The sequence below is a fragment of the Nelumbo lutea genome, chromosome 3 (genome assembly GCF_056320005.1).
Source record: "Nelumbo lutea isolate HS-2025 chromosome 3, American lotus-T2T, whole genome shotgun sequence".
In the NCBI taxonomy this organism is placed as follows: Eukaryota; Viridiplantae; Streptophyta; class Magnoliopsida; order Proteales; family Nelumbonaceae; genus Nelumbo; species Nelumbo lutea.
Window position 1 is genome coordinate 31,254,608 of NC_142686.1, and position 72,089 is coordinate 31,326,696.

General features: G+C 37.4%; 3 protein-coding genes across 3 annotated transcripts; 2 read left to right on the top strand and 1 right to left on the bottom strand.

Annotated features, from left to right (window-relative positions):
- Positions 1-761: 761 nt before the first annotated feature.
- LOC148864013 (protein OBERON 3-like) lies at positions 762-6,670 on the top strand. Its single transcript, XM_088974337.1, has 2 exons — positions 762-3,068; positions 5,964-6,670. The coding sequence occupies exons 1-2, from the start codon at positions 1,190-1,192 to the stop codon at positions 6,539-6,541; spliced, it is 2,457 nt and encodes an 818-aa protein (XP_088830463.1). The 5' UTR covers positions 762-1,189; the 3' UTR covers positions 6,542-6,670.
- Positions 6,671-10,630: 3,960 nt separating this feature from the next.
- On the bottom strand, positions 10,631-31,728 carry LOC148864014 (extra-large guanine nucleotide-binding protein 3-like). The gene is made up of 8 exons (XM_088974338.1): positions 30,354-31,728; positions 30,117-30,254; positions 23,171-23,275; positions 22,893-23,078; positions 21,023-21,197; positions 15,739-15,983; positions 11,829-11,998; positions 10,631-11,653 (listed from the first exon to the last, which is right to left on the bottom strand). Exons 1-8 carry the CDS (start codon positions 31,410-31,412, stop codon positions 11,074-11,076), a joined length of 2,658 nt encoding a protein of 885 aa, XP_088830464.1. The 5' UTR covers positions 31,413-31,728; the 3' UTR covers positions 10,631-11,073.
- A 10,059-nt stretch (positions 31,729-41,787) lies between these two features.
- On the top strand, positions 41,788-44,135 carry LOC148864015 (UV-B-induced protein At3g17800, chloroplastic-like). Its single transcript, XM_088974339.1, has 4 exons — positions 41,788-41,961; positions 42,033-42,176; positions 42,570-42,865; positions 42,956-44,135. The coding sequence occupies exons 2-4, from the start codon at positions 42,033-42,035 to the stop codon at positions 43,788-43,790; spliced, it is 1,275 nt and encodes a 424-aa protein (XP_088830465.1). The 5' UTR covers positions 41,788-41,961; the 3' UTR covers positions 43,791-44,135.
- The last annotated feature ends 27,954 nt before the right edge of the window (positions 44,136-72,089 follow it).

Sequence of the window (72,089 nt, forward strand, 5' to 3'; positions counted from 1 at the left end):
ACCGGTAACCGGACCCCTGACCGATTTGGTCACCAGGTTGGTTTTAAAAACTATGATTTTGTTGGCAAGTGATCCTAACTTCCCCCATTTGAAAAAATCGGCTTTAGTACTCACACCGCTCACACAGCTTTTTACAGCTTTGCATTGAAAATATCTTCCCATGAAAAAAAGCATATAAGTAGGAAGGCATTCCCAATACAAAGTTATGCAAATGGTGTAAGCATAGTCTTTCTGATCTCCATTTGAGAGAATAGCCATTCCCTCCCCCTCATCGAGAATAAAAACCCTATTTCTAGGAATTGGGATCTGCTCTATAATCTCCTCATAGAGTGCATCTCATAACCACATCCCACCGTGTATTGGAAACTTTTCCCCATGTATAACCAAAGCATGCTGTGAGGTGGTGTGAAGTGCATTCTATGAGGAGCAAATCCGATCTCTATTTCTAGTTTATTTTAATTCCAATTCTGATTCTTATTTGAACCAATCAAGAGGAGGATTAGACCATTCTAATCTTAATTATCAGAGATTTTGATTTCGATTTTCTGATTATGAATCAAACAGACCCTAAATAAAACATACTCCTATAAAGGGGAAATGTTGGTGTGGCAAGTGGGTGGACATATTTGTGTATGCCACCTCATCTGCGACGTGTACTATTCTCATTCTCTTATGGTGCCATAGCTTTTATTACAAGTTGACAATCTGATTTAAGATAAGGTGAAGTGGGTGCAGTATCAATCCCAATTCTAATGTTTTGACTCATCATCCATGTTCTCTGTCTGTCTTTGTCCACAAGGTAAGGATATCAAAGGAATAGTTCCAAAACAAAGGGAGTTTCTCGTCATTTCGTTGATAAAACAGTCTGTCAAATTGAAATTGCGAGTCTAAGGCTATTTCTGTAATTCTTAGGGAAAGTAAAGACCATTGTTGTAAACCGAGCAAGGAAGCATCGAAGCATCCTTGTTTCTTCGTGCGCCTGAAACAGCCGTTACAGAACCAATGGCGTCGTAAAAATCGAAGAAGAGAACGAGAACGAGGAGTTGAAGCAGGAGGGGAGGAGAGACGAAGAAGAAGAGAATTTTCTTCGAACTCCCCCGCAAATCCTCCGACCTTCAAAACTTCTGCTACCTTTTGGGTTGGGTGCCGTACTTCTCTCTTTGACTGTGTCTGTTTTGTCTTTCTGACCATGTTTACAGAGACCGATCTTTCCAATGGGTTTCTTCACCGAACGGAGAACCCTCTGAGCAAACTGAAACACCAGGTTTTCGTGCAAAACCTCGAGAACCCAGATGGGAAAATCGGGTTTTCTGAAAAGGGCACTGGTTTTCTTCGAGATTCGGAGATGGGTCGAAGTGGATTTCCATTTAAACCGTTCAGAAATGGAAATCCGGGTTCTCAAGAGCTGACTCTTAGCTATCTCTGTGACAATTCTAAGATGGATTTTCAAGAGAAAGAGATTTCTGGGAAGAATTTTTGGAGTTCTTTGGAGAAAGAGAGACACAAGGGAAAGGAAGTTGTTCCGGGGAATCAGAATGAAGAGGAGAAATGGGTAGAGAGGGATTTTCTGCAGTTGAATGGGACTAGGGGAGGGAGGTCCAAGCGAGAGATCGAGGAAGAAGAAAGCGACATAGACAAGAGGGAAAAGAAGGCAAAGATTGAGACCCTTAATCTCTCTCTAGCTTTGCCGGATGTCTCGCTCTCTCTCAACACTTCAAATCCAGCTCCAAAATCTGATCTTCCTGTTCACCTGAAGTCCGTGAGGAGTACCCAGTCATTGGCGCCGTCGTGCTCCGATGACTACACGGTGGCATCTCGTTCCTACTCGTACTCCCTCCCGTTCTCTCACAACCCCAGCTGCTCACTCACTAGGAACTCAACCGAGAATTATGAATACTCGATGGGAAGCCACCGAAGAGAGACTGATCAGTTCTGGAATTGCGGGGAGGGGACTAATGGATCAGTTCACAGTCGGTTCAGGCCGGTCGGTGATGGAGTTGGTCTGTCGAACCATGGTGCTGGTTTCAGTTACCCCTTGATGCAAGGTACCCGCCAAATCAATAAAGATTCATGCAGTAGTCTTCACAGAACTACCAGCTCGGAGAACCTTTCATTCTTCCCGTCCGAACTGCCAGCGAGACCAAGGAAGGATACTGAATCGGCCGACTCTAGAGGAAGAGCTTCTGAGCAACAAAGAGGTTTGGAGAATTCAGATGGAGGGAGAGCACGTAAATTGACAAACCCCGAGAGGATTCTGAGAGAAATTGTTTCTGAGTCTATCCCTGTAATGGCCCAAATACTAAATGAGCTTCCTGATGAGACAATTGAATCGACGAAGGAGTGCCTGAAGGGTTTGATTGAGATGCCTGAGAAGAGAGACGAGTTATCCATCTTGCAGAAACAGCTTGAGAAGAGATCCGACCTTACTTTTGACACGCTCTCAAAGTCAAGCAAGGCCCAATTGGACATCTTGGTTACAGTAAAAACAGGTCTCATAAACTACTTATCGGGGAAGAATCGTCTGCCCACAGTTGAGCTGGTCGAGATCTTCTTCTTTATGAGGTGTCGGAATCCAAACTGCAAAAGTTTGCTGCCCATAGATGACTGTGACTGCAAGATATGTTCGACGAAAAAGGGATTTTGTAGTGCTTGCATGTGCCCTGTATGTTTGAATTTTGATTGTGCGAACAACACTTGCAGCTGGGTTGGCTGTGATGTCTGCTCCCACTGGTGCCATGCCGTCTGTGGTCTCCAGAGAAATCTCATTAAACCTGGCCCCAGCTTGAAGGGACCAAAGGGAACCACAGAGATGCAGTTTCATTGTGTTGCGTGTGAGCATGCTTCCGAGATGTTTGGATTCATTAAGGATGTCTTTATGTGTTGTGCGAAGGATTGGGGACTAGAAACCTTGATAAAGGAGCTCGACTGTGTCAGGAAGATCTTCAGAGGAAGTGAGGATGTCAAGGGCAAGGAGCTGGAGAGTATGGCTGTGGAAATGCAGTCGAAGCTTGAGAATAAAATAATTTCTCCTTCAGATGCTTGTCAATTGATCCTTCAGTTCTTTAAATGTAAGTACTCAGAAACTATTAGTGATTGTTTATTTTCTTTACTGTTTTTTTTTAATTGTTAGTTATTATTTTTCCTTTCAACTGAAGTATGTCATAATCATTTTCAATAAACTGGTCCAGTGAAGCAACAATTTAATCTTGGTTGCTTCATGTTCTGGGGTTCTCTTTTCCTAGTGTCACTATGATTATCTATTTTCCATAGTTGCAGCATACTTGTGGATAGATAAGGATGGCTTTTCACCTGTGTAAATTTGTAAGTTAAACAGTCATAGAACCTGCTTCTTGAAAACCACCAACATGGTATCCCGGTTTTGGTGCCTGATGGCAGTTTTCCTGTTAATGTCATCAGCCAGTAGAATATGAAAGTACAATGGCAGCTAAATTTGATTATATTGAAGAGTGATGAAATAGAAAAATATCCCAAATTCCCAATAGCTCTTGTTCTAGCACATATGACTTGTAAAGGTATGTTGCATTTCTGCAGCATTACCGTGTAGATCTTTCACTAATTGCTCTGAATCTGATAAGATATGATATAGGATAGTAGATTATGTTTAGTTTCTATATATTCTTCTTTCATGCTTTCAACACAAAATTCATCTTTCAGGAAAAGAACTTTTTATTTTGTTAAAACAAATAAGATTTGTAATTTTGCATGTAGGAGCAAATTGCCTAAAAGCCTTATTTATGTTTGATTGTCAGAGGTTAAGTTCTGATGGTTGTCCTCCAATGCTCCAACTGATTTGTCTACTTGAGTCAATCTTGTGGAAAAAAAATGAAATAAAAGAAAATTATCTATAAAAAAATGAAATAAAAGAAAACTAACCATTCTAATAGTTTTTGTTTGGTATTATGTGGTTTTTTTGTCTGTACCTGTCAGTGTCTAATGTATGGAGGTAATGATATAGTCTACCAAAACAACTTCTTCAAAATTGTCATGCCATATTCAACTTTGCCATTTGTTAATTGAAAATTTTGAAGCATGTTTGTTTGTGTACACATTTTAAGATTGTTGTTAAGGAAGAAAGATACATACTTTCCCTTTTCCATTCTACAACAAATGATGTTTCATCTATAGCTACTTGTGAAGCCATTGAGTATATTTAAAAATCAGAAATTGCAGTTGACTGAAAGAAACTAGATCTTTCATGATTTTCTGCACAAATTAAGATGGTGAAGAGAAACCATGGTGCAGCTTGTCTAGTAGGAATTGAAATGGTATTTTGAAGAACATCATGGATAGTTTCTTTCTTTTTGGGTAAGTTGAGATATATGCTCTGCAAATTGCATCTCTTTGAATGTGTGCATGCATAACAAAGAAGACCATAGTAGGAAGGAGGAAGAGACCACTTATCTAGCAGGTCTAAGGATTGATAATCTTGCTGAATTAGGTGGGAAACTGAACCAAGTATTTTTATTATCAGATGGTGCCAATGCAAGTGACCTTTTATTTTTCTGATAAGATACTAAATATTGTATTAATTCACAAAAAAAGAGGGATTTACACGAGGGGATGTACAAAGATGCTCAAAATATCAACAAATCATCCGTCAATTACATAAATATAATTAGGAAGAAAGCTGTAACCGGAAAAAAACTCCCCCTTCCCCTTGTGATTTTGTTAAATCATCTACTCTGAAATCAATCTAATCTGCACTGTTCTACTGTTGGTTGTCTCTCTTATTTCATTTAATTGTTCCAACCTCCATAGATCACTATCAACAATTAGCTTGTTTAAGATAACTTAATATAAGCATGGCGGTGGCTCAGATATATCAGTCGATTTGGCTGAGTTGAGACTGTTGTACACTCTTAGTCGGCCCAAATCGTGTTTTGAACAGATTAATATATAATAATCAGGAAATAGCATTCAACTTAACAGAGTGAGAAATGTAATGTAGTTTCCACTAGACACATGTATATCAGCAATCAACACTTGTAAATTATTGCCATCAGAGAGACCTCTAGGGTATAACGGTTTACTCTCTTTAGATAATTGATTTGAGGCGGTAAAATATACACCAGATAATCCAATGTTAATAGTACTTTTAATGCATTTAGATGATACAACATCCACCATATTTTAGGTCCTTGCTTGAGACTTTAAGCACAATATCCTATATTAAGGCCATGTTTGTGAGTGCTTTTTTGGCCTAATTGAGCTTCTGAAAAAGCTGTTTTTGAAATGGGTTTTTTAAAAAAGCGCTTTTTTAGTGTTTGTCTGGTCACCACCTTTTTTGTTCAAAATAACTTCTTGCAAAGGTGAAAGCTAAAAGGAGTTCTTTTCTACTTTTTCAAATGGGTATTTTTTGGTGCAAAAAAAACCGTTCTGAGCTTTTTCACCACATAATTGGCTTTTGGCTTTTGCAACATATAAAGCACAAAGAGCCCATTAGAGAATCACTCCCAAACGTGGCCTGAATACTCTTACTCTCCATGATTTGTTAAAATTGGTAAACCCTAATGAGTTGGTGTGTATATACTTTAAGATGCCCTTGAAATCCTAAAGGTCTATTTGGATTTTGGAGGGTTTCTGGATTTGTGCTTAGTCTGAATATGATCTGTATTTGTTTGTGGTAATAAATTTGGTCTTGACCGCCTGGACCGCCTGTACTTTAGAAATGTTTGTTTTGTTGTGTTCTTCCTAGCTATATTTTTAGGTCTCTCTGTTTTGTGTCAAAAAGGTTATGATTAAGCCAATAAGGAATACAAGGAACAGACGATTGGAAGTGGCCTCTTCATCCTTCATCAAGTTAGAGCACCAGTCAGTTGACAGTTGACACTTGACACTCAACTTTATTACTTCGACTGATATTTTTCTCAAAAAAAAATTTTGATATTACATAAATCTTCCACTTCCATTGACAATCTTTGTAATTTGTATATGAAATACAGATGGCTTATCAGAAATTCCTGGGTCTGGAAGCTCTTCCAAAGACCAGATGGCAGCCCAATTGCGTCAAAATGGAGATGTCATCTCTCTTCGACCTACTTCAACCCCTGCAAAGCCTATGGCTTACAAGAATGGTTCCTCCATTCTAGGACAAGATGCACAGCCACCCGATATTCATTGTAATGGCCTTAAATCTGCCATCATGAGAGAACCGACTGTTGAAGATGAATTACGGTCTGGGATACCGACAAAGGATGGGTTTGACAGTTTGGAAAGCATTGTGCGGATTAAGGAAATGGAAGCGAGGATGTTCCAGAACAAGGCAGATGATGCACGTAGAGAGGCAGAAGAGTATCGGAGGATTGTGCGGGCAAAGATTGAAAAGTTGGAGGAAGAACACAGGAACAAGCTTTCCAAACTGTGTTTGAAGGAGACAGAGGAGAAACGGAGGAAGAAACTCGAGGAGCTCAAGCTGTTGGAGGACTCCCATTGCGACTACTACAAGATGAAGGTCAGAATGCAAACTGAGATTGCAGGGTTGTTGGAGAGGATGGAGAAAACAAAGCAGATGTGGGTGTAAACATCTTAGCTACCGCTTGTGATGACTGCAACTTTTGCAACAATGATGATGATGATGCAAGCTACCACAACAACATCAATGAAAACAATAATGGTGATGGTGGTGGTGTGTAATGTCTTTGTTGTCCCACGCTTGGAGTGTTGGGTGTATGTAGATTTTGCTTGTCTTTTAAATTAAGGAAGAAAGGAAGAAATTGGTTTAAAAAAAGGGCTTTATTTGAGTAGTTATCCACAATATACACTCCAGGGTTTTGACCTTGTGGCCAATGGGACAGACCCAAGCAGGGAATTGCAACCCATTGATTGGGAGCTCAGCACCACCAACAAAACTGATTGCAATCCTCAGGCGGGTGCCAGTCTCATTGGAAAATTTTTTGAGTGAATTGGAAGGACATTTAATAGAAAAAAGAAATTGTTAATTTGGCTCAGTTTGGAAGGAATATAAATACAAATATATACAGTACAAATACATACAAAATATAAAATGCAAGGTTTTGCACTCTATTACTCCTTCCAAACTGAGCCTTTGTATAAAAAAGTTGGACGTGATCCAACCCAGTCAAGCTTTTTCTTGACAGTTGGAATGGTCGATAAAGAAGCACCCTCCTCTTTCTGTCATTGGGAAAATTATAAAAACCTTCTTTAAGTTTTTTGACAATCATCCCCTTTGTTTTGATCCTAAGAACCCCCCTTTAATATTTTGAAAAAAGGTGCAAATGCCTCCATTTTCTTAGTTCTATTAACAAAAACATTGAAGTTATCAAAATGCCCTAATGACCATTACCATTAAAACGTTATGAGAGCAGAATAGAGGCTGATCTCATCAGAACCTTTGAAACGTTTTTTATTGGCTTTCAAATCATTGATGTGCTTTGCCAAATGTACATTTGAACAAAGTTTGCTAAAGGTATATCTCGCATTTTAAAATTAATACATTAGTTTTTTTAACCACCAAACTCTCCTTCAAGTAGTGGGGCGGCCATCTTAAAATTTTATTAACCAATTATTAAAAGAAGAAAAGAGATTATAGAGAGGACCTAGCCTGTCATGCCCCTAACCCAATGCGGAGATAGAGAATATGCATCTGATCATCCCTAATCAAACTTATAAATCTAAGTAGGTTAGGAGTTTCTTTCCTCAAAGATTATTAAGCTCTTCTCATTCACACCCAGACTTTCTAAAAAGTTATTTTTTTCATGTACTTTATGCTCCACGGAAGGTGAGCATTCCCCATTATAGTTTCAAGTTTCAACAAGCAATGAGCTATTACTTTCAATTCCAGTACCTTTTTTCCCGGTTAAATCCAAGATTAAGACCAACATAGAGGCATATGAACTCAACTTGAACTAAACATGACCCTAGTAGTTGAGAAAGCGAATCAAACGCTGCCATCATAAGCTCTTAAAATATTCCCACCCCACCTAGACCCGGTGGGAGGTATTTGCACTTTTTTGTTTAGGTTTTTTTTTTTTCTGAAAATGGTGGTAAAGGGAGGTTTTTGTTAGGATCAATAAAGAGAGTTTTATAGATTGTCAAAAACCTGGAGAGGTTTTTATAGTTTTTATAATTTTCTTATTTTTTTCGTAGTTCACAAATACACAGGGAACAGGGGTTGATTGATATAATGGACCTATGTGGTAGTAGAGCATTATTAACAAGTACCTAATTCAATGTATCAAATCAGCCCAGTAACCAACGCATCTGTTGGTTTCTTGAGAGAGTCAAAAAAAAGGAAACAAGGGGAAAGAAAATATTTCCTGAAATAGAGACTACTACATTATCGGAGCTGCAGAGATAACAACAGAGAAGTACGGTCAGGCCCAATGAAGATTTTTTATTTGACCGTATAGCTATAAGCATTCAAAAGGTCAAAAGCCCCCATTCTATATACTAATGCCAGTTGTGAATTGGCATCAATTCTGAGCTGGCATTCACCCCAATTGTACTTTTAGGCCTATAAATTCTGACCCTGGGCTGATCGGTCATTCTCACTAACAATAAGGGGTTATATTAGATAATAACAACTTTTGGCCCTAATATCAATAAAAGTAATATATTTAATAAAATTTAAAAAATAAGTCATTTTTTTTAAATAATATCAAAAAGGGCAAAGTTACTATTCATCTTCTTCTCAGAGCCACCCACCACCGCCTCCAACAGTCGTCTCCGACGATCGAGAAAGCATCGCTGATAGTCGGACACCGGCAAGTGGGTCTCTGACTGTCGCCTATAGTCGCAAAAAGATCTCAAATCTTTCTCTAACTTCATACCCCTTCGCCTCTATATTAAAAAAAAAAATCTCACTACTCAAATGGGAGTGGGTGAGAGAAAAATTTTACTCATGACTCTCCCTGAACCATAAACGGCGGCCATGTCCAAATCCACTAGTTTCCCCAAATCTAGAAAGCAAGGCTTATGTGGTTTGGGAAAACCATTTGAGAACAACTATGTCGTCGTCAAACCGGTTCTCCTTGGCAATGATGTCGCTATCCCCAGACGACCACTCTGTTTCTAGCTTATACTGCGGCGAAAGGGATGCCATTTCCTGGGATGCCGACACCTGCAGCCCAGATCCCCCCATAACAACTAATACTTATTTGTCGACAAACAACAATGATGATGGCCAAGACAGGGACTGCTTTTTTGCGACACTCATGGATTCCGAACTCCACCACTTGCTAGTGTCTGACTATTAGCGACGCTTTCTTGATCGTCAAAGACAACAGTCGGAGGCGGCTATCGGAGACCTGTCGAAGGCAGCGGCGGTGACGGGCAGTTTTGATGAATAATCTACAAGAAGAAGATGGTGAACATTAACTTTGCCCCTTTTGATATTATTTTTAGAAAAGTTAATTTATTTTTAAAATTTTATTAAATATATTACTTTTATTGATATTAGTGCCCAAAAGTTGCCCTTATATGATATAACCCCATAACAAATATGTGAAGATTCTAAGCAGTTAGTGATAAGGTTCCATAGCTATCTGTGAAACTAATTATCACATCTGGGATGCTTCACCCAAACTACTGGTTTGGCAGGTAGTAGGTTAAGTTGTAGGTACCAGTGCACTACCACTATTCTCTTTCACACACGCACACGCCAAGACTTGTGATTTCATCAGGGATAATTTTTACTGTACTCACAAAATATTTTAGTCTACGATAGACAGATGAAAGCATGAAATTATAAATAAATTATGGGATGAAAACCTGAAATGTTGCTTTTTTTGGTTCCAATCCAAAACTGTTAGTTCAATGTCATTGGTTTATGATTTCTTTTACACTAACAAATCAGTGTACGAGCAAATGTAGGTTCTCGTTTGGGTTGATAGTTCATAGTCGTCTATCTCCAATGGACGAACAAACTTCCAAGTTCCAACTCGGATTGATTAGTCAGACTGGAGCTAATGCCAAATTGTCAACTCTCACTCAAAACTGAAGGAAGGGCAGGCAGAAATGAAGGATAAATTGGAAACTATGGCAATTCTTCATGAATCTTCCCAGGGTTTGGGCCAAGAAATAGAGAAGCTAAGAAATGAGACCGTGGAAATAGTGTGAACAAGGTTCAAACTATCAACATGCTCGACACTGAAATTTTCAGTGTAGAATATTTCTTTGAGTTTGTTATCACGAAAGTAAAGCCCAAACAACATTGGAAATGTTAAAGATTTGTCCTTGGTAAGCAAAAGTAATTTATAGATGGTCTCATACAATGGAAGAAAAGCACTAAGAAATAAAAGCTCTTGCAACAGCATGGCCAACTTTAATTGGGTATAACAATAATGGTATACTCGATTTGGCTTCATTTCCATCTACAGGAGGATGTTGAACCAAAACAAGCAAAACTTTGAATGATCTCTTCAAGTTCACCATTAACGAGTGTTGTTTATGTTCATTTGATTTAATTCTAAATCCATGCTTGTCACAATGGATAATAATATCTTTACTTAAATAAATTTTATAGGAGAATAAGTTTCATCATAATTTCATTTAATAATTCATTTACAACCGATATCGTTTACTATGGGGGTGGAGATTCCAGCACTTTTCATTGCCTTGTAGGTAAAACTACTAAAATGCCCATTCAAAGTTTGATAGGATGAAAGAAGGAAAATAAGCATAGTAAAGCACTGTATCCCTTTAAATGAGAGCCGCACTCTCACTACATAAGTAAATATAATTTTATTTGAGAAAACAAGCTTCAAGTCAAAGAATATAAACCTTAGAATATACAGAGCAATATAATATCTCACCAACAAACTTGGCTCACAGAGGCTTTCTCTGAGACCACGAGCACATACATACTCAGCCAATCCCAGCCAATGCGGCCCCATCCTGAAAAGCATCCTTACAAGTTACACTTCAGCCAAATCAGTTTCCTGCTTCAGACTTTATCAATTGTATCCGAATAGATAATGCTAGATGGGCTCTGAGATTTCTCCAATTCAGATAATTGATGTCTTCTTACTCAAAACAGCAGTAAGCATGAAAAACTAGGCCCACTACCGCAACAAAAGAATGAAACTCACTCCGTCACTCCTGCCTAATATATGGTGAGGAGCTAATGTCTGTACTGTAAAATGAATCTTCACCACCAATCCCATAGTTATCATCCTTCTCATCTTCCCACTTAAGAACCTCTCTAATGTATTTGAATGCTTCATCTACTGTGCTATGCTCGCGGGCTCTGGTTTGCCACACAAACAACTTCCGGTTGGTGATGGAGGCATAGAGATCCTTAAACTTCATTGCCACATAGAAATATGCCTGATGAGCCAAGGAGTGGTTGTTATGATGGGGCTTCACTGGGCTGAAGTCTCCAAACCACTCACAAACTGTTAAAGAAACCCGGTTGATTTTCTCCTCAAATGCATCATACTTGTTGAGAAGGAGAATAAAGGGGGTATCCATAAAGCAAGGGTGTCTCACCACACTCTCGAACAGGTCTCTACTTGCTATCATTCTATTGCACATTGGACCCATGCCATGGGACCACAACTGATCATAGTCACTTAGGGCAACACAGAAGACTACAGCTCTCACATCTTCAAACATCTCCAGCCATTTGCAGCCATCATATAGTCCCTTTGAACTTGCACGAATTAGTTGGTACCTGTGGCAGTTGGGCAAATAAAAAACAAAACAAATGAACAATATACGTAACCCCCATGAATTTTGATGAATGCCAGCTGATTGGTTAACAATTTTATGACAATGATACCGGTTGATTGCTTATCAGTTTTTAGGGGGGGAGGGGGAGGGGGGAGGAGAGAGAGAGAGAGGTTTACCTGGTCTGTGGAGGAGGACATTCGAAGTTTTCATGGTATATCTCAGACATAGGACTATGACCATCCAATGTAAATTCAAGGAAGGCTACACCATTGCTCTGGGTGACTCCTTCAGCATATAAAATGTCTTTCTCTGAAGGCTCATACTCATTGCTTGATATCTCAATGGCCTGTAGAGCAAATATATTGGCTTCAATCGAAACAGATAATCAACATGAGAGCATTTATAATCAAGATAACTAAAAAGCCTTACCCCCAAAAGAACAAGCGAAAAGTTGTTTTTTGAAAAAAACCATGTAAGCGTTACATCAATTGCTGCATGTGTGAGCATGCATTAACATGTTGGCTTTATTAAGACAGAGAGAAAATCAGACCAAAATTAAAAATCATTTCCAGAAATATAGATCATTTTGTGATAGGTATCAACTTCTTATGGGCATAAGAGCAAATATGATTACCAAAAAAAGATGGGGAAAATATGAACACCCAGACCCCATGCAGACTTCCAAAGCCCATCCATCCCAAAGGATAGATTTATTGGGTTGTAAAATTATTATCTACTCTGTCACATTCCCATGTCTATGTTACCATTTAAGAAAAGCTTTAACAGTCAAACCAGTTTGAATTGGTCCTATTTGAAATGAGAGATCATTTTCTGTTCCTATTTAATGCAATGCTTTTGAAAATAGAATTAAACATCAAACTGCTATGATTTTTATTGATTGATAAAAAAACTGCTGGGAACTTTGACACTGGCAATCCTTAGGCCGGATAGAGGAGGTTGTCACTTGTCAGGTTTGCAGCCAGCATAAAAATCTTCAGCCTGATGCAATGATCCTCTCCTTGGAAAGCTACTAGCTCTATCAGCCTTTCTCTCTTGTGTGCACTGAGTCTTCTACACGGGCTATATTTAGATTCTGGGAAGATTTTTGGTGGGGAAAGGTTAATTTGCAATTTAAATTCCTTAGATAGTTCTATTTCTTCTTTCATTTGCTTCTACACAACAGGAGTCTCTTGGAACATTGGCTTTAGGAGAGGACTAAAATATAAGGAAGCTGTTGAGGCTATTGACCTTACAAATCTTTTGGATGGAGCTTTATTTATTTATTTTATTTTATATATGCTTTTTTGATAAGCTGGGTGGAGCTTTCTTTGACTCCTTGGACAAAGAGTTTAGGCTATTGACATAAAGGTGTTTTCTATTGCCTCATTAAAGCACCTTGGTTCTAGTAGTATATCATCTTCCCAAACTGTATTTCTGATAAAAGCACTTTCCACTTAGTAATCTCCTACTTTTTTTTTTTTTTGAGAAGAGGTAAAGTATGAATTGCATTAAAGAAAAACCCTGTACAACTAGAGGCTATAACAGGGAGAGTCTTACAAAAACTAAGCCACTAACCCATCAGCATTAGATTTACAAAATAAAAAGGAACCAAACTCTGAACTGTTTCAAGTTTAAACTGTGACCACCAAGAAAGCAGGCTATTCTCTTGCTGCCCAAATCTCCAAAACCATTTGCCAAGAAGGGCAATATTAAGATCTCTCAGTTTTCTGATGCCCAAACCTCTGTTTTTCTTGTGCTTCCAAACCCTACCCCAGCTTACTAAGATTTTTTTTTTTTTTTGAAACTGCTTACTAAGTGAATCTTCTTCTTGTCATTCCAGCCTTTCCAATAGAAACTCCCTCATTTTCTTTTCAATGAAGACTGCCATCCCAGCTGGAATTGGGTACATGGATAGTAAATAGACTGGAAGTGAGGACAGCACTTTTTTAATTAAAGTGAGCTTACCCCCATTTGATAAAATACTTGGACTTCCATGCAACCAGTTTCTTTTCCACCCTCTCTACTATAGGTTCCCAAATAGATTTTGCATTGCATTTAACCCCTAAAGGCAATCCCAAATATTTGATTGGCAACTTACCTACCTTGAAATCCCAGTAGTCTGCCCACTCTTGTAAATCTGGAACCTCTCTCACTGTCAGCAATTCACTTCTATGGATATTCAGATGCAACCCTGAGACTGCCTCGAACCACCACAAAATTGCCATCAAAAACTCTAGTTGCTCTTTAGAAGCATTACAAAAGAGCATTGTGTCATCAGCAAACTGTAAGATAGGGATTTCTACAAATTCATTTCAGATAAGGGAGCATTTCTTCTCTTTGTTTGGTCACAAGTTAGAGAAACCACTATAACTAGGGGTGGATCATCTGTTTAGACCTTTGTTCTTCTCTCCAACCAAGAGGGGAAAGATTATGTGAAGTGTTAGAGCAGTTGCACTATAGGTCTATTTGGGAAGGCAGAAATGCTAGAATCTTCTCTGTAGATCTGGAACTAAGGATGGCCTAATTGATTTGGTCACTTTTAGATCTGATCATTGGGTAAAGACAAGGATCAGTTGACATCATCACAAATTAGACACTGTAGCACTTTCACTACAAGAACTTTATTTTGGTAATAAAATAAAATTTTATTAAAAGAAAAAAAAAAGAGAAATTACAAGGAGACTGACCAGAAGTCACCTAAGAGAAAGAAACAACTTCAACTCCCACTGAAGCCTCCAGACCAAAACAAAACCTAACAAAACAAGAAGACACAGCATCCTAAAAACCCAACTCTCCTACAAAAACATTGCATCAACAACCAAAACCCAACTATTAACCCAAACCAATAAATCTCAAAGACAATGTCAACCAATCACACTTTCAACCCAAACAAACTAAAAAAAAAAAAAGAAACCAAGAACCCAATCCAATTAGAACAAAAACAACAAAGACAACCACAACCCCAATAAACTAAAACTGATAGCTCCAAACAAATTATTTCTTTGAGGCTTTCTTGGGCCTCATCATATTCTTGTTTGGTCCAATCCATAGGCCCCCTTTTTAGTCTGCAAAGACATTTGAAACCAAGACATCTCAATGCTTTGTCTGGTTTCTGAAACTTCTAACTGCTATAGTATCCTTCCTGATCTCCAATGAAACCATAGGCTCCTCATTAATCCTTTTCAGTTTCAAGACTATTTTTCTCAAAAAAAGTGATCACCAACCAATAACTTCTTTGGTTGGGCCGACATTTATTTTGGCTCCCAATCCCTTTGATAGGCCCCAAACACTATGGAAAGTGGGTACTAATAATCATGGATTTCTTTCAATGAAGGATATGTAGAATGTGATTTGATTATAGTATTGCTCATAAGATTGGCCTCAAACACTGTTCAGTCCACGTATTCTTTGTCTACCCAACTTCCAACTAGTAATCAGATTATGCCTATCAGCTTAGCACATCTACTACTAAAGTGAACAATAATGGATATACAAAGCTTGCTTTTATCTTCCTCTGTCAGGTGGCCAAAGAAGAGGGGTTGGAGTTATGGAGGTGCACTAGAGCAGATGTTAATCTTCTGGTTAACCTTATATTGGTGATGAAATCTTCCTGGTAAATTCTGCATCTACCAGCCTGGATTTCAAACTTTTACACCCATTAAAATACTTACCAGGAACTCCCACTTGCACATCAAAAGATCAAATAAGTAAATACACAAATGAAAAAAATAATAAGAAGAAGAAATAAATCATCTCCTAAACAATGTAAAATGTCTAGTCAGGAAAAAAAAAGCATAAAATGCCCCAATCAGAAAAGGGCATTGGTCCCAAGCATCCGGGGTTTTTGGGAGGTATGGACTGGATAAGACCTAATCTTCGGCATTTTCTTGCACGAAGTGGCCACTCTCTGACTCAAACCCACATCCACACGCTTATCAGCCTGAGATTTTACCATTGCACCAAGCAATGGCCCCTAAAATGCCTCAGTCAAACATCAACTTATAAAACATAAGCATGAGAGAAATAACATAAACAATTTCCATGACTATTCTAAAAGATGTAGGAAAGAAATATCTTTAGACATACCCGGTCTAAGAAATAATTGGCAACATCAGGAAGAAAATGCAATTCATCTCTTCTCTTGTATGTTTCTTGAAGAGCAGGATCCTTCCAAATTTCATCTACAACAGGGGCATACTCACGGGTTGCAGCAGGAAAGAAAGCATCCAAATCTCCCATAGCCATAATTTCTAGTAGCCAGTTAGAGAAATGCTTCAATCTTTGGTTAATTGAATAGATGCATTGCTTACTTTCATTGGCTCCACATTCTCCTGAATTCATTCAAATATCATCACTACATTAATCTATGCCTTCCACCCTCTATATTATAAATTGAAGTACCAACAGCTTTAACTTCTTCACAAAGATCTACACAAGGGAGGCAGGGTGTTGAAGTGCAAAAGAAAATCAAATGTATTTATAATATGAAATTGTAAAACAAAATCAACTTCAAACATTAGACAATCATGTACCATTTAAACCTATGATACCCAGATACCTGTTCAAGGATTACATTTCATGTTGGATACCTAATTTTTAGTGTAAACACCTTGTCTAGTAATGTCCTTGCTGTGTCCAGGTAACATTGGTTTAAACCCCTATAGTTGGAAATATTGAGTAGTATGGTTTAAATCCCATGTAATCATGTGGACAAGGAGAAAAATTGCTTCAGAACAGTTTCTTAAGGGTTCTTGCTTCAATAGGTGTGGACTCCATAATCTTGAGGTGGAAGAACCGAAGGAGGGTAGGTTGATTGCAATATATTCTGGTCCAATAGGTGTGGGTGACTCACTAAGAGATGAGATTATGGCCTTGCTTCAAGGTTTATGGACTCCACAATCTTGAGGTGGAAGGAAACTCCAAGTTACTAATAGGATGGCTGCAAGCAAAAGGTTTGGCGTTTGGACTTAAAGACAGCAAATGAGGGAAATTTCTTGCTTGACAAGGAAAGTTGGGGCACTCTTTAAATGGACCAGGAGGTCAGCCAATGGTTTAGCTGATACCTTGGAAAAGCAGGGGACCCTAAGGGGTAATCTTTTTTGTGTTGTGTTGTAATCTTTGAGATAACTGATTCTAGTTGTAGCAGGGAGAGGCGTGGAATGAGGAAGATGATTTTTTTTAATTGATAACATTTTTTTTTATCAGTAACAGTGAAATTTTATTAATGATAAAAATTAGGTTTACAAAGGGATGGAGCTAAAAAGTCTTAACTCCAGCTACCCAAGTGACTTTTTGACCATGCAGTGATTACAAAACACCCCAGAATAATGTATCTCTATTTACTCCTTGCCTAGCTAGACCGTCAGCCAATGCATTTGTGCTTCTCTTTATCCATGTACATTGAATTTCCATGTCCTTGGTTAACCACCTATACTTCCTCTTTTCATTGCTGTATTTCCACATCATAGCACTGTCCTCTTTTAGCCATTTCACCACCATTTCCGAATCACCTTCTATAACCACCTTTCTGATATTCATTTCCTTGACCCTTTGAATCCCTTCAACAGCTGCTAAAATCTCAGCCCTCAAAGAGTCACCCACCCCAATCGGCCCAGAGTACATGGCTAATAAGTTCCCTGTTTCATCCCTTATAACACCTTTCTAATTGATAACAATGAATTTTATTAATGGAATAAAAAGTTACAAAGCAAGGGAGCTAAACAATCTTAACTCCCAGAAACAACCAAGGTACACCCAAATTAAAAAGCAATTACAACACAGCCCAAAACATAGAGTTTCTGTTCACCCCTTGCCTGGCTAGACCATCTTCCAATGAATTTGCCCTTCTCTTTACCCATGTACATTGAATTTCGAGTTCCTTAGTCAGCCACTTAAATCTTTTTTTTTTCATTGCTGTACTTCCAAAGCCTAGAGTTGTCCTCTTTTAGCCAGTTCACCACAATTTCAGAATCTCCTTCTATGATCAATTTCTTGATATTCATGTCTTTAGCCCTTTGTACTCAAGAGCCACTAGTATCTCAGCCCTCAAAGAATCTCCCACCCCAATTGGACCTGAATACATGGCTAGCAGATTCCCCTTTTCATCTCTTATAACTCCCCCTTATTCCGGAGGGCCATGGATTCATGTCTTTAGCCAGTTCACCACAATTTCAGAATCTCCTTCTATGATCAATTTCTTGATATTCATGTCTTTAGCCCTTTGTACCCCTTCAAGAGCCACTAGTATCTCAGCCCTCAAAGAATCTCCCACCCCAATTGGACCTGAATACATGGCTAGCAGATTCCCCTTTTCATCTCTTATAACTCCCCCTATTCCGGAGGGCCATGGATTGCCCATACTGCTGCCATCGAAGTTCAGTTTAGTAAAACCCTGCGATGGAGGGGTCCAACAAGAACTTGAAGCCTTCTTAGCTGAAACTGATTCTGCAATTTCCTTCCACTTTCTTAGCAACTTGTCTACAGAAAAATCTACAAACAAACAAGTCCAAACTTCTCTCCTTTTCTGAAAAGATCCGTGAGTTTCTCTCTTCCCAAATAGTCCAACAAACTACAGCCCTAACGCATCGCCACATAGTCTTACCCCTTTTTCTTGACCAGTTAGGAGTGGAAGTGAATAAGCTTTGCACATCTAATGGGGGTGTCCATCTGCACCCAAACATAGAAGTAAACCATTCCCAAATGAATTTACCAAACTGATAGGAAATTAGTAAGTGGTATCCAGAGGACAAACCAGCGAGGAGACAAACAGCTATTGGGTTTTTCATTTTGAAGCAAATCTCTTGTATTAACTCTTTCCAGAAAGGCTTTCCAACAGAAACTCCCAGCTATGGTCCTTCTTCTCCTCCCCTGACTCCCAAAGGAAGTCTCTCATTAATTTTTCCAACCTACTAGCCGCCCCAGATGGGACCTTAAAGACTGACAAAAAATAAACCAGAAGGTTAGCCAATGTAAACCTAACTAGGGTGATTCTCCCTCCTAGAGACAGATAATTTTCTTCCATGTGGCAAGCCTCTTCTCAAGACTTTTTTTTTTATCAATAACACTTTCATTAACTCATCAAAAGAAGATTTACAATAGGAAGACAAACACGCTTATCTTCAAAGAGCAACAAAGAACCTCAAGAAAAGAAAAAAGAAAGAAAGAAAGAAAGAAAACACACTATAGTTACAACTTAGCCCAAAAAAGTGAATCCCTTTCTGCCCTTTGTTTAGCTAAACTGTCAGCTAGGAAATTAGTCGATCTTTTAACCCAAAGTATCTTAACTTCCATCTCCCACACCAGCCACTTGAATTTCTCAAACCTCTCCACAACCAGATCCCAAAACTCTCCTTTCTGAGGGTTATCTCCCAATGGCAAACCAAGGTAAGTTTAAGGGCCAATTAGATACTACACACTCCAAAATGTCTACACACTCAAATATCTCCACCTCCCCCAAATTAACTCCTACTATACAACTTTTCTCAAAGTTCACTTCAAGGTTTGACATTTGTTCATAGAGTTGTATAGTGGAATGAGGAAGATGATGAATAAGAACAAGTGTTTGAAGATGTTTAACATATATTGTGGTGGGGAGATGTCTTAGGTGGTCCCTTGGCGATTACTGCCTTCGTCGTTTTTGTTGTCTGTCTTTTGTAGTTGGGTTGGGTGTTATCTTAACACCTCTATGTGCTTGTAATCAGTTTTTATCTTTTTCAATAAAATTTCTCTTTTTACCTTTCAAAAAAAAATCCTTGAGATTAAACTCTGGGGGCAACACTCTTGTTGTGGGTATTTATCAAAAAAAAAACACTCTTGTCATGGGTGGTTAACATTTGTACTCCTTGATCTAACTTATCAATGAAAGTAATTGTTTCCAATAAAAAAAATACAAAACAATTAAGACACAGATAAAAGAACTTAGAGAAGAATAAATTAACATGACTACAAGTAGCGATATTTAAATAGCTTCTAGAGACATTGTTATGCAGGATTTGTCCAAAAAAACCCAAATGAGTTGTTAAGTTCAATTCTGACAGATTTACTAGAAACTTGAGACTTTAAGGAGTGACTAGAGTTTAGACAAGTCAAGGGGGTGAGATAATTCTATTGTTATGCTTCAATTAGAGTTGGAAACTCTACTTGAGAATATCATGGCTCTGTTCCAACATCTCAGACTAATGAATCCTTAGCTGCGAGCAATAAAGATGGAGATGATTCCCAGATTGTTGTTGGTTGCATGTGAGATGGCTCAAATGGTCCTAGGATTTGAGGCTTGCTTTCTCTTTTGGTACGTAAAATCTTGCTTTTTATTGATTTAAAATGAATAATACTATTGGCAACAGTATAAATCGAATATCAAAGCATGATACAAACATTCTTTTGGATGTGGGGCAGAAATTTGTATGCTCAGATGGATGAATTTAAAAACTAGAAAGGATAGGGCAGAAACAAAATCATTCAAAGGAACCTAGGAGCATTTCCAATTTGACAATGTGCATAAGACCATCTACAGCACCCCTAAGAAGAAAGATCTGCTGCAATTTGAAGGGCTAGGGGCAGGCAGACCAAACAGGACATGGGTTGAAGTAGTAAGAAATGAATTAAGCACTTAATTTAACAAAATGACAAAACAGGATTCATGTAGCCAACCCTATATGGTTGGGATAAGGCTTAGGTGATGGATGATGATGATGATACAAACATTCTATTGGATGGTTTAAAACATATGATGAAGTTGATTGTTTTAGTAGGCCTTCTAGATGGATTCCATTACTCCCAGAATTTTGTATGGAGCTGTAAACTAATAAATGTAAGATATCAAGGTAAAATGATAAACTGGTATTTCCTCTTCTCTAAGTTTCGGGTCTTTTTGTTATTTTTTGATAAGCAAGCTTCAGGTCATTTCTCTCCCAATGTTCTATGTGTATAATAAACCTGTTTGTAAGTTTCAGTATAGTGCTGGTTCCATTCTTATGCAATATGTATCTTTTTGTTGAATGAAAAATATTTGCAGTTTGTTCCCTTTCCTTTTTTTTTTTTTTGTTTCCTTGGGACTTATGGAAGCAACTGCATGTACAATAATTTGGCATTTAAACAGGTCAACTCAGGACAAAATCATAAACTCATTGGATTCATAAGAGATGGAAAAAAAATCAGTCGTTGGTTCCCACACGTCCAGTGCAGGTCAACTTGAGATTACCAACCTACATTGGAGTGACCCATGCAACATCACAATGGAAGACTGAAAAGAATTAGCACCAGTGGTATAGATATTTCAGCTCAACCAAGGGATTGCACTGAATTAGTCAATAAAATAGAAAATGCAAACACCAGAAGGGAGAAACGAAAAGAAAGAATATTCTATTGAAACCTGGGTCAGAATCTTCAGCATCTAATGCAGTATCCTTTTTTCTCATCAAAACCTCCTCTTCAAAACGCTCCCGGCCCTCAAGCAATATGCTAAGATATCTGTACATGTTGCTTTGTATCATAAGCTTGATATTCTGCCGCTCTTCTGGAGTAAAGCTTCCATGTAAGAACTTGGCCTGCTCCACGAAAAAGCAACAAATCACATCCAGGAGTAATTCCCAATAATAGACAAAAAAAGATTCTCTGTAAATAAAAATGAGCCTTCTGAGATAAACCTGTGATGTATTAGAAATCAAAACTAATAAATAAAAGGAACAGAGACTATGTTCAGTGGATATGACTTATGAGTAGTCTATAAAATTCTATTAAAGATTCGAAAGTTAATGTTCTCCAAATTCTAAATTATAAATACAGTGCAATTGGAATTGTTGACACCTTAACAACAATGATGACTGATGCAAATAAATAGTTATTGATTGAATCCAAAGTCAAAATAGTTGGAACAGCATAAGTATCACAGGAAGATCAAATGCTTCTGCTCTTACAGATACAATTGTATATACTTCCCAGGTGGCCAGGTTTATATCCATACCTCTTCAGCCAAATACAAGGGTAGTCCACTGATGAAGATACATAAGAAAGGAAATAATCCATGCAGAAATAAACCAGTTTTTTTTTATTCCAAGTTTACTAGTTCCTTACACTAATTTCAGAATTCTCGGAAGACAGGACTATCAGCATTTTTTGAGTTCTTAAATTTATTTTGTACTTGTATGTGTCTTAGGAATAAGGTTTTAAGTCTCCTAGAAAATACTTTATTAGTAAAAAACCAAAGTTATTATTTATGGTGACTTTCAGACTTACCATTTATAATAATTCTCATAGTTACTACATAAGTACATAGTGAAATCACACTTTACTATTTTTAGTAATATTAATGTACCTTACTAATCCTACCATGGTTACTAGATAGTAGGATTAGTAATTAGTTATTAGAGTTGTTTCAGAGTTAGAGTCTTTTGAGTGTCTACCTCTGGGCTTGTCTTAATTTTGAAATAGTTAGAAGTTGTAAAACAACTCAGTGCAGTCCAAATTGGAGTCTCTAAATGGACATCAAGTTATTATATTACATCCATAAATGGAGTCATTGTAATTGCAATTAGAATAGTTGATTTCATGAAATAAAATTTGGTTTTGGAGTAAAACTTGCAGGAAATTCAAAATTCATTCATTCATCATCTCAAACAATTTTTACAATTCTCTGTTGTAGTTTGTGTATTTGCTGTTTGGAGAGGCTGCTTCTCGCGCCTCTAAGGGGATCTTCTTGTATCTATTCACTATTTTAATGGAATTTATGTTATTTATCAAAAAAAAAAACAGTTTTTACAATAATATATATATATATAGATGAGCATTCAATCTTTTTGAAATTTACAGTATAATTATCTTCCGAATCGAATGTAACTAAATAAGGAAAGAAGTAAATCTAAAATATTTTCTCAATCTCTACCAAATCTTTGATTGATATGATATCAAATCAAATCTTTAATTGAGAGAATCTCCATGGGTCCCACTTGAACTGGCCAATACAGCTGGAATGGACCCAGTGCATGGGCTGTCTTGCATGTGGACTGCAAATATGGGCTGCGACCCATGGTCTTGGGACTGGGTCTTTTTTTAGCCCATTTCTTTTCTCTATCAACAAAGAAAACATTAAGCTCTACACTTACATACTCATAATCGCCGCCATTAGGTCTGTCCAAAAAAAGTAAAAAGAAAGAGAGAATACTCCTGAAATATATTGAAAATAATATATGATTTCCTGTAAAATAGCAGAAAATTGAAGTATAATTGAAAGAGGATAAGAAAACCTGCTTGAAGATAGTGCTTGTTCCAGAACCTTCCAAACCAAGTAACAAAAGCTTCTGGACTCTTCTCTGTTCCAAATATTCAGGCACAGACCTACTTGAGAAAGTAGTTGCATCTTCTCTTTGTCCAGGAGCATTTCCAGGTGGCACGGGCAATGAGAATAATGAACAAATGAATCGAGTTGATGCCTGTCTAGCAAAGGTCATACTGCAAATGTTACATTTAATGTTTCAAGATTGAACCCAATCAATGTTATTTATACGAATGGATAGTATTATACCTTTCCCCATATATTGCCCTTTATGTTATTCTGACCTTCTTCCTCATAAGATCCATCATCATATACCCAAAAATGAGTATCCCGGGGGCATTGCACATTGGCCAACTGAAATTAAAGTCAATGATATCATGCATCAAATTTGCAAATGGAAAACGGGACCAAATCAGTGGCACGAAGACAGAATAAAAGATCTCACCTGGAGCAAACAACAAAGCACATTTAATAAATGAATACAAACACAGGCTGCTTCACTCAGGAGATTTAACATATAGGAGGGACCAGACATTGAAACTGTATATCAAACCCAAAGTCCCAAAGAGACAATACACTCATAAGAAAATGAAGACTTAAATGTGATATATGAACATGAGTGAGGAGGGCAAAGGTATAGGATCATGAGAACACTAGTATAAGTCTGTGGGCAGCCATGTTGTGTGAAAAATACATAAAGGTTAGGACCATACCCAGTCTACCCCTCCCAAGACCCCATATAGCTGGGACCTACATTAGGTAATGGCCTGATATGACCCAGAAATTTGACATGCAGTTCACAGACTTACAGCAGCGTTCACACACACTCGAACATCAACAAAAGAGACTAGTATTCATTCAGCAGAAAACATTAACAGTTGGTCGGTTCTTCGAGAGACCGCCGGCTCTCCCAACACTCACAATATTCTTTACTCGAAAAACATACCACCTCCTATCCTCCAAAGCCCCTTCTTATACTCTTCTGATAGCATAACTGACTCCCTCTAATAAATGCCCAGCTGGCCTAGTTATAAATGCCCCAAAACTCTTCTTTTTTCATAACTGACATAGCTATAAATGCCCCAAGACTCTCCTTATTCCCTCCAGCTATAATTGCCCCCATGTGATTAATTGTTCAATTATTTCCCCCGCTTAGCTGATTGTTGACCTTTCCTCTTCCTGGCATACGTAAGGTTAATTGGGGCCTATCATGGCCTTTGGTGGATTGTTTTTTTTTCTTTTGATAGGTGGATTGTACACTAACAGAATTTCAGGAATTCATGTATACTTATAGGTGAACATTTTTTTTATGAATAAAGAAAATTTTATTACTTCAGAACTTAATAGAGAACTTTAAACTCATACAACAGCCCTTGGAGAGGCGCAAGATGCAGCCTCTCCCAACAGATTACAAGAAAACTAGAAAGAAAAAACAAGCATTACAGCTGTGCAGCTTCTCCCAACAGATTACAAGGAAACTAGAAAGAAAAAACAAACATTACAGCTGAGCCCAAAACAACACTTCCCTATTTGCCCCTTGCTACTTATAGGTGAACATTCTGATGCGAGAATCCACCATACTTTTTCTAGGGTAAAACTACAATAAATTTCTTTTCATTTTCCATAATTGTGCAAAACGGATGCAACCGAGGAGACTTTCATCCACTTACAGCATTGAGAAAGGACAAGGTCTTTACAGTAAAAAGGAGATTTTTAAAAAATGAAAGAGAAGCTTCATCACTTTGTTTTGCAACTCTGTAATCTATCATTTTCATTTCTTTTTGATCCATAACAGTAATTATATTGTATTAACGTATGAAAATGAAGATGAGATACATGAAAAAACAAAGTGCCAGAACTCTAAACAAAATGAGAGTCCAAATCTACCCAATAATCTCAACAGGACCCTTGGTATATCTAATTACCTAATACAAAAAGTGGTATCTTTGTCCTGATTTCTGAACTTGTGATTGTGATACACATTATCATAATATGTATATTTAATAATGTGTTTCTTTCTCCTCCTGCTCCTCCAACTGTTGAAAACAGAACCTCCCCTCATTCTCTTAGTTTTTCCACTTTTTTGTTGTGTTTTCCTTGTGAAGCAAGCAGCAGCTCTTTCCCTTCCACTTTGTTATTGGTCTTTCACTTTTTCATTATTTTCCATCTTGTCAGTTTAGAACTTAACCTTTTAAGGTATAGCATCTCTAAGAACTCCTTTTACCTTTTTTGCCAATAAAAAGGGGATATTGAGCTTAAAATCACCATGTGGAAAGAAGGTTGAGGCATTGAGATAAGAAACTAAGAGAATCACAATCTTACATCCAATCAGGTTTGTCATCTCTGCTTCCAAAATCCTAACTTGCCATAAGCTGCATGTTTGGATCACTGAGTTGTTTAATTGGTTAATTTGTTAATAGTTTTGGTCTACAATTGCTCCATGATCTATTAAATGTCTCATTACAATATTATTTTTAGGGAAAATCTATGATGCGGAAAAGATATGGTATGGGAAGATTTTTGACCAATCAAAATCCACCCATGAATTTTGATAAATAACACCTGATTGGCTACCACGTTTATGACTCCAGTTGACTGGTCAGAAGTTTTTCAGATATCATATCTTTTCCATATCATAGTCGAACCCTTATTTTTAATATTTGAATCAATAGATTTGAAATGCCATTCTGTCCCAGATATGAACTTATGAAAGTTTTCTATGTTTTGGCATGGAAGTTGATGTTATTTATCAAATATTATTTCTTTTTCAATATAGATGCTCATATGCTATGTAAAAACTAAGGCATTAACATATTAATCAAAATCCATTACCTAGGCAGATGACTACGCACTTTCACTATCACCTAGCTTCGCCTTACCGCCTTCTGAACTATGTTTTTTTCCTTTTATAGTCCTTGACAACTACGGTATTATTGTTGATTCTCCACATTTTTGCCCTCAAGTAAATGGTACATTAAATACCATCTTATTTATTAGTTCAACAGCTGATTCTCCTCAAAATTGTCTCCTTTTCACCCTCAAAGTAAATAGCATAATAGATGCTATTACTTACAATATTTTCCCATCTCTTGTCTCCTCAGATTTTAAAACCCCAACCCTTTTTCATATATTGTGGTGGATAACTATGATTTAGTGTGTAAATTTTCAAAAAATAGAAAGATTATGGAGCCTCCCGCATGCCTTAACTAGTGCATCTCTATATGCACTTGTTTATATATTACAAATGGCAAAATTCTTCTGTAACTTTTGAAAAAATTACAAGAGAGAGAGAGAGAGAGTTTTGAAGTGACATTTCTACTAAGAGGCTAAAATAGTTTTTGAATAAAATGTACCAGATCAGAGTTCTGATGACCATTGTAAAAAATAAATAAATAAAAATCCAGCTTAGTCATTATTAAAGAATCAAAATTGATTAAATGTCAGAAAAGTAATAGTAATGCATTATGATCCTAGCACTTGAATGGGCATAAATGTGGTTATTGAGGTACAATAATGTTTATCCAGAATATTAGTCAAGTAATTACTATCATATTATGCTTGATTATTATATGGTAAGAAAAAATAAATGTAATTCTTTGTACAACTTCCTCAACCATGATGGCACCCCCTAATTTTCTAACCTAAAAAAAACTTGTAACATACCTCTTAAACTAAATAGGAAATACATTATCTCATCAAAGGACAAGATAATGTACAGGAACTCTGGTCCCCACCAACACAACAAAGGGTAACGTTGAACTTTGATGGAAGTTCTATAGGCAATCTGGATCCATCTGGCATAGGGGGCGTTTCCAGAGATGGAGAAGGTAGAGTAATTGCTATGTTTTTGGGACCAATAGGAGTGGGAGGCTCATTGAGAGCTGAAGTAATGGATCTACTTCAGGGTGTAAGATTTGCTAAACAGTTGGGTTTACACCAAATTGAGATAGAAGGGGACTCTAAGTTGCTAATTGGGTGGATGCAGTCAGGTAGCTTGGAGGTCTGGAAACATAAACAGATGGTGAGGGAAATCCTTTGTATAACAAGGGAGATTGGGGTATGCTTCAAGTGGACAAGAAGGTCAGCTAACACGCTAGCTGATACCTTAGCAAAACAAGGGACTGTCAGGGATAATTTGTTTTGGGCAGTGCTGTAATCATAAAAATGTTTTTGGGGTCAACACCCTTCACCAGGGATTGACAGTTGTACTTTGAAATCCCTTATTTAATGAAGTTACCATTTTCAATAACAAAGAAACACCATCTCCTCCTATAATCACATCTATAATACTCTCATTATCTCATCAAATATTATAGATGCATTCATGTTATAAAGACTAAGGAAAAGTCCAGTTTTCTTTTTTATTAACATTGCTCAGCAGCTTATGATATAATAATAATAATTATTATTATTATTATTACAATAATAATTAATTACAATAAGATTAAAAAAATTAAAAATACAGTAAATATTCCAGAAAAAAATAGGAAATTTTATGAGAAATTAGAAATTTCCAAATTTATATTTGCTAACAATAAAAACATCACTTTTAAATATGGAATTAAAATATCAACACATTAAATGTCATATAAGTATCATTAGCCATCAATATATCACTTGCAAAATAGCAAAAAACAAATCAAAATTTCAAATTAATAATTCGCATAAGTCCCACAACATTAATATAAACAAGTTATGGTGCCCCCACTAACCCACTTCTGTTTATACATTTTACTAAAATAATACAATAAATAAATTTGGAGGGTTTTCATCCTATGTATTGTGTTAATATATAATGGGGAACAAGGATAAAATGGTTCCTCCACTCCTATCTATATCATTTTTATTATTAAGAAAAACAGCTTGAAAGATAAGAGCATATGAGGTGTATGCCACCTATATAAAGTGCAACAGAAGTGCAGGCCTCAGATGCCTCTATATTGGAGGTGTACACCTCGAGCACACCTCCACTGTGCACCTCCAGGCATTTTCTTAGCACCTCACCCCAAGCATCTATACACCTCCACTATGTGCCTCAAGTATCTATACATCTCCCATGTATCTATATTAGATTCTTGCCCTCTCAATCCTACCGCATACACTCCCCCACCCCAATTCCACTTAGTAGAATGTTTCCTAATTAACCAGTAATAGCCATTAAAATTTAATATTATATGACACTTCCTCAATTAGTAGAATGTTTCCTGATTAACCAATAAAGTACCTATTAAGTTCAACAAGTACATCAACTTGCAGCAGACTACTGCATTTTTTCTTCCGAGGAACTTTAAATAAATCAATACTAGACAAAGAAAAAAAAACAGAGTTCTGTTTCATTTTAACACCTCTGGCATGTCTTCAACCAGTTTTGATCAGGCTAGGACAAATAACTTTTTTTCCTAGTAAAATAAAATTCATTTAAAAGGAATATATATATAAATATAAGCAGTATACAGGCTTTGTGGTCCAAGCAGCATTGCAGCAAGCAGATTCAAAGAATCCTCTTATGGGATGGAGGGGCAAAGAAAGGGATATATGGTGAATTGAGACAATCTGCAAATGAAAGACGTAGAAGGGATTAGAATTGGAGTGTGTTCTCAAAGAAGCATGGCTCTTCTTAGAAGGTAGCAGTTGAGATACCTCAAGGTAATGAAGTGTTTGGACTTCCATTATTCATAGCAAATATGGGATGAGCTCAAACAGGTGGGGCAACAACCTCCCTCTGCATCAGTTTTCAATCTAATGTCCTTGAAAAGGTATTCTTAAATCCTGCCCTCTATTTATTTGTTTGGCTAGGCTTGGGGTAGGGAATGAACAAAAATCAAAATTTGGACTGATATATGATGAGGTAATCCTCATATGAATTTATCATTCCCACAAATTCTTCAGCTCTGTTCCTGTAAGAATGTCATCATATCTGATTTCCTCTCTCAGGTGAAGGTGGTTTGTCCTGGAACCTGCAACTTAAACATCCTATCATGGATGTTGAGTTTTTCCAGATACTAATGCTTCTCCCATTTTGCATGTCCATGGGCCATATGCTGATATTGCCGCAGCCGAAGTTGATGATCTTACTTATTCATTCTAGGACTGGTAAGCTTAGTCAACCTCATGCATTAACCATGAGGGGTGACTCAACGAATGCTATTAGGTGGGCTAATAGCTTTAAGACCATGGGGATTGGTGCACTTAATGAGATTAAGTTATCTTAAGTTCCTTCATCACTTTTTTTGCAATGGATTCCCAGAGATCTAAGTGTTGAGGCTGATAGTTTAGCTAGGAAGGGCCCTTTTGTATGGTAACGGCTATTTTCCTTCTTAGTCATTTTGTCAAGGATGGGGATGTAGTCACTCTTTTTGCAAAGCTCATTAACCATCCTCTCTTTTCAATGACTTAGTTGCCTTTCTCAAACAAAAGAATTTTTACATCAATCAGCAAGACATTAAACTATTGATTTTGGTCACATTAATTTTCATGGATTTAGCAGAGCAGAGAACCTACATAACTCCACCTTTCAACGTATGTTGGATGGCATAGAATGAAAAGATTTCTGCAGTGCCAAAATTAATAGCCATGGCAGCGTTCTATCCAGTTAAGTTTTAATCTACTAAAAGCACCTATTCTAACCGACTGAGTTGGAAAAATCTTATTGGGCCGGTAGAGAATTCTCTCTTGACTGGCCTGGAGAGGGTTCAAAGCCAACAATCTATTTGGGAGAGGTGGGTTGAACTAAGCCCCAAAAATAGGAGGTTTGTATCAGGTTGGCACCCAGCACTAAAACTTATACCAAACTTTTATGGACATAGATCCTGAAATTGGAGGTACAGGATTCATCTAGCCAGCCTCATATACCTGGTACAAGGCTTAGTTGAGTTGAGCTGAGCATAATGTGGCTGCTGCGAGACTCAAAGTCATGTTCTCACAGTTGTCAGCCCAAGGTTTCACCATTTGCACCAAGCAATGGCCTCAAACATGATAATCTTTTTGTACATCTTGAAGAGCATATTGCATTCGCACACATCTTGTACAGATTCCAAGCATGACATCATTACAGGAATAGACCAACTTACTACTTGCAATTTCAAATGGGAGAACAACTAGCAGTCCTAGAAGCCAAAACAAAGTTTTGATTCTGCTTGAGGTATGTATGTTTTTGGCCTTTGGACATGCTTCTGTTTCTGCATTAAAACTTTACCTTCAGCATCCTGAGTTCTATCTTTGTGATTTCACGCCCATTGATGAATACTTGTGTATTTCCATTGCTTGCATCTGGCTGTAGCTTTCCTCCGACGTTCAATTTTGAACTTATGATCCTATCAGGCTTCTCTCCCTCCTGCGATCCAATCTTTAAATATAAGTTTCATGAACTAAATTTAAACGACAAAAAAAGGAACAAACAGTTTCATATTGTAAAATTATAAATTAATTTCACCTTTCCCCAAAGTCCAGAATCTTTGTCATACCAGTACCTCCCAGGTTTCAGCTTCTGAGGAGGATAAGCACAACCCAAAATATCACCCAGTTCTTCTTGTCTAAGAGGCCTCCCATTCACAATAAGCTGCTCAGGTCGAAGCTGATTCGCAGAGCATTCTTTCTCTGCTTTCATTATCTGTCTAACCTCTAAAGGACTACACAGTCTACTCAACATCCTCGAAGATTTCCCCAAACCCGATCGCTTCGACTCATTTATCGGCTTCCCAATGCAGCTTACACACTTCCGGCCTTCCGGCATCGAGCCCATCGCTTTCAGAACACAATTGCTGCAATACCTCGCATCACATACCAGACAAGTCTCCCTCTCCTTCAACCTGTTCCCCTTCCCACACCTACTACAGACATTTTTCTTCCGCTGAACCACAGCCGGGGCCACTGCCTGGTCAACAACACTAGACCTAGTAGAAGGTAATTCCTCCTCCTCCTCCTCCTCCTCCTCCTCATCTCCCCAATCGTCTGCAGTATTGAACGCCACTCGCCGCCCCGCACCTGTGGCCTTTGGCGAACCAACGAGAGGAGACCTTGTCGGTGAATTCGCCTCTCGAACAGACGACGACCCCCCAAGACTCGACGCTTCCTCCGCTCCTTCATCCCCAAAGTCTGATTCTCTTGGCTCATCTCCCTGAGATTCAGTTCGCGTCCTCGTAACAGACGACCTCGGGCTCTCCACCTGAGGAGATCTCCTCGATTCCCCACTGCCCCCTCCAATAAGAATTCTATTAAACCTCGAAGCCTTTGGAGCTACCGGAATAATCGGCGCAACCACCTTAGCAACTGGAGCATACTCTGACACAGAAATCAGAGAAGAGCTCCGAATCGAAAGCGAGTCGATGTCCAAAGGCTCAACCTTGGGGACCTCGAAGGGTACCGGAGGGCCGTGGTACTCGACCGCGATCGAGTAATCGAGATGCTCTTCATCCGGTAATGGAGCTCCCGCAGGAAGCATTCTCCGCAGCACCTCCTCCCACCTCTTCTCCCCCTCTGACTCAATCGCCATTGTCGCGCCCGTAAACACTCAATCAAGCTTTCTCAGCGGCGATCACGCAAGCTGAGCCTTAGAAGACTCGAACATGACGGCTTCACGTCCACCATTGACGAGGAAGAAGCAAGAAAGCTAGGGTTTCTGCGAACCGAAAAGAGAGAAAGCAAAACGAGTGGTGTTAGAAAGGCAGAAAGGATAAAGAGAGTGAAAGGGATGAGCGTTGAAAGATCTGAGAATCCATGAAAAGGCCACTCAAAAGGGCGTAGGACGCCATTAAAGAAGGTCTGAACAAATTGTCACAGTAGTTCAACACTTCAACTTACAGAGTGACGGAATGGCTAACGGAGGTTCCGTTAGTTTTGACGTCACAGACTCAATCGCCAAAACGAAAACATGACGTGGATTTGGTGATTAGGGTACCGGGACCGTTGACATTTGAGGATCATATAAAATGACGTAAATCTCCCTGTTGAGTGTAACGTCTGGTTTCCACGTTTTTATAAAAGGGAGTGATTTGGGCACATCCGGTTGTTGAGAAAGGGGCACACACCTAATCATTGCAGAAAGGTCACGTGCTTTGAAAGACGGAAACACCCCTGGCCGTGTGTGTTTTGACTTGTTTTGTCTGTATGGCAACTAGCAGTGGCTTGTTGGTCTTTTCCAAGTAGAGATGTACCCTGTTGTTGTTGACGGAAAAAATGGGATGTGTATTTTTATCAATTACATTGAAAAATGGATATGTTGATAAATCCTCAAACATATTTTGGAGAAGGTTTCTTCACAAAGATTTATTTAATCATTATTTGGGGAAGACTTTCTTTTATTATTTATTTTTTATAGAATTACTATCATTATTTGGAGAAAACTAAGGGGTTTCTTCCACCTTTCTCTACCCTGGGTGTCACCTGGATGTTATTGGTACTCTCTCTCTCTAGGCAATGTTATTGGTACTCTCTCTCTTTCTAGGCACTCCAAGCATGATGATGTACAAACTATAGTGACTAGGTTTAGAGAGACAAATAGGGCCTAGAATTTATAAAAATTCTTTCAGAGCAATGTTTTAAAAAATGACTCAGAACCCAAATTGTTATTGCCACCGATTTTTGGGTTGATGGTTCAATTGTCCAATCCTAATGAACATCACATTTTGACAAAATAAATTAAAATTTAAAAACAGTCAAAACCGTTGAATGAATCGAATAGGTCGACGATTCGATTGCTCGAGTCAATGGTTCATTAATCGATTCAATAATTTCTAACCAAGGACCGGATTTGAGGTAAAACGAAACCAATTGCCTTAATAATTCCCAGACCAAACAATCTGATTGTTTGAATCAACAATGATTTGAAAACCATGTCCCCAAACCTGCCTCATTACCATCCGTAAGCATTTCTTGATCATTTGTTCTCTATAAGGGACAAACAGTGTTCTACTCAGCAACTATTATGAACATAGACAGCTCCATGGATCCTGACCATTGGTGCCACCACCACTGATAAGGACTTTGAATCAGATGTTGATTTGGGCAAAAATACAATGGTCGTGATGTTCTGTATTGTCTAAATCCACGCACAATTCAGTAGCATCAAGCTTTCTTGTTTGATTTTCCAACTTCTTATAGATTTCTCAACTAGAAAACATGAATTGCTGATGTAAGTACAACATAATGTTAATTTTTATTTGATGATAACCATAGGAGTGGTAGGATTAAATAAACAGCAATGAGTGCATGTACACGTAAATCACATAATCAATGCTCACCTTCCATGGTTCAAAAAATGAATAATGAATAGAACAGCTTCATTTGCATTTTGTGGTTCAAAAATGCTTTGTCATGCATGCTCATGCATTTTCAAAAATACTGGTATGGCTCTAGAGCTATACCACACTTTTTCTAAAGCATGAAACCAAACACCACCTATGCTTTTGACTTGTATTAGTGAGTTAAATACATATATGGAACTTGGGCCGGCTTTCTCGTGTATTACACAATGTGCTCTTTAGTCTATTCTCATTCTATGTAAAAAATAAAAGACTCCTTTATTCTTCCTCCTATTGACTATTGGCAAGTTCACATGCTTTTTGTTCTGATTGCATACAAAGATAGTTGTTGTTCAATTGTAAGTTTGGTTTTGTAAAAAGTCTTTCATAATAATCAATTTGGAAAAAGTAATAATCTAATGGTCCATTTGATTTAACAAAAAGTTATCAAATTGAGTTGTTAGCTTGGATGGAAAATTCTAAAGGAACAAGACAATTTGTGGGTTAAAGTTGTTACTCATAACACCTTAGAAACGGAGATCTATGGAATATTCTTATTAAAAAAAGGAACTTCCTGGGCCTGGAGAGGTATTCTTAATTCTAAAAACCTACTTAATAGAGGTGTTGGTTGGACCATCGGAAATGGTCATAAAATTCATTTCTGGAAAGATAAATAGATTGACCCTGGCACTAGTGAGTAGAGATTCTTTGATAGTGATATGAGAGTTGGGGAATTTATTGATCATGAGAAAAAGGTTTGGAATGAGGATATGATCCTTAGTATTGTTCCAAATCATGTATAGAACAGTATTAGGTCTATTTTGATTCATTCGGAGTCAAAAGATGACACCATTATTTGGAGATGTGATCCCAAGCGAAATATCACCATTAAATCAGCTTATAAGGATGCATGCTACATAGTAAGAGGGAATGGAGGAGTAAATCAGGTTCTTAACAAGATATGGGGCCTTAAGACACCCCCCCAAAAAAAAATACTAATACTAATAATAATAATAATAAATAAGTAAATAAAAACTTTTCTCTATTTCTTCTTAAATAATCGCCTCCCCGCAAAATCTATGCTTATTTCTAAGGGCCTTCCCATTAATGGCTCTTGTTGTTTCTGTAATGAGGTTGAGAACACTTAGCATATCTTTCTCAAGTGTACTTTTGTGCTGCAAGTGTGGCAAATTTTAAACCCCTCTTTAGTGGGGTGGGGCAAGCTCCAATGGATCTTCTGCTCTGGATTGGTGGTGTAATCTACGCAACAATCAAAATATAGGGGAACATGTGCCCTATGAAAAATATTGCTTTCTTATGTGGTTTTTATGGAAAAACATAAATGAAAAAATGTTTATTACATATATATATATATAATGTTACATAATGTAGTCGGGGTGAGTTCGAAGTAGGGTGGCCTCCGTTCCCATCCCCGATTCTCATAGTTTTGAGGTTTTCCCGAGCCCACCCTGAACCCTGATGAATGGTAAAATGAAAAAAAAAAAACGCCACAACAGGGGCGGGGCTCGCAGTGACAGGTCAAATTTTCATCTATGGATCAATCCATGCTCTCACAAGTCAATTGTCATTAGGGCTGTTCATAAGAATGTCCAACCGGACCAAATTGATCAATCTGGACCGATCCAACCTGAGTTGTCCGGATTTGCATCCGTACCGATCGGTTTTGGGTTGGGCACAAAACGAAACCGACATCTCGAGTCGATTTCGGTTTTCTTGCGTGAAAACCAAATCTGACCCGACCCGAACTGACCTAGAGATCTACTAGACTACTAGTTTGGTAGTTCCTACTTCCTAGTTTGAGTAGTTTTCTAATTTCTACTAATCTTCTACTTTTAGATTTCTACTAGAATTAGAACTCTAGAATGCCCATTAGGCAATTACAATTAGAATTCAATTAGGTGTCATTTTTTAGTTTTTTACCTAGATTAGAAATTTAGAATTTAGAAAGTTTCTAACTTTTTTTATTGACCACTTGTTTTTATATGGAGAATTTATTGATTTTATTATTTTCCTGAATTAAATTTAGATTTATTTTAGACTCTTGAATATCAAATATTAAAATTATCAAATAAATCAGATTTTTATTTGGCTTTATACATACAAGAGCAAAATCAACCCAACCCGACTCAAACCGACCTGGTCGGTTTGGCCTATCAGTGGGTCGATTTCGGTTCCCACCTTCGCTAACCCGACCAGGTCGGGTCGGTTGGGAAAATCCCAAGAAACCGGCCGAACCGACCCGTGAACACCCCTAATAGTCACCAATGAGCCATATATCTTATGCCAAACCTCATGTCCTATTCCGAACACTTGTGTGTTGAGCAATTATATGAAGTTTTGGAGTTCAGCTGGGCAAAGCCCATTAGACCAGCCTTTACTGCCTTTAGGGGTGGCAAATTTTCACCCGATCCGTTAAACCCACCCAATCCACCCAGTATCTAATTTGCCCAACCCATTCATTTACTTGGTAGGTTGTGTGATCAACCCGCCATCCAATCCGCTCATTTAAATAGGTTGGGTTGTGGATAACCATTGGATTAACTATTACAAATATTAGTATTAATTCCTTAGCCTTTTTTTTTAATTTTCTTCGTTTGAATTAAATAATTTATAATTAATGCATTAATTTTCTATTAATTATTAACTAAATTTAGTTTTGCCTTGAATCAACACACTTCACCCAACATAAATCCAAATCAATTTGACCCAAGTCCGGACCAGTTCAACGTGGTCTAACCCAATCCAACATATACCGATCCGTTCAATCCGACACGGTCCGATTTGCTTCTTTTGACCCGCTTTGGGTCAATCGGTTTGGCCCCAAACCCGTACACAAACCTGATATGAGCCAACCCAAGTCAATCCACCATTGACTGAACCGGCCTTGGCTGAACCGGTTCGGGCGGGGTCTAGTCCGACCAGACTGAACCGGATCTAAACAATTCAACCACTCTTGAACTTGATGTGATTACCTCGAAGACAATCCAATTAGATAGTTCAAGTTGGTCTGACCGATTTGAACTCACGTGGCTCGTCAAATCTGAAACCCGAATATAGTTAAATGGCTTTGCTGCTTGTATAAAAATAACATGAATGTAATGTGATTTGAACCTTCACCACTTGTGTGAGTAACAATTACTATTACCACTAAGTTATGACCAATTAATTTGTTAAAAAAGAGTTAGTTTTTTGTTTTAAGTACATAAGATAAGATTAATGGGTTTGGGTGGGTTGGATTGGGTTAAATCGGGTTTGGGTGGATTTGATTATTAAAACCATATTCCCCATGGGCGACAATACTTTGGCATTGTAGTTCTTTAGTCTCAACTTGACCTTGTCAATTATGAATCGATAGTGGGCCTTGGGGAGTGATTGGAGAGTCTGGAGACTAATGGTTGTCCTAAGTAATGTTTATTCTTAGACATATGGCTCGTACGTACCCAAATAATCTGCAACAATTAAGTTTCCCATGGTGGTGATGCATCTTCTTGTTGAAAAAGATAATGGATTTTTCATAGTTCACCATTTTTCTAGACCAACTATAGTAATTATATAGTTTCTTTTCAACATAATGGATTTTTCATAGTTCACCATTTTTCTAGACCAATTATAGTAATTGTATAGTCTCTTTAATTTACTTTGCTTCAAGGGGACATTTAGTAAATCTTTTTGTATGGTCTTTTGGGTAGGGGTGCAATTTGAGTGGACCCAATCCGTGCTCAGACCGATTCAGCCCGCAATTTTATACAATGTGGGTATGGATTTTAGGGCTTTGGGCTAAGCCTTGGCCCAAAGTTTGGGTTTTTTTTATTTTTTGGTCCGGGTCCAAGCTTAACCCGTAGATAATTCAAACCTGACCTGCCCTACCTTTATCCTAACCAAAGCCCAACCCATTAATGTATATACATATATACATGTGTTTTTCGATAAGCCATACATACTACATACATATCTTTATATTAAATTTTAACGTGGACTGATTGATCAATTCAAGCCCAATCTAAATGTATCAAATTTTAGTTTGGGCTTAATTTTGGGCTAAGGTCAGGTTTGGGCCTAGGTTGAGCTTAAACCTATCCCATCCTACTCGACTTATACCCTTGTTTTTGGGCTTTTTCAAGCTTGGCATTTCTATGCGTAATGAAAGACCCATATGATAGACTAAGATACTTATCAAATAGTCTAGATCTTTAAAGACAATTCCCCATAAACTTATTATTTTTATTGGCCATATAAACTGTCAGAAGATTTTCATAAAAAGACTTATCAAACTGCACTAAGGCTCAGTTTGGAAGGAGTATACATACAAATATAGAAAGGAGTATAAATACAAATATAGAGTGTAAAACCTTCTATTTTGTATTATTTTGTATGTATATGCACTGTATATATTTGTATTTGTACTCTTTTCCAAACTGAGTCCATATAACTAACATGTGAAAAACAATAGATATTTAAGAAAAATAAATGGCAGAGTGCTTCCAAACAAGTAATAAATAAGAAAGGACCGAGTGGGTCCTACAATCTCAATAATAACTGTGTGGTCATGAGAAGGTAGGTATGCATTGAATTATACTATTTTCTTTTATTTTTTGTTGGTTTGTTGGGTAGACAAGAATTATATGGTTGCTTTTTCCTTTGATGAAATTTCAAATTTGAGGTGTGCCCGGAACAGATGCTAGGTGAAGAACAACCTTAATAGTGAGTTATTTCATTGACAAGCCTAAGAGACGAACATAAAAATCCACTTTGTGTAGGCTATAGGACTCTTAAGCTATGTTTAAATTGAAGGATAAAGGTAGAAAAAGGAAGGAAAAGGTACGAAAATTTATTAAAGGTTTTTCTATCTTTTTCTTTTTTCTACCTTTTTCTTTAAACCAAACACAGCATTAGGGTTTTGTTAGTTTTACCATGGTTTTCAAAATTAGACTGGACTGGACGGTTAGATTGGAAAAACCGGGAACTGGTCACTTGACTGGTTTCGTTTTCCCCAAAATCGCTTTTTCCCTCAAAATCGTTGATTTTGATCAACAAGCCGCTAAATCGATCGGTTAACCGTTTTCTATTTTTTTAATTTTTTTAACTTTTTAATTTTTCTGTCAAAACAGACCAACTGTTCAGGTTGAACTGTTTGAACCAATAACTGGACCCCTGACTGATTTGGTCACCGGTTCGTTTTTAAAAGCTATACCACATTTTTGAAAAGTTAAAACATCATTGTTAAAGAGTAATGGGCTGATACTAAAATTTTATCCAGATTAGGGATGTGGACTTGTCAGGTTCGGTGTGGGTTTGTCTTGACCCTAATCCGACCCTCTAATACCTCCACCCAAAACCTGACCCCACCCAACCAAGAAACATGACATTTTCTGAACCCGCCCCAACCCTATAGAGTTGAATCTGATCCAATTCATTTTTTCAATTGTATTTTTAGAACATATTTTAAAACTTAGAAGTCATTAATTTAAATAGGATTTTTTTTATAGGTTTTAAGGTATTACATCTTCTATTAGTAAAAGAAGAAAAGGTAAAATAAACATGAAAAGAAATTTAAAGCAAAAGGCTACCTGAGGTCGCAGAAAATTACAAAAACTGAATTCGACTCGGATTAACGAATCAAAACTCATTCATCCATACACAAGAATAAGCCTAACCCTAACCCAACCCTATAAGATTGGATTAAATGTGAATTTATCATTTAACTTGACCCATTAACATCCCTGATCATGAGCAATACAAGAATAACTAATACCTAATGTGTGATATGTTTTGGATTGAAAATGGTTCAAGGCTTACAAAACATTTGTTTAAGACCCAACCATCTTAATTGGTTATAAAGAGAACAACTCTAATCATTAGACGTGAACTCCAATCATCCCTTCCCTTGAGTTGACATCATCCCTTTTGGGCCCTCATGGAGTTCTGTATGTTTTTTTTTTGGTAATAAATCCTTTTACTATGACTATGTCCTCGTTGGGTTGATCGGCCATCAGTTTGTTCGAGGCTATAAATGCATGCTCCACACAACCACAGTGTATATACAAGTGGGTTTAAGTTTTATCTACCAGAATAGAAGTTGCCGTAACATCCTACCGACATAGAACAAAGAATTTGCCTAACGAAGACAATACCTGCTACATCCTTCTTTATCAGTGAGTGGCATTGCAATGTGGATAAATTGGGTTCATTGAGCTTGTGAGGCCCACCATCTCAGTGGTCTCTTTACTTTGTAGGTTTTTGAAATCCTGTGAGTGGTTTCATTATAGATTTATAGGTGAAGTTAAACCGTATCGAAAGAAAAAATGTCTTTATTTACCACGTGTCAATCAGCTTTGACTGGATATTATTTAATTAAGAAGGTCTGATGGACATAGACGCCACAAAGGATCATCATTTTCACAGAATTACGGGTGACAAATAGGCGAATTGGATTGGGTGTGGGTCGATACTCCACCCACCCATATTGGCCACTCATGTTGACCCTCACCAAACAAAATCGGTCATGACCGCCGGCTTAGACAGAAAAGACCGCTGTCTTTAAGGACCGGTCCGTGGTTCCGTCATTCTTAAGCCGGTGGTATGTCAAGACCGCCGGTTTAGGTCTGTCCAAACGTTGCTTCCCTTTTTTAGGTGGCGGTCAAGACCGCCGTATTAGAGCTCTTTTATGTCTAAGGCGACGGTTGTATGACTATCGGTTTTGATTCTTTTTTATTTTTTATTATTTGTATCAATTTGATTTCAACATTTTCTGGCACCTATTAAATACAAATCTCATGATAGATAATGCATAAAAATCAATTTAAATAAAAAAAATTTAATTCAATTATCCAATTAACATTAAAACAGTACAAAAAACAAAATAAATGCAATTTAAAAGATCTATTTCCATTCAAATATTTTCTTACCAAAAAAATTAATACATTCGAATTAAAAATTAATACATGTTAAGTTTCAAATGAATACAAATTCTCTAATACAAATTAATACATGAGAAACATCATCTTCTCATTGTGCTTGTCTGGACTCACGAACAATAGTAAATGGAACACCAACAACCAAAGAGTTCTGAAATTACTTTCTCACAAGTTCATTCCAATTCGTTTCTGAAATGTCAACTTAGATGCCAAATGTCCTCCAATTTATAAATTTTTAAGTTCCCAAGTATTGATGATGTACACAATCTGGATCCAGTGATCTACATAGTATAAAAAAAAGATCCAATTCAACTCCAAATATAAATAGATGAAATTTGCATGTAGGTATATCAGATTCAAATCAGATTCCTTTGCAGTCCTATTAACTTCAAATCATTTGGTGTCAGCTAGAGTTACCAAGCAATTTCAATAAAGAGAGATATCATACTAGTCCAACTTAATCCAACCATAGCTGATCCCAACCTAACCTAGCTGAACCCAATCCAACTTATTTAAACTTGCCTGAACCCAATCCAACTTAACCCAATCATAGCTAAACCTAGTTGAACCCGACCTAATCTAATTAAACCTACTGAACCTAGTCTCAAGTCTCAACCTGGGACCATTCAACCTTATAACGGTTCTTTATCCAGTCCAATTTTAAAAACTTTGGACATGGAGTAGGTGTCTTGCTTCGAGTTTGGCTTGGTGTGTGGCATGGCCTAGCCCAAGGCCCGACCCATTGACTAGCCCGACCCACGGCATAACACGGGCCCATGCAGTCTCGGGCCATGGGCCGTGCCAAATCACCCCCCCAAATTATCCTAGAGGAGGGAGGCACGACCCAAGACGCCTTGTGGGTCAGCAAAGCACGACTCACACTTTGTGTGGGCCACATGCGGGTTGTATCTTGTCGAGCCAGTACGACCCAATTTACATCTCTACTTGAACCCGTCCAATATTGGGGACGAGGCAAGGAAATTCAAGGATTCTCCTTAGGAGTGGGGTGTTTTGCCCCTTAACTCGCTTGACATTAAGGAGTGGTTACCTTGCCCTGAACCTTCGTGACAATGGAGACAGGGTGGGGATGGAGCAGAGTGTCTTGACTATAGGGTAGGGAAAAGGATGGGGTGTCCTTCCCTGAACCCACCCCGTTGTCATTCCTATATAATTGTTAATTATTAGTGGAATTAATAAAAATATTAGCTTTTATAATTATTTTTATTTATTTAAAGTTAATCAAATTTTTATTTAAAAATAATAAAAAAAATTATTAAAATTACTACAAATTATTAATAAAACTAAATTTATTAAAAATATTTATTCATATTAAATTAACAATAATTATTTTTCATAAATTAATATTAAATGAAAAATAAAATTATTACGGGTCTCTACTAATAAAGAAATAAAAAAATAGAGAATTTATCTTTTTTTTTTATCATAAGAATCAGAATTAACAACAATCCATTCAATATTATTGGTTGCACGGATTTTAAATCTCGATTTCAACCAAATTGGATTTGTTACTCACAAGGGCCGTCTCACATCAACATTAAGCACATCGCAGCCCTGTATTGAAAATATTTTCGCATGAATGACAGTTCAGAGATATTCTCAATGCACGGATGAAAGCGGTGCGGTAAAGATGGCATGAGGAGCGGTCTATGAGGAGTAAATCCGGATTCCCAATACACGGCTGCAACGCATTGTGAGGATTGCTTATCATCATTCATCAGTTCTCATCTCCACCATCGATCGCTAATTCGCTATAGAAGACGACCATCCCAGGCTCCCAGGCTCCCAGTGCGCTTCTCAAGCCCTAGACCAGAAACTCTCTCTCTCTCTCTCTACTGAGGTTTTGAAGGTAATCGGTTCGGTTGGTTGGGTTTCTGGGTTAGGTTTCTTTGATGTTTAACGGAGGATTTGGTGTTGCAGATGGAAGCAGTCGCGGTTCTTCGGTCTTCTTCTGGGATATGTAAACCTCCAAATTTTGTCACTGAATCAGGTTTTCTAACAGCGAGGGCACCGGATTTTGTTTTCTTCAATTCCAAACTTCGTCTTTCGAACGGATGGATCAAGGTAAGGGGAAATTTGGATGTTGGCTCAGTAGTCTTTGAAGGTTTCCCTTGGTTCATAAATGATTTTGGATGATTACTATTCGAGGTCATCCCAGAAACTTCAAGTTTAGATTTTTGAATATTAATTTTTGTTTTAATTAAAGCTTGGTTCTAAATTTTTGTTTTTCCATTTGAGAAAGGGAGTTTGAATATTCCCTTTGGAAATATGGGCTTTAATTTTTCTTTTGATGTGAATTTCCGATTTTTGTTGTAGTTGGAGATTTAGTAAATTGCTATAGAGCAATTGATTGGAGAACCCATCTTTTTCTATCAATTTGTGGATGGGGAACTGATGTTTAAGAAGAGCGATTGTTGATGCTATCTTTTCTTTTTGGTCAAAACTAATTAATTGCAGCATTCTCCTTCAACTTATCTTTCTAAGCAAGGACAGAGTAGTTCAGTTTTCAAAAGTAGGAAGAGGACCATTATGAAGGCATCGGCCTCTCAGGACTCTACTGAGTCGGCTTCCCCGATTGCTCCTCTAAAGTTGGAGTCTCCTGTTGGGCAGTTCCTTGCTCAGATTTTGAGAAGCCATCCTCATCTTGTTCCTGCTGCTGTTGACCAACAGCTTGAACAGCTTCAAACTGATCGTGATGCTGAGAAACAGAAGGAAGAGCCATCGTCTTCCAGCACAGACCTTGTCTTGTACAGGTTATTAACAAAACTAACCAGGTCTTTTATACCAAAATTTTTTATAGACTTGAGGTCAAGAACTGATTCAGTTTTTCAATATATTATTAGGAGAATAGCTGAGGTTAAGGCCACAGAGAGGAGAAAAGCTCTAGAAGAGATCCTGTATGCATTAGTTGTACAGAAATTTATGGATGGCAATGTTTCCTTGATACCTACAATACTCTCATCCAAACCTTCTGGTCGAGTTGACACATGGCCAAACCAAGATGAGAAGCTTGAGCAGCTTCATTCCTCAGAAGCCTATGAGATGATTCAGAATCACCTGGCTCTTATACTGGGGAACCGAGTAGGGGACTCTAGAGCTGTTGCACAGATAAGCAAACTCAGGGTTGGGCAAGTCTATGCTGCCTCCGTAATGTATGGATATTTCCTCAAGCGGGTTGACCAGAGGTTTCAGCTTGAGAAGACAATGAGGATCCTTCCATATGCATCAGATGAACAAGAGACTGACATTGAGCAAGTTATGGCAGAGCAAACTCCAAGTGGTGGTGAGGGTATTGAAGCTTCGTCCCAGACTGAGCAAACTCACCCTGAGGTTTCATCTTGGCTAGGGAACTTCAGCCCAGGGGGGTTTGGGCATGGGTATAAGTCATCAAAACTTCGTACCTATGTAATGTCATTTGATGCGGAGATGCTGCAGAGGTATGCGACAATAAGATCCAAGGAGGCTGTTAGCATCATTGAGAAGCATACGGAGGCATTGTTTGGGAGGCCTGAAATTGTGATCACACCTCATGGGACTATTGATTCTTCCAAAGATGAACTCATTAGAATAAGCTTTGGGGGGTTGAAGAGGCTTGTTTTGGAAGCAGTAACTTTCGGTTCTTTCCTCTGGGATGTTGAGAGCTATGTGGATTCAAGGTACCATTTTGTGGCAAATTGATTTCTGCTGTTCATGTAGGGGTGTGCTAAAATGAGGTGAGGCCAAGCTTACTATCAGGAGCAAAAGTGACCAACTCAACTGGAATTTTAGTAAGCAAATGTACATTTGAAACTACGGCATTATCAGTCTTCCCGATTTTCTAATAGGAAGGATTTCAGATGGTTCTAATTTGAGATGATGCACTTACACATAAAATCTTTGGACCTTCGGCCTTTTTTATATTTTAAATTAAGAATGTCTATATATATTTTTTCCTAATGGATTACAGAATGCTTCAATATGTCTGTTATTTGCAATACAGTTTGAAAGCTTATGCTTGACTTGACAAGGCACAGAGTGCTATTATATATGTTTGCACTTGCTTGTGATGTAACTAGTTCTCTGCTAGCATGTAATGAGCTTGTATCCCTCCCTAGACATAACTGTGCCTGTGCATGTAGACCAACTTGGTTGTGGATGCTTAGCAAAAAGTGGTTATCCTCTTTAAGGGGATCTGTCAGGGACTCGGGAATGAGAAGAGGGCATTGAATCCATTGTTAAGTTACATTTCTGTCTATCCACGCATTGGATGCCCACATTGTTCCGTCTCAGATTCTCAGCTAAGGTTGCATTTGGCATTCCTTATTTTAAGGACTTACTAGCGGGGACTCGCACGGGATTTGTTAAGTTAAAGATAAATAATAGAAACATGTAAGAGTATATAATTGATTTATATAATAATTAATAATTACTTATATTTTATATATTATTTTTAATAATTTTTTTATAATACAAAAATAACAATAATTAATTTAGATAGAGTTGTTTATTAAACTTAGGGATGGTAATTTTCCCTATTTCCACAATCCCCATGGGGATCTGCCCCGAATGGGGTGGGGATGGGGATGATTTTCCCCTTGCAGGGGATGAAGAAGGAGAAACTTTCATCCCTGTTGGCAGGGGCGACATGGGGACGAGGAGAGCATTCCTTGCCCTATAAGGACTTCTATCCCCGTCCCATGGGATTCTAAGATATGTATATATATGCATACATTTATATATGTATATATGTATACATACATGTATATGTTAATATTTTTAAAAATATGGTTGAATCTTTTCTAATAGGATTGTAAGTTTTAATTATTTTATTTTTATTTTTTAAATAAAATAAAAAACAAAAACATAATGGTTAACATTATAAGGAATCACAGGGAGTGGGGATCCTCATGGAGACAGGGATGGGGAGAGGCTCCTTGTCCCCACCCCGTTCCGTTGCCATTCCTAATCAAACTGACCAACTTGATTTATAGTATTTCTAGTTGGCTTTGGTTCAACAATTTTCTAACTTGAATGGGTTGGATTAGTTTCGCCTTGGCCATTTTTAAGCTGACTAAAATTGAATGAACCAACCATAAATATATATTAATATTTCATATTTTAAATATATTTTTTTGAATACATGAAAGTGGGAAAATTCCAATATTTCCTAGGTTAAAATATTTTATACCATAAATTTAATTTTTAAATTTATTTTTTAATAATACCATTGTACTCTTTTAAATTTAAATTTAATTTTTTAAGTTTAAATCTTTTGAACCGACCGACCAAACTGAGAATTGACCTAAACTGATATAACTTGAGTGACCAACTCCCCAACCTGACCGGGTCAATTTGGTTGGTCAAACAACTTACAACTAAATCAAACCAACCCATGAACAATAGTTTAATCTCCAAAAATTATTGAATTTTTTTATTAAATAACAACACAAATTAGATTTGTACATAATTTTTGAAAATATGTTTATCACAAAAAACAATAAATAATTACTAAAATACAATAAATATTAATTTTAGTATATATAAATATATGATAAATATAGATTAAGTTTTAAAATTATTATTAATAAGCATTAATTTTCTTGAAAGTTATTTTCTAGAATTAATAATTGGTATAAATGAAATTAGTTATTTACAATATTATTTATTTATTGAAATAATATCATTATTTAAATTTTAAAATATTAATTACTTTTTGAATTTAATAATCCATAAAATTATAGTACTATTAATACATAATTTTGTTATTTTAACTATTTAAAATCGTAGTCTATGTATTATAATTGAAAGTTATTCAGTAACTATTTAAAATATATTATTAGTTGATTTAATAATTACTAGAAATTTTTTATTAAATAACAAAACAAAAATAGATTTGTACATGATAATTGAAAATATATTTATCACATAAAATAATAAATAATTATTGAAATACAATAAAATATTAATTTTAGTATATATAAATGTAGATTAAGTTTTTAAAATTATTATTAATAAACATTAATATTTTTGAAAGTTATTTTCTAGAATTTTTAATTGGTATAAATGAAATTAGTTATTTAAAATATTATTTATTTATTGAAATAATATCATTATTTAAATTTTAGAACATTAATTACTTGTTGAATTTAATAATCCATAAAATTATATTACTATTAATACATAATTTTGTTATTTTAACTATTTAAAACCTCGTTATGTTAAATATTTCATTATTTAAAATATTTAGTTACTTAAAATCTTAATCTATGTTTTATAATTGAAAGTTATTTAGTAAATATTTAAAATATATTATTAATTGATTTAAAAATATTAATTTTAATATTTTGTTATTTAAGATATTTAGTTATAGAAATATTTAACTAATATTTCATTTTTAATGTTAGATTTTTATTATTTGAATAACATTTAGATTGGATAATTCGAAAAGCATAATTTATATTGTTTGTACATAATTTTGTGATGAATTTTGTAAAAATATATAATTATTAATAATATGAATATTATTAAATTGGTTATAATTATTTTTTTGTCTTTTTAATAAATATTTTAAAGTTATTATATAATTTTGTTAGAATATTTGAATAATTCTTAAATTTTTTAATTCAAACTTTCTTTAGATAGATGTAAATAAAAAGTGGGGGAGAATATAAATAAGAATTAGAGATAATTTTTGTGAGAGAAACTCTCTACTAAATTAGAGATAATTTAGGAGAAAGTTGGGAATAGTGGGGGAGGTTGTTTAGGAGAAGTTTTAAGATATTAGATTATTTAGGTTATTGAAACGAGAGAGAAAGAGAGAGAGATTTTAGGATTTTTTTTGGGGAAAGTAGAGTTTCTAATTGGTAGTTTCAAAAATGATATGGGTTAAAAAAATTAAAAAAAAGAAAATTTCTAGACTTTCTTGTTTTACTATATATATATATATATATATAATAGCTAGATATAAATATAAATCTCCTTGTTCAAAACTTAATGTTCATAGGGGCATTTTAAATATAAAAAGAAGATAAATCCTTAAAATAAGCAATGCTAAATGCAACCTAAATCTAATTTAATTCGGGTCTAGCTAGTTTTTTCTGAACCTGGCGCATCAAATAAATCCAACGAGGATTGGTTGGCTACTTGAACGGTTGAAGGCAAGCTCAGGACAAATCTAGAAGAGTTGGTTGCTGAAAGGTGTGGCGTCTCAACGTGCTGACAACAGTGTGGCTGTCGTGTTTTTTGGCCAGGATGTAGCAAGTGTTTTGCAGTCAGCAGATCCGAACTCAAAGGTGTGCTGACAATGTGGTTCATTTAAATTAAAGTTGAAAATTTGATCCTATCAATATAATCATCTGTTCTCATGCTTATATAAGTGACATTTTTTAGAAGTTTTCTGGCAACAGAGAACCAAAAAAGAGCTTGGGTGTGGATCCACCCTATGGCCGTGGTTTGATAAAAAATAGGGTAAAATATAAAAAATTTTTCTAAAGTTTTTGACAATCATAAAAACCTCCCTTATAATTTCATTAAAAATCTATCTTCTATTTAAAAAAAATCAATAAAAACTTCATTCCATTAATGATCAAGAGGGAAAACGTATAGAATTACATTTTAATTCTTAGACATCATCTGAGCTATTTGCAAAGTACTATTTTTGCCCTTGAGCAACTCATTACACTCCCTGTACTTTTGAGAAAACACTCGACCCTAATCCTAACAGTTGCAAGCGGCCATAGTACTCGGAATATTGCACTTCCTGAAATGATTTCTTCACTGGAGCGATTGACCGCATTCGATTTCAACTTTTGGATGGCTCAGTAGAATGTATTTGGGAAGATTAATCGATGCATACAAGTGTTGCAGAGATGTGGAGAAAGATGAAGCCCGTGACCTACAACTCCGGTGACAACTACGAAAATGCTACGAATATTGGTACACCAATACCAACCTTTTCCCGTTCGTTAAATTTATAAAAATTTATTATTTATGTTAATCCTGGTTGCCATGTTATGCTACTCTGCATAGGCTGAACTTCTTGAAGAGTTGAGCCTTCTCAGAAAAATAAACAAATTGATATATGTTCACGCCCCTCCTCATCTTCCCCATTTTCTTCTTCACAGAAAATGGAGAGAAGAAGAAGAAGATGTGTAGGTTTTAAGCTCTTTTTTTTTTTAACACGTCATTCGTTGTTCAATTGATCATCACCTACAACTAGTTGAAGTTTTATGACTGGTAACAAAAGCTAATACTGGCATAATTTTAAATCCCTCACAGCTTCACGTTCTCGTTCTCAGACTCAAACCTGCTCCCCCAACCCAACCATTAATCTTCACCAACGGTGTTTAAAGTTCGAACCGCAACAGAACGGTCTTCAAAGAAAACATGCAACGAGCAGGCATTCTACTTTCTGATTTGCAGAGAGAAGAAAAAGTTGAAGACAAACAAAAATAATTTAGCATAGTTGTCATGTAATTGACCAATCAAACCCATTAGATTTAATATCTAATGAGAGTAAAATCCAACAGTTGAGGCTGTGACTCAGAGAGATATGAATTACCAGCAACTGAACCTATATTGTAAGATACAAGGAGAACAGCCAAGCCCACAAGAAGTGGTGGCCATGTGCGACTCCATCGAGGGTCACCGCTGTGTTTCCTCATGGATTTCTGATAATTCTCTTGCCCACTCCCAATTCATCGGCCTTTTATTTTTCCCCGGAAAGATCAGATGCCGGCCGGTAGGAGGAGAGGGGAGGGGTTTGGTTTTGGTTCTGATTGGATCTTCTGAGCTTGCATGAGCAACTATTTATAGGAAGCCTTCTCAAGGGCGAGCTGTCCTAAAGAGTATTCCATTGTTTTTGTTCGATCATGATTACCTGGAAATCGCCAATCAGAATTGGAATGGTTGGGTGCTTAGTTCATTATGATTTTAGCTGTTTGGTTGAACAAACTTGAAATCTTATTCTCATTCCTGGTAAAATGGTCATTCCCTCCTTTATTGGGAATGAAAATTTATTTCAATTAATTCTGATTCCTGTCTGAACCAAATAAGTGAAGGGAATAGATCATTCTGATTCCAATTGATTTTGATTTCAATTCTGACTGAATTAAATGGACCTACCTAAACCATCAATGAATTGGAAAGATCCGTTCCATACCAAACCAATCCAATTATATATTATATAGAGTCTGGCTATACATGATGTGTCCCGATTATTATTAGATTGGTTTGGCAATTAATACCCATTTTTATCTTTCGCCACAAAAATAGACCTATTTTTCTCAAGATATACTTGCAATGTTTATTATATTACTATGTTTAAATGTATCAGTTTAACAAATTAGTAGTTTGTTTTGTTAAATTACAGGTTAAAAATATAGATTTCAATTATAATTGAGCCAGACTTGATAATCCCAATTACTGGCCCCATAGGTCGGAACTGTTTCAATTATAATTGGGTCAGACTTTATAGTCCTAATTTGGGCAGAAGGACTTGGTCCATGGATCACTCATTTAAATTAGGACAAGGTAGGGTGGTTCAGAACCGCCAAAGGCCCAAAGCAATGACTCGTCATGACAAAGGGCAAAGGCAACCGAAAGACAGCAGAAGCGGAAAGCAATCATATAGCCTGTTTGAGAGGGCTGCTGCGTTTAGGGTGTGTTTGTGTTAATTGAAATGCAGTAGTTGTACTGGTGTTGCCCCACAGTAGTAATAAAAATATACAGAGAAGTATGGATAGGTCAAATGCAGATTTCTGATTTCCACTGTAGAACTATAAACATTTAAAATCTCAAAAACTCATATTTTATGCATTCATATCCGCCCTTGAATTGGCATCAATTCCGAGCTGACACCTACCTCAAATGTACTTTGAGCCTACAAATTCTGACTCGGGCTGAATATATAAAACCCATATTGAGAGATTGAATGATTGTTATCGTTGTGGACCTCATGTATTCATTTATTTTATGACTTATGTGGAGTGTTATAATTGGTTTAGTAGCCTGCTGAACAGCTATTTCGTTCAGCTAATCCTGAAGCTAATTAGAGCAGCTTCATATTTGAGTAGTGGTTTGAGTGTTTGGAAAGCCCATGTCGGCTTTCCAAAACCACTGCGTCCTGAAAGCCCTCCCAAACGGGCACATAATTTTTTCATTAGTACTTCAAATGAGTTAGACTTAGACTGTCCAACAAGACCAGCCCATTGTTGGTGGCAGGTTTGAATAAATGATGATTTGAATGAGCAATGAATACACAGGCCCATGAGATCAATTCTCAATAATGTAAACAGGCCTAGATTTCCTACTTTTAAACAAAAAGTTTTATTCTTTGGACATGCATCTACCTATTGAAAAAAAGTATAAATTTCAACTGTCGTTATATTTATTTTCAAAAAAAAGTTAGTGGTATTTACTTCCAACAAAAAGGGAAAATCATTTGTAGGATGTATAAAAAGTGGGTTATTATTTAAAAATTATATATATATATATATTTAAATAAAAAAGTAGAAAATGTAGAAGATACATAAAGTTCATAAAAAATAAAAAATACATATAATTCAACAAATTGGGTTTTTCTCCTCATCTTGATCATGTGTAAAAATAAAATTATAGAAAAAGAAAAAAGTAATTATCTTATGCCTTCCACTCTTTCGTGTCCTTCATAAATCTACTTATAAATTGCCATTCAAATATTTTACCATTTACTTTTGTTTATTTGTGGTGGGTAGCCAATATGCCATAAAAGATCCACACACCTATCTTTCCCTTAGGTCTCACTCGTTTTTGGGAAATAGGAAAGAGAACATGAATAAGTGAGTAAGTGTTTCTTAAGAAATATTTACTTAGATAAATGCATTTTCCCGAATAAGTGACATTTTGAAAAACGAACAACACCTTATTGTTTTCAATAAGTAACCAACCATCTTTCTCTCCACACAAATAATTTTTCCATGTAATCTTGACTTCCATGCATATATACTAGCTAGGAAACTAAAAAATAAGCACAATCTTCCATGGAATCCTTCCCTCCTCACACCCTCTTTCCAACCTCAAGGTCAAGGGGATCTGTAAAGAGCTTGACAAGTTCATAATTGACCAGGAATGACCTTGACAACCTCATGGTCAAAGAGATCTGTAATCTTTTTGCTTGTCTTCTTTTCCTCCCATAGATAGCTTCAAGTTAAAAAGTTCACTTATTTTGCCTTTCGACGTGGTATCTCTTTTCAAGACCATTTTATATACAACAGAAGGTGGGATCATTTCTCCGTTCACTCTTTTTTGGCACCGTTTTACATTTCTGTAAGGAAATTCTGTATTACATCCTTTGGTATAAACCTTATATTTGGTTGATTTGTTGTGAAAACTGTGTGAGGCATTTTAATTAATTGCTTTTATTGCTTTCTTGACATTCAATTTAATTTTGGTTAAACGGCTTTTCATGCCCAGAGAAAAATAACAAGTAGGGTCATTCCTAATATCTAGATTTCTGTCCACTTAAACCCTCTTTGTATTTCTTGTTCCCAACTCTGTCTGTCTCCTGAATCCAAGTGCTTTCTGTGGAAGAACCCTCTTTGTCCATCTCCAACGTACGGATCTGGTTTATCAAAGATTTGGATTCTGTGGAAGAACCCTTTTCAAATAAGGGAAGTAAGTTCAATGTCACAATGCTTAATTGTTGAGGTCTTCTTACCTGGCTGCAACTTTCTCTTTTTGGTCACGGCTATTTATGCTAATTGTTGTCATATTCAAAGAAGGGAGCTTTGGAATTATCTTACTGAATTTTCTTCCTCTTGTAATCTTCCTTGGTTGGTGGGGGGGGGGGGGATGATTTTAATGTTGTTTCCAACATCAATGAAAGATTTAGAAGAAATGGAGAACCCCATTACAATGTTGTTTCCATCTGAATTTTGATTTTTGAGGAGACAATTGTGGATCATGACTACTTACTGCAGAGTATCCCTCAATTGGTCACTGAAGATGAGAACCAAACTTTGATTCAACCTTTGAATTTTGATGAAATTAAGGACACGATCTTTAGCATGAATGGTGATTCAACTCCAGGCAACGATGGTTTTGATGATTTTTTCTTCATGAACTGTTGGGACATTGTAGGCCCTGATGTTTGCTCAGCAATTAAGGAGATATTCATCACAAAATCTCTTCCCAGGTACTACGCCTCTACCTTTAATAATGGGCATGTGGAATTTCTTCAAATGCCAGAATAGCACTATTCCTGTCTCTCAGTCTCTTCGCTGATGATGCCGTCATCTTCGTGAGAAGTTTCAAAAGGAGTTCAAAGAATTTGATGGAATTCTTGAGGGCTTATGAGGAAGCATCAGACCAATAAATAATAAAAAAAAAATACAAGTCCTGTTCCTTGGTTTCCAACAGAGCATCTCATCAAAAAGTGAAAATGATCAAGAGAATCACGAGCTTCTCTAAGAAAGTTTCCCTTTCTTATACCTTGGTGCTCCAGTTGGTAGAAAGGCTTTAAGAATTGCAAAAATTCGAAAAAAGATTGAGGGATGGAGATGGAAATTTTTATCTTCTTAAAGCATGCCCGTGCATATCCTAAGTTCTGTGGCAGCCCAAAATTAAAGCGGTTATTAGGCAATTACAAAAGATTTTTGCAGACATTTTTTGGGGTCGTTCTGATTTCGGTAATATTCTTCAATGGCGTAGCTGGGAGCAAATTTGCAAACCTTACAATGAGGGAGGATTGGGAATTCACTCTTTATTTGATAGTGAGAAAAGCGTGTAGAATCAAATCGTGCTTCAAATTAATCAAAAACGACTCTCTTTGGGCCCAATTTTTTACCTCAAGATACCTAGGCTCTACATCTCTTCTTTGAACATAGCTAGTTCAAGATTTTGGAAGGACATCTTTGAGGTGAGGGACCTAACCATTAATCACAGCAGATGGCTGGTGGGACATGATGAAATCTCTTTCTATCTGGTACCACAATTGCTCAGGTCACTTATCCATGAAACTAGCCATGTCGAGGTCTCAAATTTTAGTTTAAATGAGGTCCTTAACATGGATGTGACCTGGTTCTTTCCAGATAACCTTAATGCTGATGATGACATTAAACTTAGTTGGAATTTCTTTGCTGTTATTTTTCAAATTCATATTCATCAATCCCAACATGCATGTTCGAGACAGGGTCACTACTTGATGGAATTTATGTGATACTATCTCTCAAAACAGGATTGTTCCCTCCATTCTCTGGGAAACATGTGTGGAAAGATGCAGACGACGCTTTGATGGAAAAGCTATGTCAGCAAACCAGGTGCTAATTCGAATCGAATTAAGGATAGGATGGCTTTGGCTTGTTGTGGAGGTGAACAAACTTCTTCCTTCATCTCGAGTGGAAGACAGAAATAATAGGTGGGCCCAATACCTCCATGTTCCAGCCAAACCTGTGGAGCGTGACTTGGGGGACTTGGGGTAAGGCGGGATATGTCCTATTAATGGTTTGCTTAATAAAAATTTTAGGTGGCTGCCCCTTCCTTCATTTCATTTAGAGTAAAGTATGGGGTTAAAAAAATAGAATGGATTATGATGGTTAAGATCATTTGCTTCGGTAACATTTTTATCCAAGAAGGTCTTCTAGGTAAAAAATCTCAAATATTATTAACTACCCACACCACTGTTGCCTACAACATTAATAATTTAATATGGCTTCACTTTGTGATTGCAAATAGGTATTTGTAAATTTATATTTTCAGATATCTTGCTTCCCGTATGTAATTATAAGTTATTTTCCCCTATTTATTTTTATTGACAAACCAAGTTTTAGTGCAATTGGGATCTGCTCCTCACGGTCATATCCCACCGTATATTGGGAATATCTCCCATGAATAATGTCATATATAAGTATACGACATGTTTCCGATGTGTGGCTGGAGCATATTGTGAGGTCCATGCAAGGTTCAAAATTTTGTAACATATTGGTCGATACGTATTGTATCTTTAAGGGGTTGGCACGGGAAATACTTCAAAATCATTTGTACCGTGTTTTTCATCATGTCGACCCCATATCGTGATCGTATCAGGTGTATCAGACTTATATCGGGGCATATTGTAACCGTATTGGGGTGTATCGACCGATACAATATGATTTCCTGTATGTAAAAAACAAATTAATTTTTTTTAGAATAAAAGGCTTCTAACTCTCTCCAAAATCCTTCTTTCTCTCCCAAATTCATCAAATCATCCCTACACATTTTTGGATTGTAAAATTTAAAACACCCCCCAAAACAACTTTCAAAAATCAAGATTTTTAAGGTTTTTTTTTTGTCAAACTTTTACAAAAATTTAAAAAAGAAATACTTTTTTTTTGAATTTATTCAATAGTATGTTACAGTGTTTTGTGTTTTTTAATGCTTGGAAATGCTTATATATAAAAAATTAAAATTTTATATTTTTGGTGTAATTTGCCCATGAAGAATAATTGTGTCATCAATCTATGAGTGATCTACCATATTCATAGATTTATTGAAATTTATAAAATATTCATTTTTTTTTTCTTTTTGTAATTTTTTGAGTAAAAATATTTATTCTTTTCAACTATACTTATTTTTAAACTTTTTGTAAATTTAAAGTAAAATTTTCCAATTTTTAATTCATAGATCTATTGAAATTTATTGTAAAATATTTATTTTTTATATTTTGTAATATTTGTTTTTTTCTAATTTTTGGTGTGATCTAACCATAATATTTATCATGTTGTAAATCAATGGGAGATCTACCACATCCATAAAATTATTTTTCTGTTATATTTTATTTTTTAATTTTTGTAATAAAAAATAAAATAATTATTTGAATAAGAAATAAATAATTGTTTAAACAATTATAGAAATATTTCATTAAATAATTTTTAAACTTATATTTTGTAGTTATAACCTTATTAGAGAATACCCTTATGTTTTCGTACATTGATAATTATGACATTTTTTCTTTATAAAAATGTATATATAACTCATTTAGCCATATATTTAATGTTATTGATGTATGTTTATAATTTAATATGGAATATCTATAGTGTTTTCATATGTTTCTATATGTATCTTAATTTTTCGTCCATATCTATGTGTATCCAAAGCATATATTGATGCGTTACTTAAATTTGTTTTTCTAATACACTTAGCATTTTCGATACTTTAGACCTTTGGTCCATGTGAGAAATGCTCTATAAGGAGCAGATCGCAAATCCAAACTCATTTTAGTGACAATGTCAATTTCTACTAACATTTATTACATCAATGTTGACTTTTGATCCCACAGCTAATTTAGAAAATGGTAGAACCGTAGAAAGAAACAATCAATTAGTAAAACTTACTCCTATGTTATAGGTGTTTATGGGGGTTCGGCTTCAGCCAAAGCTTGATGGGTTCGCCGTTCGAACATCATGAGAGAATGAGAATGACACTCGCCCATAAGCGTGTGTGCATTCCTCATTCGTGTGGGGATGGTAAACGGGCATTTACCATGAATTCCGTTAGCCAAACCCTCGTTCAATGTATCTTTATGAAAAAACTTTTTGTTCTCTTCTTTCCCATGTCTCTCCATTTTCTACCTAAACCTTTCGTTCTGCTATCCTCTCCAACCGGCGAAGACAAACGGCATCACCGGTGAAGACAAGTTTCTTCTAATGACTGGCGACATAGGTTTAATGCTTTTCTCCCTGTGATGGTTCATCTGCAATTGAAAAACCCCAAAAGGCAAAAGGCATCAACGGCTTCATCTACAACGGCTTTGTCATATAGCTTCTACTGATTCAAATATTACTCTTTTAAGCTATTCCTTACGTGTATTGGTGCAAAGCCATGCTGCCGACGTTTATGGCGATTACTTTAGATAGGTTGTTAGAACCAGGGGCTCCAAAATCCGTTCCCAAACTTCTTAATTCAAAGCTGTAGGGCCGAAAGCCATCCACATAAAAAACAATTCACCGGCCATCGCCGAGTCTCTATGCCACTCCTGAGGCAACTCCTCTTCCATATTCTCCATCGTTTTTTACTCCTTCCCCATACATTGTTAATCACAAAAGGCATGGGCCTTGACTTCTCAAGACCGGTTATCAGGATGATGCCTCAGTGAAACAAGCTACATAGAAAGTGAAGGTTGATGCAAATGAGCGAAACGTCGATACGAGGTTGTAGGTTCAAAGGAGGATGTTACTGTTCCTCCAATGGTCTCTAATGGATGTTACTGTTCCTCCAATGGTCTCCAATCCTTGTGATGATGCGGTTGTGAATGATTTCCACGATGATAAGCTGGGGATAGGGGTGATCATTTCAGCTCGGCACAACCCCCATATATTTAAACTTACACATTTTATGTATAATGTATACATATGTATACATGTTATTTTACATTATATTATATATTTTTTATATAAATATTATAACATGATATGTATAATTTATATTATATGTAATATTTTATATTATATAATATATAAAATAAGTTTATATGCATGTTATGTCATTTAATATATAAATATGTAATGTTTTATATATTAGTGACATTGGCCTGAAATCAGGCCTGGCCCGGCTTAGGCCCATATAGACCTGGGCTAGGGCTTATGTTTCAGGCCCAGACCTAAGCTATAGCCCTTATCATAAGTGCAAAGCCCTATCTAGGCCCGGCCCATGATCACCCTTAACCAAGGAGTTGTAATTCGAATGATGGGTTTGATGGGGCCGAGGATTCATCAAAGGTGGATGTTGTAGTTGATTTGGAGATTGAAGAAGGGGAGGATTTGTTTGATCCTCAAGAGTCCATGAGTTTAACCAGCAATAACCCAAAAATGATTTTACATAAGAGAAAAAATTAACCCAGAAGCAAATTAACCCAGAAATGATTTTATTATTGTTCTGTTCTAAAATATACCAAAGTAAAATGTAGCCGTTGCAGATGAAGCCGTCGATGCCTTAAAACCACCGTAGGAGAAAAGTAATTGAACCACCATAGGGAGAAAAGCACAAAGTAAAATGAAGCTATAGAAGCAAAAAGTAATTGAACTACCGCAGATGAAGCCGTTGCAGATGAAGCCGTAGAAGCACAAAGATGCAGATGAAGCCGTTGATGCCTTTTGCCTTTTGGGGTTTTAGTTGCAGATGAACCACTGCAGGGAGAAAAGCACTAAACCTCTGTCGCCGGTCACCAAAAGAAGTTTGCCTTCGCCAGTGATGCCTTTTGCCTTTGCCGGTTGGAGAGGATAGCAGAACGAAATGTTTGGGTGGAGAATGAAGAGACACAGGAAAGAAGAGAAGGAAAAGTTTTTTCACAAAAATACTTTGAATGAGGGTTTAGCTAACGACGTTCATGATAAACACCCGTATACCATCTCCGCACGAATGAGGAATGCATACACACTTATAGACGCATGTCGTTCTCTCTTGATGTTCGAACCCATCAAGCTTTGACTGAAGCGGAACCCTGTTTATGGCTATTACTGGCAGTGAACAACGAGGCTACATTATCCATCTTAGAGATGATCTTAAATGATCAAGCCATCTTGTTTGGCTGTTCTTTCGACAGTATTCTTTTTTCATAATTCCATTTATTTTACTTCTCGTTGTGATGCTGTTGCTCTTAACATGAAGAATACCAAACAAGACTTTATCGTATTTGGTTTTGATATCAAACCAAACATTATATTTTCTTTCTATGCCCCAAGTCCCAACTCTCATCACTCCGTCTATATTTAAAGCCGAATCCCAACAAATCCTAACATGTGGCCACTAACATCAAACCCTAAGTCAAGTAGGTCGAGATGGTTAACTATTGCAAATCCTGGTGCTAAGGTTCTTTGTTAAGTATTGCAAATCACTTCACTGGTGTTAAGGGCTCGGGCCCGATTCGGGCTGCCTAAGGGCTAGGTCTGAGCCCAGTTCAAAAAATAAAAAACCTGATTTCTTGGGCCTGAGTCTAACTTGAAGGCCTAAAATTCAAGCCCAGCCTGTGTAAAATTCCGGGTTGGGCCGATTCAGGCTTGGGCTGGGCCCGCCCAAGTCACTTTATTTAATTCAAGGTGAGCAATAAATCAAAGGCTTTTATTTAGTTGTTTCTGCGCAGGGCTATGACAATGTGGTAGCAAATGTTGTTGACGTTGAATGGGATTAAGTGACAATAAGGTTGAGCCACAACAATACAAATGTATTGTAGTAGCCCTATCTTGAATGGGATGAAATGACACTGTGGATCTACAGGCATAGCAGATTTCACCTCTTTGAATCTATAGATTAGGGGTGAGCATGGGTCAGTTTGTTTTGGTTCCATGGCAGAACCTAAAACATACCCTATAGGGGTTGGTTCCAGGTTTTTAGAACTGGAACCTATCCAGTCAATAGGGGTGTCAATTGGACTGGATTTGGTCCAATCTGATCCAGTCCAATGTGATTCCATTATAAATGGACCAGGTCCAATCTAATCCAGTGAATGTTTTGGACCAATTTGGACCGGTTTAATTCAATGTCTAGACCATTTAATCTGTTCAAATTCATTTTGATTTAGATTGGTTTCAACCCATACCCGGTCCATTAACACATATTCTTATCCTATATCAATGGACCAAATATTGGCTTAATCCAACCCAGTCCAATATAAAATTGTTACAGACGGACCAGGTCCAATCCAATCTAATAAATATTTTGGACTGGCTTGGTCCAATCTAATGTCTTGTTGGTCTGTCCAATCCGTTCAAATTGATTTTGGACCGGATGGGGTTCAATCCAAAACCGGTCCATTGACACCCTTACCTGTCAAAGTTGGTTCTAGGGTCTACCCGTGGAACCTATTCTTTCTTTACTCTCCCCTTAAGAAAAAAAAAAGAACTTTAAAACTTGATTTTTAATAAATATAATATGTAGTTTAAAATTTGTATAATCTTTATTGATTAAATTGAGTAACTTAATATGTAAATTATCATTATATGGTTCAAAATTTATAATTTAAATTTAAACTTTATAAATATTAACTTTTTTGTTAGTTATTGTACACATTCAAATATTAAAATGAAAAAAATGATTAAATAACTTAAATAACTCAATGGTCAAGTGAGACTATGGCCTTTTTAACCATTAGTGCTTGGGTTTGAATCTTCACATCTAGACCTGGCAATTGGGTTGGGTGGGTCAGGTTCGGGTCGGGTTCGGGTTGGGTCAAGGTCCTTTGGGTTGATTTCGGGTCTGATTAAATTTTGGGTTGAGTTGTCAAATGCTAGGCCCTAACCCTAAATGTTCGGGTTAGGGTTGACCCATGGGTCAATTCGGGTCATCCCAATTAGACTTGACAATCGGGTCAGCAGATTGACCCATGACCCTTCCTAGTTTTTTTGGGGGTCAGGTCGAGTCAGGTGATTTTCACATTCGGGTAGCTAAATATGAGACCCTAACCCTGTTTTTTCGGATTGGGTTGGGTCAAGTGTGTGGGTTGGGTCAACTTTTTGCTAGGTCTATTCACATCTGAAAAGTATTTTGAGGTTTATTTCAAGGGAAGTTTGGTTCCAAAGTTGGTTCAGGCAAGATAAACCCTTAGACCCTAGAACTGGCCTAGATGGGGTCAATTCCAAGAATTTGAAACCAGACCCTATTCTATAACAGATTGTGTAGGGTTAGTTCAAAACCGATTCGAAGTCAATTTCATTTGGCTCATTTTGAAAAGAATACAAATACAAATATATACAGTACAAATACATATAAAATAATACAAAATATAAAGTTTTGCACTCTACATATTTGCATTTGTACTCATGTACTCCTTCCAAATGGAGCCTTTAGTTCCGGGTAGAGCCTACCCATTTGCCCAACCCTACTGCAAAATCCAATAGGGCTAAAATGGTAGAACATGGGCCCATGGATTATATTGGTGGATATAGGTTTTGAAGAGAGTGGAGGAGACCATTTAAAGTGAAATAATGCAAGAAATCCTACAAACTTGTCGCTAATAGGAGGAAAGGAAAGGATGGTTCCAAGAACTTGGGTTGAGGTGTTTTTTTTTTTGTTTAATTGTACAGACCCATGTGGAGGTGTTGGGGACCAAGCACATACTTAGAATTTTGTGGTTTAATTGTACAAAATAAAAAAAAAAAATCTCTAGCTTATCAATGGGCTCATTGCCTTAACAGTTCAGTAGAGAGAGAGAACATTAAGTCAAAGCTCCCAGTTTGTTTTTGGATTTGGTTGAGATTCCAGTAGGTGATTTGAAGTTGGAGGCTCAAGGGAGAGGATATTTGGCTTCAAATACACCGGAAGAGCACAGGTTTTCATTTGAGTAGGAGTTCTGAGTTGGTACTTGAAACCTGAAAAAAAAGGTATAGTCAGAACCAGTGCTGTTTAAATGGGTAGGGTCTGGGTGACCCGGCTCAACCCTATACCTAAAGGTGCAGAACCAGTTCTGCCGATTATTGTTGATAACTAATACCTTTAACCTGTAATCTTATTTGTTAAATTGATACATTTGAACATCATTAGGCGATAATATTTCAAATATATCATCAGAAAATAGTTAATTTGTAATGATAAAACAGAATATAGGTAATATACTATGCTTATCTTAATATGTCAATGTAGTATCTATATCAAGGTTCAAAATATCGATATGCCTGATACACCATTATGGGCTTATTGGATGAATCATACAGTGTTTCAGGCCTTTTTTTTATTTTTTTTTTCACGATCATTTCAGGGAGCCGGTTTAGGTCTCCTCTACCCCCTGAACCGGTTAGACCTCCGATACATCCACTGTAAAAGTGTATTGAAGAGGTCCCAAAATGATATGTATCGGTCAATACGGACCGATACATATCGATACTTTAAACCTTGATCTATATCTATACTATATAATGCAGATGGTTACCTTATGCAATTCATAAAATTTAAATTAGGGTATCATTTCATGTAAGTTTAATATTATATCTTGACCTGCACATGTACGTAATAAATGCAAATGCCCTTACATTAGTAGCTGATTATATATATAGTTGGTTACTTGGTCTGAATCTTAATTAATCCACAACAATCAAAACTGATCTTATTGGGTTGGTTTGACTCGGGATGGGTCTGTGTGACATATTGACAACATAGCTGGATTTCATTACTACTTTTTCATCACGTTTGGGTGCATGTATCAAGCAAGCTCCAAAAGTCCCAAGACTCCCAACCGGCCCGCTGAACAGAAGACCAGGAGCAGGGCTTCCTCACCATAAAGTCTGAAGAGAAATCTTTAGACAAATTTATAATGTATTTATATCATACTCTTGATACAGGGTGTGCCATATCTGTATCCATGACCGTGGATACAGAATACGTTATGACTGGATTTGTTCTTATAAGTTGTATGTATCAATACGATATGGCACCATATTGGGCCGTATCACACTGCATCGGTGGATATGGTTCGATACATACCGATACGGAGGTGTATCCATGTCTAGTTTGTCAAAATTGTACATTGAGTACTTTTGGATTATTTTTTCATCTTTAATACAAGTTAAAAAATAGTATTATGGAAAATGAAATAAATAATTTCAGATTTATTTTTTTAAATAATAAAAACTAAAAATTATAAAATAATAATATATTTCATCTACCTTAGATGATTTATATATTTTATTTTACATATAATTATATGCTAAAAATGAAAAACATAGTTATTATTTGAAAAAATAGTTTTTATACAAAAATACTAAATAAATAAAATTTCCCAACAAAATTAATGGAAAACAGAAAATTATAATTATAAAAACTGAAATGAATAATTTAAGATTTATTTTTCTTAAAAGATTTAATAAAAACTGAAAATTAAATGTAATTTATTTTATAACTTAAATGATTTATTTGTTTTATTTTACAATTATGTGTAAAATAAAAATATTATATGTTAAAAATGAAAACATATTTACTATTTAAATAATAGTTGTTATTTAAATAAAATACTAAATTAACAAATATTCTAAAAAATTAATAAAAATTGAAAATTATAATTATAAAATTGAAAGAATGATAATTATTGTACAACGTTTGAATGTTCTAGAGTCCTGGTATTGTTAATTGTAATATTTTTCTTCATATAACCCATTGAAGTATGCATTTCTCATGTCTTTATATCTTATTCATAGATAATTCAACTTTTGATTTAGTATTATTAATATATTTATGTGATTTGTATGCATTTCACTAGCATATCCAAGCGTTTTTATATCTTTTGTTCGTACCCAAACATTTTTAAAACGTATCCATATCCATATCCGTATCCGTATTTGTATTCGACTTATTCAATATCGATACTTTTATCTTTGGCCTTAGCTACCCCTCGAAAAACAAGACTGCCAAAACCCAAAAAAGAGGGCAAATTAATAAGTTTTTAAATCTTAGGCCATGTTTGGGAGTGCTTAAATATAAGTGCATATTTGAAATAAATGTTTATTTAGGTAGGGACCATATCATTAAGCACTTATTGGTGTTGGGAAATAAGTTTGAATTAAGTGATTATTTTTTAAGCCCAAATTTATAACTTTGTTTAAGTGTTTATACAATAAACACTTATTCAATTTTTTCTTCCAAAATTATCTCTAGTTGAATTTTAAAATACCACTTATAAAACCATCCTTAGTTGAATTTTATAAAAGTACTTTCGTAAAAGTGATTTTATTAAAGTGCTTTCATAAAAGTTCTTCTATAAAAATACTTCCATAAAGGTGCTTTTATAAAAGTACTTTCATAAAAGTATTTTCGTAAAATTTGAAAGAAAATGAAGGACAAATTAGTCACAAATGCTTATATAAGTGCGTATTAGAGAAAAAGACTACCAAACACCCAATATAAAATAAGTGCTTATCTTTTAAAATAAGCACTTGAAAAAGTTGGGTGCCAAATGCAAATAAGTGTTTATTCGAATAAACACTTGTTTTTAAACATTTTATTCAATATGCACTCCCAAACATAGCCTTAGTCTTCCAAGTTAGCCCCAAAACACTGTGCCATGTTCACCCCTTGTTTTACTAACTGGTCTGTTAGACCATTCGCCCATCATGGAGGAGTCCACTGAATTACCAAATGCATCTCTTAAAAATCTTCTAAGCTTGATAATTTCATTCTATAACAGCGAGTTCCACTGTTATAGAATCACTCATTCCAATGGGGTCTGAATACAAACCCACAATATCTCCACTTTCATTTCTTAACAACCCTCCAATTCTAAACGGACCTGGATTCCCAAAACTGTTTCCATCAAAGTTTAGCTTAATAAAGTCTAACTCAGACCGATCTCAAATCCCTTAAAGATTTCCTTTTAGAGCTGCAATTGCCATATCGGTGGTTTGATGTTACCTTGATGCTCATATCAATGAAAAGGTTAACGGCTTAAACTTCAAGCTTGATTTATGGAGGTAATGGTCTCAGGCCTGCACAGTCAAAAAACCTGGTTGGTTTGCAAATTACATTCGATGATAAAGGAGTAACTGGAAGTTTGGAACAACATCAATATACATTAAGATTGTGTTTGGTTTGAAGGAAAAAAATATGGAAAGGTAGGGAAATCTTTATTAATCTTGTATAGGTTTTCTTACATTTTCCTTACTTTTTCTCTCAAACAAACAGCCTAAGTTAACTATTAGAAAATTCAAGCTCATTTCCAGAGGCAAGTAGTCCCACCCCTGCACAATTAAAAAAAAACTAGTCAGTTTGGAACACCAACAATATGCTAGGGAGGATCCTACGAGATACGAAGTAACAGAATATATTGGATAACATTAATTGTATGTTGAAAGTAGTAGTAGAAGTGGAATTATTAGCTATTTTTAATTGTTTTTTTTTATTTAATTTATGGGCTTATTATTATTGGATCATGGGTCTATTTTAGGGGTCATTTGGCAAGTCTTTTTTAAATGATTTTCTAAAGACGACGTGACCTTTTGCATCAAGATCTTGGTAGTTTGAAGACCATTTGGTTAAGTTAAGACATGTCTTTTCACGCGAAGACAAGTTGAAAAAAAAAAAAACACAAAAAGCTCCATTTGGAACTTCCTGAAAAAAAGCCCGAAATAGATTTCCCATGCCTTTTCAACAGTTAGATCTTTTCCCAACCAAACAGTCTGAATTTCTTTTCACTCTTTTCCTTCTGTTGTTTTTCTCTCTTGGTTATTCTCTTGAAATATCATATTTTATTTATTATTTGATTAATCAATGCTGAATTATTCAGCAAGATGGTGTCAAAGCAAGAAGACTACCCTGATGATGATGGTTTTCATAATAATGATTAGATCGATAGTTGTTTTTGGTCTGATCCGATCTGAACCCTTTGGTTCCATGTTCATTCTTCCTTTTGATATCGTTCTTTGGCCAATTTTCATTTAGTTTTTCTCAAGGTTCAAAGTATTGACATATATAGGCTGCCAATACGTATCGTTCCAGGACCCCACCATACGCCCTATAGTGGGTGTATCGAGGTTTGTTCAGGGATTTGATTGACTAAAAAATAAAAAATTGATTGAAAATCCAAAAAAAAAAAACAAATATTTCTCTAAAAAAGAAGAAATTGATATAATGCTTTTAGTATATAGTATATACACATTTGATTGACTAAAAGTAAATCATTGGTATGATACATGTCATTGGCATCTTCATTTCCAACATATCCACGGTTGAAGGCCTTGCATTCGATTCTTCAGCCTCTTCTTCATAATCAGAAGACATATCACATAACTATCTGTTATCTTCAGGCCTGAGATTAAGAACCAAAATGTAGGCCGTACAAATCTATGCAGAGAAATCAAGCAATCAACAGACCTTTTGAAAGTAAAGCTGAAAAACATCATGCATACTCCTATCAAGTATAAATGAATTGCCAAAGCATCTTAATAAAAGGAGTAATAGAAGTACAACTCTTATTTGTTTTACTAAGAAGTATACCTGAAAACCAGATACTCCATCAAACCCGCACCCAAAGTTTGCAGCTTTCAGCTAGAAATCAGAAAAGTTACTGGTAAGCATCCTGAAGTAGAGGAAGAAAATGGTGCACCAAATAACTTGCACAGACTAGGCAACATAGAAATCTAGCTGCTTGCTTAAAAAGTATAGCTAGACAGCTCTTGATGTAACCGTTTTTTTGTCACGTACCATTTATTTTTTTGTGATGTATAAATTTTTTTGGTTAAGTACCTCGTTATTTGACCCGGTGGTGACGTGTCTTGGTGATGAGCTACTTGGTGGCGAACTCCTTGGTGGGGAACTGCCTGGTGGCGAGCTCCCTGGTGGAGAGCTACTTGGTGACGAACTGCTTGGTGGCGAACTCCTTGATGGAGAACTGCCTGGCGGCGAGCTCCCTGGTGGCGAACTGCTTGGTGGTGAGCTCCCTGGTGGCGAACTGCTTGGTGGACTTGTCATTTGACCTGCTCCTAGGCGGCCTGCAACTCAGAGGATGGCGGAGCTCCCTGGTGCAGCGCAACCCAACTACCCTTTGCATGAGGTGATTTCTTCTCCTTTGTAGGCGGCGGGAGCTGAGGGACCTATGAGAACTGAATCAGAGGACCCGGGGGTATTTTCCCGGTGGAGACTCTCCGATGCCTAAGTTAGCATTCTGATTACAGAGAGCTTGAAGAGAAATGAGAGAGCTAGAGAGCAGGGGTTACCATCCTTTTTTTCCCTCCCTTTGGCTTTGGGGGTTAGAGTCCTTATATAGTGGTGTCCTCGTGGGTTAGGTGGGTGAAAAGCCTTCAAACGGTAAGACTCGTCATATCCCGTCAGAACCGAGGTCGGTGGTGTACTCCTCGAGGTTGTTAGGCTAGCGCTTGTGTTAGGCGGCCAGGTCGGCACCTGGGCCAGGTTGTCAGGTCGGCGCCTGTGTCAGTCAGCGGGTCGGTGTCTGGGCCAGGTTGTTAGGTCGGCGCCTGTGCCAGTCGGCGGGTCGGTGTCTGGGCTAGGTTGCTAGGCCGACACCTGTGTCAGTCGGCGGGTCGGTGTTTGGGCCAGGTTGTCAGGTCGACGTCTGTGTCAGTTGGCGGGTCGGTGTCTGGACTAGGTTGTGAGGTCGACACCTGTGTCAGTCGACGGGTTAGTGTCTGGGCCAGGTTGTCAGGTCGACGCCTGTGTCAGTCGGCGGGTTGGTGTCTGGGCTAGGGTGTCAGGCAAGAGATCTTCCTGCGATACGCCAAACTACTCTTCTGTACCGAGCTACCCTACAAGTGGCGAGCTGCCCGGGGGAGCTATGTCGAGCTCCTTGGGCTATGCTGAGCTACTTGTGGCGAGCTTTGCTGAGCTGCCTGGCTCCTTGGTGGCGAGCTCCTTGGAGAGCTGCTTAGCTCCTTGGCAAGCTCTTTGGTGAGCTACCGAGCTCCTTGGCGAGCTCCTTGGTGAGCTACCGAGCTCCTTGGCGAGCTCCTTGGTGAGCTACTGAGCTCGCGGGGTATGCCGTTATGGTTCCGATGGGCGTCTTATGGGTTGCCAGGTCGGCCAGGTCAGATCATGTGCCGGGCTGATCCAAGTCGGATCATGTGTTGGGTTGATCCAGGTTGGCCAAGTCGGATCATGTGTCGAGTTGATCCAAGTTGGCCAGGTCGAATCATGTGCCGGGCTGATCCAGGTTGGCCGTGCCAGGTAGGCCAAGTCGGCCAGGTAGGCCATGTTGGTGCCCCGGTGGAACACCGACTTGGTAAGTTGTTGCCTGGGTGTCGCCTAGTTGTCATGAAGTGCCACGTGTCGCAATTTCACTATAGGGCCAAATCTGCCCTCATCATTTGCCCCCCACTCCTGAGCTGAGAGTAACTCAGCGAAGGGAGTAGATTTCTTTTGGCTCGTAAGTCGACGAGGTAGTAAGTGCTGATCCAATTCCTTAGGCTTTGGGAGCTGCCTATATGTGGTGAGCTGCCAGTAAGGCGAGGGGGTCTCCGCCAGTTCAGTAGTGTAGCCCTTAGGCTTTGGGGCAACTTATAGTTCACTTTTGCTGATTTTCCTCCTGCCGAGGAAGCGACTGGATATTTAGCAATAGTGTTGCCCGTAGGCTTTGGGAGTGACTCGTAGTCTACTCTTCTTTGACTTTTGCCCGTGCTGGAGAGGCAACCAGGTTTTAAGCAGTAATGTGGCATGTAGGCTTTGGGAGTGACTCGTAGTCTACTCTTTTTTGACTTTGCTCGTGCCGGAGAGGCGATCGGGTCTTAAGCAGTAATGTGGCCCGTAGGCTTTGGGAGTAACTCGTAGTCTACTCTCTTTTGACTTTGCCCATGCCGGAGAGGTGACCGGGTCTTAAGCAGTAATGTGGCCCGTAAGCTTTGCTTGTGAGGTGCCGAGCTATGATTGTGTTGCATCAGCTTCGTAATGCTGGTCACCCACTCCTACAAGAAGCTACTAGGAGCTCGACCTTCGGGGGCAGCACTACTAACTTTAGGTCGCCAGCTCAAACGGGAGCCTTGGAAGGCTCAATCGGTAAGGGCGCCTATGTAGTTTGTTGGCCGCCAGCTCCCGTAGAAGCCACAAAAATCTCATCTTTGTAGGGGGGACCTTGTGGAGAGGACTGATGAGGCATTATCTGAACTGAAAGTAAGGTTGGTAGAGCTACTTAGTTAGTTAGCTCCTTGCATAGTCTTTGAGTTCATAAAAAATGTAAACTATAAAGCGATAGCTTCAATTTCTAAAAAGTGAGGACTTAGCTTTGGTAAGACGAGAACTTAGCTTTTGTCGGATGAGAACTTAGCTTTTTGTAGCGTGTTCCCACAGACGACGCCAATTGATGTAACCGTTTTTTGGTCACATACCATTTTTTTGTGATGTATAATTTTTTTTGGCTAAGTACCTTGTTATTTGACCCGGTGGTGACGTGCCTTGGTGATGAGCTACTTGGTGGCGAACTCCCTGGTGGGGAACTGCCTGGTGGCGAGCTCCCTGGTGGAGAGCTACTTGGTGACGAACTGCTTGGTGGCGAACTCCCTAGTGGAGAACTGCTTGGCGGTGAGCTCCCTGGTGGCGAACTGCTTGGTGGTGAGCTCCTTGGTGGAAAACTGCCTGGTGGCGAACTGCCTGGTGGACTCATCATTTGATCTGCTCCTAGGCGGCCTGCAACTCAGAGGATGGTGGAGCTCCCTAGTGTAGTGCAACCCGACTACCCTCTACATGAATCAGAGGACCCGGGGGTATTTTCCCAACGGGGACTCTCCGATGCCTAAGTTAGCATTATGATTACAGAGAGCTTGGAGTGAAATGAGAGAGCTAGAGAGCAGGGGTTACCATCCTTTTTTTCTCTCCCCTTGGCTTTGGGGGTCAGAGTCCTTATATAGTGGTGTCCTCGCGGGTTAGGTGGGTGAAAATCCTTCAAACGGTACTCGTCATATCTCGTCAGAACTGGGGTACGGTGGTGAACTCCTCGAGGTTGTCAGGCTGGCGCTTGTGTCAGGCGGCCAGGTCGGCGCCTGGGCCAGGTTGTCAGGTCAGCGCCTGTGTCAGTCGGCGGGTCGGTGTCTGGGCCAGGTTGTCAGGTCGGTGCCTGTGTCAGTCGACGGGTCGGTGTTTGGGCCAGGTTGTCAGGTCGATGCCTCTGTCAGTCGACTGGTTGGTGTCTGGGCCAGGTTGTCAGGTCGGCACCTGTGTCAGTCGGCGGGTTGGAGTCTGGGCCAGGTTGTCAGGTCAACGCCTGTGTTAGTCGGCGGGTCAGTGTCTGGGCCAGGTTGTCAGGTCGACGCCTGTGTTATTCGGCGGGTCGGTGTCTGGGCCAGGTTGTCAGGTCGACGCCTGTGTCAGTCGGCGGGTCGGTGTCTGGGCCAGGTTGTCAGGTCGACGCCTGTGTCAGTCGGCGGGTCGGTGTTTGGGCCAGGTTGTCAGGTCGACGCCTGTGTCAGTCGGCGGGTCGGTGTCTGGGCCAGGTTGTTAGGTAGGAGATCTTCCTGCGATATGCCAAACTACTCTTCTGTACCGAGCTACCCTACAAGTGGCGAGCTGCCCGGGGGAGCTATGCCGAGCTGCCTGGCTCCTTGGTGGCGAGCTCCTTGGAGAGCTGCCTAGCTCCTTGGCGAGCTCTTTGGTGAGCTATCGAGCTCCTTGGCGAGCTCCTTGGTGAGCTACCGAGCTCGTGGGGTATGCCGTTATGGTTCCGGTGGGCGTCTTATGGGTTGCCAGGTCGGCCAGGTCGGATCATGTGCCAGGCTGATCCAAGTCGGTAGGTCGGATCATTTGCCGGGTTGATCCAGGTCGGCCAGTTCGGATCATGTGCCAGGCTGATCCATGTTGGCCAGTTCGGATCATGTGCCGGGCTGATCCAGGTCGGCTAGGTTGCGCAGGCCGCACGCTAGGCCGGCTAGGTCGGTGCCCCGACGGGACACCGACTTGGTAAGTTGTTGCTTGAGTGTCGCCTAGTTGTCACGAGATGCAACGTGTCACAATTTCACTGGAGGGCCAAATCTGCCCTCATAAGCTCTCTTTCTATGTATGTAGGTCAGGACAAAATAGAGACTATGGTTGCCAGTCTTGTGTAGCCACTTCCGGTTTCTATAAAAAAAAATAAAAATAAAAAAAGGTTGCATATTGATTTCAGTTTTCCGTGGCCATCAAAATCACCTGGGATTCATTTTTTTTCTGGAGACAAAATACACACCAAAACTAGAAACAACTCGGAGCTGCTTAGAACAACCCCAAAGGAAGGCCAATATCTTAAAAATCAGACTGGGGATTGAGCTATCCAAAGAAAAGTCGGTCCAATTCCATATCAGATTTAATCTGGTTCAACCCAAAAGAATATTATCTATTAGCAATATTATTCATTTAAGTTGATGCACCTAAATATCTAATGTAAATTGTATCTCTTCCCATACCTCGCAAACAAGATTTTGTTTTTCCACTTTGATGCCGATGTATAGGTTCATTTCAACAATAGAATCTTTAGTGTAGAGCATTGGAAGAAGGCCCGTTTTTTATACTGCAACTGCAACCACCACAGGAATGTGCTATATGGAGCAAGGTATCAAATGAAGACATTTTTCTTTGCACTGAGAACAACTTGTACTGTTCAAGCCTCAGGGAAGCACATCATCTTTTAGCTTGGGCATGCACTTAGCCAAGGTCTCAATACATCCATCCAGCATTCCAAATTCCATAACCCAATACAAGTCAACAGAGTACTAAACATTTATATGTACATATATATTGTTCAGGTAATTTCAGAATGCATAGTGCTGCAAATTTTGCCAGCAAAACCCAAAATAAGTTACTGAACAGAATGCAAACTTGCAAAGTGCTGTAAGTTGTATCCTAAATGGAACCTAAAGTTTTTAAATCCGAAATAAAGAGGGGAGTTTAATCATATAGCTCTTTCCCAAACTCAACCAGTTCTACTTTGGAACTAAAACTGAAATTACCAAGAGAGTGAATTATGCTTTCCACACCCAAACCTTAGACCTGAAATTTTAACTTGAGATTGAAAGTATTTATGCAATTACTATTTGCAATCAAATTTTAGAGCTGAAAATCGATGTGGAGTGTTATAATTGGTTTCACAGCCCGCTAAACAGCTATTACGTTCAGCTAATCCTATCTCTTTTTGGCTACCATGGTAGAACAGACTCTGTTCCTACAGCCAGATTCTGGATCTTTGTCAGTTGTTTGTTCTGAGAATGTGTATAATGTATCTATTTATATCATAGTTTGGTCCAAATCCCATGGATGAAAAATTCCCAGCCAGGCTCTACATTCTGCATTGTAGACATGCGGTCAATAATTCATCCCCTCCTACAGGCTTATGAGACCATAATTTAAGTTTAATTTACATGTTATTTAAACTTCCTGAAAGTGGGCAAGAACACCTGTATTTTCTAGCATTACATTAGGGAGGCCAAGACAAGGTAAAAAAAGAATAAAAATTTTGCTAATACATAGCTCATAAATGAATTGATCAGGCTAAGTAAGTTATATAATGGGGAGAATAAGGGTAAAATTCAATTGTCTTCAAACAAAACAGACAGGAAAGCGGAAAGAAAACAGACAACTATGATATATCAAGAATTAAAACTTAAACTAAAAGCCCTCCACGTTTAGGTGCAGAAGTGATGACATGACAGCTATAAAGACCATAATCCAATCACAGTCCCAGCTACCAGGCGTCTTGGGAGGGGTAGACTGGTTAGAGACCTCTTTATTTTGCAAAAATCTACTCAAATGTCTGTTTACAAACTTGTCAGTCCCAGATTTTACCATTGCATCAAGCAAAATTATCCTCTTACTCAAATAAACAAAACCCCAAAAGCTATCATATAAAATTAATATGGGCCAGAAAATTTCTTATGTCAGTTATCCAAACCAGTAGGCACAACATGAAGTGAAACAATAATCTATTTAAAACTACAAATATGCACTAATCAAGTAGATGGCTCCTCTGAATATGTGATTAGAATTAAAGCCTAAAACAGGAAAGTGCAAAAGATAATCTAAACATTTGATAAAAAAAAAAGATAATCTAAACATAATGAGAACATTCACTTCTAGTGAAAAACAATTATATCCTTTAAAGACAAGAAACAGGTAAAAAATAAGATGTATACGAAACACACATTTTCTCAGGGTTAGAGTCACAACACAATCATTTTCAACCTGTATGAAAAGATGATGAAATTGATAACTTTTCCTTCGACAGAATTTTGATTGAATGGCTCAATGCCTTTTCATTCTGATTTCCTTGAATATATAGCTGAATATACAGTAATTAAAGGCTGATTTGTCTCTACCTACAGCTATACTGATTTACAAAGATTTAAGGCTGATTTATCTCTACCTACAGCTATACAATCTTCTTATGGAAAGATAATATGAATACAAAATAAAGAGGCTGTACAAAATAAATGTTTGCTCTATATGGCAACATCCCCCCTCGAATTGATGCTGGTTGATCAAGAAGCATCAATTTGCCAAGAAGAAATTGATGGCGCTGTCGAGTAAGAGACTTGGTAAACACATTGGCAATTTGCAAAGCTGTGGAAACATGTGGAAGAGAAATAACTCGAGTATTTACAA

What these genes read in the sequence shown, in the direction of transcription:
- LOC148864013 (XM_088974337.1), top strand. Translation starts at nt 1,190, where the DNA reads ATGTTTACAGAGACCGATCTTTCCAATGGGTTTCTTCACCGAACGGAG. An exon ending in GATCCTTCAGTTCTTTAAAT is followed by an intron (nt 3,069 to 5,963) that starts GTAAGTACTCAG and finishes TATGAAATACAG; the next exon opens with ATGGCTTATCAGAAATTCCT.
- LOC148864014 (XM_088974338.1), bottom strand. Translation starts at nt 31,412, where the DNA reads ATGGCGATTGAGTCAGAGGGGGAGAAGAGGTGGGAGGAGGTGCTGCGG. An exon ending in TAGAACTCAGGATGCTGAAG is followed by an intron (nt 23,276 to 30,116) that starts GTAAAGTTTTAA and finishes CTTTAATTTCAG; the next exon opens with TTGGCCAATGTGCAATGCCC. An exon ending in AGGGCAATATATGGGGAAAG is followed by an intron (nt 23,079 to 23,170) that starts GTATAATACTAT and finishes TTTGCTAGACAG; the next exon opens with GCATCAACTCGATTCATTTG.
- LOC148864015 (XM_088974339.1), top strand. Translation starts at nt 42,033, where the DNA reads ATGGAAGCAGTCGCGGTTCTTCGGTCTTCTTCTGGGATATGTAAACCT. An exon ending in TTTCGAACGGATGGATCAAG is followed by an intron (nt 42,177 to 42,569) that starts GTAAGGGGAAAT and finishes AATTAATTGCAG; the next exon opens with CATTCTCCTTCAACTTATCT. An exon ending in ACAGACCTTGTCTTGTACAG is followed by an intron (nt 42,866 to 42,955) that starts GTTATTAACAAA and finishes ATATATTATTAG; the next exon opens with GAGAATAGCTGAGGTTAAGG.